Source organism: Rhinatrema bivittatum, chromosome 1 (assembly GCF_901001135.1).
Source record: "Rhinatrema bivittatum chromosome 1, aRhiBiv1.1, whole genome shotgun sequence".
Classification (NCBI taxonomy): domain Eukaryota; kingdom Metazoa; phylum Chordata; class Amphibia; order Gymnophiona; family Rhinatrematidae; genus Rhinatrema; species Rhinatrema bivittatum.
In genome coordinates this window covers 99,581,447-99,653,535 of record NC_042615.1, presented here as the reverse complement: position 1 = coordinate 99,653,535, position 72,089 = coordinate 99,581,447, and the positions used below count along the sequence as shown (strand labels likewise).

The 72,089-nt window shown below is 43.4% G+C and overlaps 1 long non-coding RNA gene across 1 annotated transcript; it reads left to right on the top strand.

Annotated features, from left to right (window-relative positions):
- The first annotated feature begins 30,716 nt into the window (after positions 1-30,716).
- On the top strand, positions 30,717-52,596 carry LOC115080024. The gene is made up of 3 exons (XR_003853489.1): positions 30,717-30,849; positions 51,650-51,749; positions 52,068-52,596. It is a non-coding gene; the product is annotated as an uncharacterized LOC115080024 (long non-coding RNA).
- The last annotated feature ends 19,493 nt before the right edge of the window (positions 52,597-72,089 follow it).

Sequence of the window (72,089 nt, the reverse complement as noted above, 5' to 3'; positions counted from 1 at the left end):
TTAAACACCTCTATCATATCATCCCCCTTCAACCGTCTCTTCTCCAAGCTCAAAAGTCCTAACCTCTTTAGTCTTTCCTCATAGGGGTGCTGTTCCATTCCTCTTATCATTTTGGTTGCCTTCTTTGTACTTTCTCCATCGCAATTATATCTTTTTTTAGATGCGGTGACCAGAATTGTTCAAAATATTCAAGGTGGGGTCTCACCATGAAGCGATACAGAGGCATTATGACATTTTCCGTTTTATTCACCATTCCCTTTCTAATAATTCCCAACATTCTGTTTGCTTTTTTGACTGCCGCAGCACACTGAACTGACAATTTCAATGTGTTATCCACTATGACGCCTAGATCTCTTTCTTGGGTGGTAGCACCTAATATGGAACCTAACATTGTATAACTATAGCATAGGTTATTTTTCCCTATATGCATCACCTTGCACTTATCCACATTAAATTTAATCTGCCATTTCGATGCCCAATTTTCCAGTCTCACAAGGTCTTCCTGCAATTTATCACAATCTGCTTGTGATTTAACTACGCTGAACAATTTTGAATCATCTGCAAATTTGATTACCTCACTCGTTGTATTTCTTTCGAGATCATTTATAAATATATTGAAAAGTAAGGGTCCCAATACAGATCCCTGTGACACTCCACTGCCCACTCCCTTCCACTGAGAAAATTGTCCATTTAATCCTACTCTCTATTTCCTGTCTTTTAGCTAGCTTGTAATCCACGAAAAGACATCGCCACCTATACCATGTCTTTTTACTTTTCCTAGAAGCCTCTCGTGAGGAACTTTATCAAACGCCTTCTGAAAATCCAAATACACTACATCTACCGGTTCACCTTTATTCACATGTTTATTAACGCCTTCAAAAAAGTGAAGCAGATTTGTGAGGCAAGACTTGCCTTGGGTAAAGTCATGCTGACTTAGTTACATTAAACCATGTCTTTCTATATTTTCTGTGATTTTGATATTTAGAACACTTTCCACTATTTTTCCTGGCACTGAAGTCAGGCTAACTGGTCTGTAGTTTCCTGGATCGCCCCTGGAGCCCTTTTTAAATATTGGGGTTACATTAGCTATCCTCCAGTCTTCAGGGACTGCTTCATGGCATAGTGTCTTGGGATGCTGGGAAAGGCACTGGTGGAGGCTTTGGCATTCTTTGGTGCATCTGGGTGAGGATGCTGGTGAGGTTATTTATTGATATAGCCACTGTGGTGTGGGCTGCCGTTTGGTCAAGCAGGGTCTGGGTCTGCCTGTTGACAGCCCTCCTAAATTGCACTAGCTCTGCCTATATATTGTGGAGGTGGATACCATGGCTCTTTTCCAGTCAGTCCATCTGCTCATGCCTCACTCAGTGTGGGCAGAGTGGAGGTTTGATCCTCCAGAAGAGGCATGATAGGGCTGGTGAGCTGCTCTGGCTTGGTGTATGCTGCCTCATGCTGGCCATGTGGCGTGCAGGAGCGAGGTTGCACTGGCTCAATTGTGTGCCACTGTAGGCTGGGTTCCTCCATGAAGCTGAAAAGATTTAGGTTCACATTCTCTAGCTTGCTGAGCCAAGATCCTTAGATGCAGCCTTTTGAGATACTGAGGGGATGACCTTCCCTCTGGAATGATCAATCTTTCTCTAAAAAGTCTTCTCAAAAAACAACAACACTCCTTCAAGTCACTGGACTCCTAGGAGTGAGGCCAAGACTCTGCAAAGCTCTTCTCCTTTCTCCTCTCCTTCTCTAACCTCGTTCCACTCACCTGCTGAAAACTGAACATGCTAAAGGGGATTTTTATATCCCACACAAAAGAAGGGGTTATGGCAGAGGGAGCATTCCTAAATATTAAAAAAAAAAACCCTCCCACTTCCCATTGCTTCAAATTTCTAGATGGTTTGGGGCTTAATTTTTGGATCTATGCAGACGACATCCAGTTCTCTTTTCCAATAGGGCCCTTGGTTACTACTGCTTTAGAAGAACTCGGGATATACCGTATATGTCAGTCATCTCAAGATAGTTACACCAGAATAGACTTGCTCTTAACATAATAAAAAAGAAATTATCCTTATCTTGAAAAATACTAAGTCTGAAGTTTTACCGGTTTTTCAGCTTGAAAATCAAGAAATAGCAGTCCAAACAGTGGTATGGGATTTGGGTGTCCTGTTGGATACAAGACAGTCAATGAAACATCAAGTTAAAAATCTGGTTACTATAAACTCAGAATGCTGATGAGACTTAAACCTTTCCTAGAGTCAGATGTCTTTAGGTTAGTGCTTCAAACTTTGATTTTTGCAGGTTTGGACTATTGTAATTCATTATTTCTTAGGGTCCCAAATAATACCATCAAGCCTCTTCAGTTATTACAGAATTCTGTAGCAGAATTCTCTCTGGAACATGTAAATATGGTCACATATTTCCTGTATTAAAAAAATTACACTGGTTACTGATACAATATAGGATCTAATATAAGGTATTTTCTTTACTTCATTGTACAAGTTACAATAATGATACCTCTTGGATAGCTACTAGATTACACCTATATACACCATTTAGGAATCTCTGCTCAGCAAATAAAGATTTGTTATCTGTCCCTATCATTCAACAGTCGCACTTGGGAGAAGTAAGGGAAAGAGCAATCTCTGAAGCAGGAATCATTCTATGGAACAAAATGTCTGACACTTTGAAACTACTGGCTGATAAAAAAATACTTAATAAAGGGCTTAAAACCTGGTTATTTCTGCAGGCTTTTAGTGAATTACTAACATAGTCTTACAGGCCTGGTATCATCTGAGAGCTGTGCATATCCTATAGTTTTATATGGCAGTTGATATTAAACATATTTAATGCTTCAATGAGGTGTTAGAGGATGCTTTCTTATATTGATTATGTATTTTTTACAGGTTTGTTGTTTTAAAATTATATGAATGTTTTATTCTGAACCACTTTGGTTTAAAGCGGTACAAAAGAAAATTTTAAATAACTAAATAAATGCAAATCCTGCTATCAGGTCCCCTATAGAAGTTGATAGAAATTGACATGGATGGATGGGAAGGTCGGTTGTACTGTGGGCTACAAAAGGTATGGAATGATGGAGACAATAACATTGTGAGGAGGTGAGGGTGTTACGCCCGTCAGTCGCAGACGGCTGCGACTGCTGTTGCTCACCTCTTGCCTCACTGCACTGACTTCGTTGGGAAGATTTGCAGCCTCCGCCAGCTATCACTGGCCTGCCTGCCCCTGTTCCCGATCCTGGATGGCATGGACGCTGCTGACCTCCATCCTGCCCTCAGAGTCCCTTAGGTGTGCACACGCGCTCTCGGGCCAGTCTTATGCACGTCATGGCGGGACCCTCGGGGGCGTCCTCCCTGGATGACATCATTCATCGTGGACCCTTTAGCCAGCTGGCCCTGTCTGCCCATGACTTGGCAACGAGTTCTCTCATTGCTGAATCTGCTTCGCTCACTACGGACTTCCCATTCCAGGTCCTGCTTCCTCGGCGTGAGACGTCTCGGGTACCCGCTCCTCGGGGGCCCTTTCCTCGTCCCTGGCTATCCGCTCCTCAGAGGGTCTTACGCCTAGGACCACTGCCTGTCCCATTCCCCAGAACTTCCTCTGGAACCATCGCTACTTCTACAATGAGTACTCCGCTTGTAGACCATTACTGTATCATCTCTACTGAAGAACCCTCATCGGTGTACCCTGCTCTGGGGACCACTGCAGCATCATCTCTACGGAGGAACCTTCATCAGTGTACCCCGCTTTGTGGACCATTGCCGTATCATCTCTACTGAGGAACCCTTATCAGTGTACCCCGCTCTGCGGACCATTGCTGTGTCATCGCTACTGAGGAACCCTCATTGGTGTACCCCGCTCTGGGGACCATTGCCATATCATCTCTACAGAGGAATCCTCCTTGGGTATACCCCACTTCACAGACCCATGGCACCTCTGTGTCTGTGTGACTTTCCTGCTACACTCCCCGCTCCGCGGGAAGTGTCGCTCTACTTCTCTATAGAGACTCAAGGACTTCCGAGCTGTATCTGACGTCAGCGCCTGGCGCTGCCGCTCCATGGCTCCACCCCTTGGGGCCATCCTCTCTAGCTCCTTCTGTTCTTCCAGCTCATTTTCTCTCTGCTCTCTCTCTCCAGTACCTGTTCTATGCACCCAGCAGCTGAGACTTTGCCTCCCGACGATGAGGCTCACAGGGCTCCTCCCCGTGGGCAGTACCATCTCTCACCTCGGCCCAGGGCCCACATACCCACAAACCCTAACAGAGGGGGGAATCACAGCCCACTCGAAAATAATTCAGTCCCTCTGGGATTGGAACCTTTCAGCGTGTTTGAAACTAGCAGCTATATTTAAAGGACAAATTTCAACCTTCCCAATCTAGCTGGGAAGCTCCTTAGTTACCTGGCTAGTTTTCTTAAAAAACTGCCCTTTCCAAAACTGCTGGCATTCATTCAAATACATACATAATTCTAGATTACTTTTAAACATCTTGACAATTAACAGATGGCATAGGCATACTGCTTCAAACATTACAACATCACATTCACAAAAAATTATTCCATCAACTCAATACATCTTGCATGGTGTTTTTGTATGCAGGCGATAACTTGCTCATAGATACTCTTCTGTGACATTTCATCTACCCTCATAAAGCTTTCATTGCCCAATTTGTAATCTCTGACAGATTTCTATGACTCATGTGTAAGGATTTGTTCAAAATGGAATTAAACACAAATGTTGTCATATTTATCTTACACTGTAGGTAGCAGATTTCAATTCACCACCAAAAAATTGATAATTGGATTATCTGGATTGTATCTTAATGAAATGTGAATTTTGCAATACACAGTGCTGCTCAGGCTAATTCAAAATGTAATGTCTTGAAATAATCTGATCATGCATGCTTCAGTATTTAAAATATTTATCTTGAATATTATATTATTAATTTAAAGTAACAGTTTTAGATATCTTGATCTTTTAAAATGTAGCAAAATTAAGGTCGTATTTTGAATAATATTTCAGATGTTAATACTACTACATTTTATGTATCTGTTTATTAAAATTTCTTATATTCTGCTGCACTTATTTGAATATTTTTACATCTGCTAGTTGACTAATGAAAGTGATATCAGACTTGTCTAGTGTCTTCAGCTTTTGGGTGAGAGGCCTGGGTAAACTCGTGGGTATTTGGGGAGAAGTGCTAGAGGGTATAGATAAACTCGAGATAGACTGGGTGAACTGGCAGAGGTACTGGCGAATTGGTGATTTCAAGCATATGTGCAAATTATTTTCAAAACCGTATATGTGTATACGTTGCAAAAATTACTGCCATGCCATATAAATCAGGGTTATTATGCATATATGTTATATATTTTTTATGCCTAAACTATATATACATATGTTTATAAAATAGGTAGAGAAAGTAAGCACTTTCCTTGCATTGGAAATATTCACGTGTACTGAAGTGTACAGTATATGCATACTTTCAAAGGAAAACTATGTGGGATTTTATAAATTGTGCAACTCCAACTGCACATTTATAAATTCAAGAATAAATGTCTGCACTCCACTTATGCATGCAAGTGCAGTACCTTAAATAGGTTTGAAAGTTAGGCTCTTAGGGCTTCTTTTATTACGCATTTTTACCATAGACACAGAATGTGAGAATTGGTAAATCAGGCCCTTAGTTTGAACCTAAGTTAATGGAGAGTGAAGTGACTTGCCCAAGGTCACAAGGAGTGTCTGCTTTGCCTGCGGTACTTGTAAGCAGGAACAGAGTTAGGATTTTACTATCTCCAGGCACTATTGAAATCTTCACCCTAGGGTCTGTTACAGGGTAACAGAGAGCTATTTTGATTATAATTGATGTTTTTTTTTAATATCTTTATTGTGGTGTTATTAATGTTTGCTGTTATCCTCCACAGGCAGAATAAAAATGTACATATAAGTAAAGTAAATAAGTTAACACCTAGTCCAAAAGAGGTGTTAAATTCTACTCCTTAGCATGCAAATTGCTAATTAGTCAGTTGAAGAGAGCACAATATGATATTTCTCATGCTCCCATGAAAGCCTATTTTGCATACAACATTCCTGAATTTACATGATTGCTAGGGCCTATGTGCACTGCACACAGGGAGGATAACTTTCAAACCTGTTCATGTAGATGTGCAGGCACAAGTGGATGCATGGAGATTTATCCTAGTATTTTATAAACTGTATAGTGGATTGCTGAACAGTTTTATAAAACTCCACATAGTTCATCTGGGAAAGTACGTATATGGGGGTAGATTTTAAAAGGGTTACGCTCATAATTTGCATGTGCCACAAGGGTTTTAAAAGGCGTGCGAGTACTCGCATCTCTCCCAGTACAAGCACAAACATCTTTCCTTAAAAAAGGGGAAGGGCATGGGTGTGGTTTGAGCGGGGCATGGGAATTTTAGGATTTTTGAATGAAACCTGTGCTTAAATACTTACATGCACAAGCGTATGCCGGGGTTCCCTACTGCATAACTGTACTTCTGCTATGGTTGGGGTGTAAGTTGTAAAATAAAAAAATCTAGGCTAGTCAGCGGGATTTTAACAGGGTAAAAGTGAGGCTGTTTAGCTAGGGGGATTAGGAAGTCCTATCCTTTACCTGGGTGAACTGGAGAAAGTGGTAATTGTGTTGGCGCACGTGTCTCTTAAAATCCCCCCCGCTTTACATGGTAGAAACGGTATTTACATACACATGCATGCTCCCATATAAAATTGTGTGCACATGTAAGTGCACACAGCCTATTTTACACCTGCATGCCTATACGCGCGAATGTTATAAAATGGCCATGTCCATTAGCATTGGCCGGCATGCATGTGAAAATATGTGCCTGCATAGCTATTTAAAAATTATCGTCTTAGCATGCACTCTAACCTTTACTTAGGGACCTTCATTTTCAGTTTTTATTTCATTTTTCCTGGGAATTTCAGTGTTATAACAAAAAAAATCAGTGGAAAAATGACTTCCACTGATTTTTCTCCGGTTTGTTATAACAAAGTCATTTTTCCACTGATTCTTTTGTTATACCATTCAGATTAATAGGAAAAATAAAATAAAAACTGATAATGAAGGTTCCTATCTTTTAGGACCCTTTAACTAAAAGATAGGAACCTTCATTGTTCAATTAAGTGCTAGCTTCTAGAACAGCTGTTCATAGGGAGGATAACTTTCAAACAACTGCATGTAGCAGCATATATGCACATATACTGCCACAAATACTTTTAGGATAGTATTTTATAACCCACACATATTTTAAAATGAGAATCTCTACCCCACAACCTTTGTGTGTATGTATGCTTACATACAAATACATGTAATGCACCGAAAATGAATATTTCAATGTAATGAACAGGTTTACATTTCCTACCTAAATTATTTATTTATTTGTTCATTTATTTATTTATTTAAAGTTTTTTCTAGACCAACATTCGTTGGGAACATCATATAAGAGTAGATTTTAAAAGGTGCGCGCGCTACCTGGCGCGCACACATGTAAGCCCAATTTTATAACATGCACGCGCAGGCGCGTGCATGTTATAAAATCAAGGGTCAGCGCGCTGAAGGGGGTGCACACTTATGTATCTTGCACGCACCAAGTCATGTTGCCTTCCCCCATTCCCTCCCCACTAGCCTTATCTTCCCATCCCTTCCCCTAACCTTTCCCCCCTAGCCCTACTCTAACTCCCCGACCTTTTTCTTATCTTTTGTGCCTGCCTCTGGGCAGGCGCAAGTTGCGCACGCCGGCAGCCTGCTGGCACGCAATCCTCCGACACAGCGGCAAATGGCTGCTCTGTCGGAAGCCTCTGGTCCCACCCCTGCACCGCCCCGGACCACCACGCCCTGCCCCCGCCCCTTTAGTAAAGCCCCGGGACTGTACGCATATCGCTGGGCTTTTTGAAAATAGGCCCGGCACGCATAACCTTTTAAAAATCTGGCCCATATTTTATAAGTGAAAATAAAATAGGACTCACATGCGTAAATTAGTGTAGTTTAACTTGTGCATTTAATTATATTACCATTTTTAACACTCTACCAATTTGCCCAGTCATTGTCCAGGTTCTTCAACCTGAACTTCTCCCAGTTTACCCAGCCCTTCCACCTGGCCAATAATACATAATATACACGTTTAATATCACTTAAGTAAGATAATTAGCAGGTGTAAAATTAAGCAAGTAAGTTGGCAAATCGTGATTTTGGGGCAATAAGGATTTGGCTTTGGTACATTTGGAACAGAAGTGGATACCACTGGGTTTAAATTTAAATATTGAATTTGGTATTTTCCTATTACATTTTTTTGATGGGAGACCATAAATGGACCAAATGACTGGAAGTCAAAATTTCCATAAGAACATGGGTATCCAATAAGCATGCACATGTGTTCTGATGTAACCAGTATCTGACTGATCAATACTTCATAGAGATGTGAATCGGAACCGGAATCAGTTCTGATTCCGGTTCTGATTCACATCGTGGGGTTTTTTTTTCGTCCGGCCCGATCGCGGTTTTGTTTATCGGCTGTGCCCGAGCCGATAAACAAAAAACCCACCCCGACCCTTTAAAACTAATCCCTTAGCTTCCCCCACCCTCCCGACACCCCAAAAAACTTTTTACAGGTACCTGGTGGTCCATTGGGGGTCCCGGGAGTGATCTCCCACTCTCGGGCCATCGGCTGCCACTAATCAAAATGGCGCCGATGGCCCTTTGCCCTTACCATGTGACAGAGTATCGTGCCATTGGCCGGCCCCTGTCACATGGAGGGAGCACTGGATGGCCGGTGCCAGATGGTGCGGCCAATGGCACAGATACCCTGTCACATGGTAAGGGCAAAGGGCCATCAGCGCCATTTTGATTAGTGGCAAAATTAGTGGCAAAATTAGTGTCACATGGATACCCATGTGACAGGGTATCCGTGCCATTGGCCGGCCAGGGGCATGGATACCCTGTCACATGGTAAGGGCAAAGGGCCATCGGTGCCATTTTGATTAGTGGCAGCCAACGGCCCGGGAGCAGGAGATCACTCCCGGGACCCCCACTGGACCACCAGGCACCTGTAAAAAGTTTTTTGGGGGGTCAGGAGGGTGGAGGAAGCTAAGGGATTAGTTTTAAAGGGTCGGGGTGGGTTTAGGGGTTATTTTTGTGTGCCATTTTTCCCGCTCTCCCCCAAAATGACAAGAGAACCCACACGAACAATTTCGTGGGGTTTTCCTATCGTTTTGGGGGAGCCCCCGATTTCTGACAATTTTGAAAATATCATACGATATTTTCAATCGTCTGAAGCCCAATTCACATCCCTAATACTTCATAACTAATGTCAATGCAGTGATTGGCTAATTTGAAATAGTATCTGACTAGAGAACATTAAAGTCTACTGCCAATAAAGTGATCCCATTGGTGGATTTGAAACATTTTGTATTGGATATTGAAACTTTAAAACTGACTTGCTTTGGAGTGTGACATTCAAATATAAATTATGAAGGCATTCAGCAATATGAAAAAGTTTGATTATTTAAAATGAGTGGTTTTCTGAACAATACGTTTTTACAATTCTGTTGAAAAATGTGTAACTTTGTTCTATATATTTAGAGCATGAAATGCTGACGCAGGTCAATAGCAAAATGGTGACTGGGACTGTGTTGGCATTTTAAGCAACATGTTCCCATAAAAACCTGGGATTTTGTAATGGCATGTATCTTTACCACATTCATGGACTTTGTAAAAGACAAGAATTAATAATTTTTAAAAGCAAAAGATGTATTCATGAGAAGAGATTGTATCCCTGGTTGCACAAATTAAGAAAATATTTTAAAAAGAGGTCTTTTCATTTGAATAAATATTTTTATGTTCTTGAGATTTTGAATAAGATTGGATCTCTATTTAATAGTTTATTTGAGAATCTTGTTTTGTTTTATTTTTACCTGAGGAACAATGCCAGGGGCTTCACTCACACTCTCTTTACCACCTTCATTATCATTTATCTCCCCAACACTAAGATGTATACTCCTCCCAAATTTTCTTCAGCTATTAACTTTCAATTTCTGATTTAGGGAAACCCATACAAAATTCTTAGTCAGAATCAGTTGATGCAAAAACTGCCTTCACTGCCTCAGCACCATTAACTAAAGAAAAGAGTGCTGTAGTTTAGGGTGTTGTACTTCTGCTACACTTCCTGCCCTACTACTGTCTGCCTTGGATGGCTCTTCCTCTTTTTTCCTCAGCTCCAAAATAACAGAAAGAGGAATAGGTGGCATATCCTATTTAAATGTTATGATTGAATTTTAAAAGCTGGGCAATCTCCATAATTGGAAGATGTGCATGCCTGTATGATATGTGCATGTCCACCCAATTTAAAAAGTCACCTACATGTGTGTGTATACATCTCCTGATATGCAAATATCTCACTTGGAATGAAAAAGAGGCATGGTGTGGGCAGGGCATTTGTGTTTCAGGGTGGGGCCTAGAGAAGTATATAAATTTTATTTATTTATTTTATATACCTTCAACTGTGGACAATCTAGACGGTGCACAATTAGTCATAAATATATAAAAGGAATACAAACAATACATTGTAAAAAACAAGTTTAAAATTTAATCGAAATATAAACAGTGGATTAATTTGTAAATAATAAAATAAAATAAATAAAACTTAAAACAACCTGGCAATTAAAAATAAAATGTAATTAAAATTAAAAAAAAGGTAAAACAAATATCAAAAGAAACCAGGTGTTACAACTTTAAGCAAGGAAACAGCTTAGTGGAGGATCCAACAAACATAATGATCATTTCTCTGTTGCTAGTTCATAAGCATTTTTGAATAGTAACGTTTTCAGCTTTTTTTTAAAGAGTTTCATGACCATTTTTGTAATCTAAGTTCCTCGGTACTTACGCGCCTGGGCACACACCCAGGTCCAGTACCATGTAACTTTACTTCTGTTAGATAGAGGAGGTGTGAATTAAAAAAAACTGGCATCACTAAGTGGTTTAAGAGGTCTGGAGTAACTTAGAGGAGTGCAGACTAGAGCTCCAATGGGTTTCACAGACCTAGTTCTAGATTTGGCAAACTGGTATATGAACTGAAAAAACTGGTCATAGCTTGGATCTATGACTGTTATAAAATCCCTCCACTTGTGTGGCTCATCCCCAGATGTGCACAGCTATTAAGGTGCACACATATGCATGCCTAGGCTATTTTATAACATACACGCATATGTGAAGTATGTTATAAAATTGCCTCATCTCTTGCCTGCCTGCCCCTCTGAAAGTTACTGTCTATAATTTCTTTTGCCTAGAGCTACCTTTCTCTCCTACCATTCTGGACTTGAAAAAGTCCCTCTTCAATTTAAGTGCAGGACTGCTTTTTGTATTGCTGCTTCTGCACAGGCTGCTAGTCCTGCCAACATTCCCTCATTACCTTTTCCTGACATAATAAAATTTGTTCGAGTTAGTGCACTGCCTACTGGGTGTTTAGATATTACAAAGATTTTTTTATTTATTGGTACCATATTTGTACCTCCACTCACAGTACCACTGTACTGTGTATGTGGAGGACTGTCTGTCTCTCTTTCTCTCTCTCACACACACATACATATACACACACATACATACACAGTACAGTGTATGTGTGCTGTGCTGCATGCAGCACCATGCACTAGTGCTGAAAGACTCCATACATTAAAAAATAAAATTGTTAGACTGGCAGCTTGGTAACATTCTTCTTTTCAGTCTGAGTGAACACAGTGCTCACCAGACTGATGTCTAGACAGTCGGAGACAAAAAAATTACTAGCACTACTGAAACTCTTCACAGTATTACCCACAGTGACCCTCCCCCAGGGAAGAAAAAAATCTAAATCAGCAGCAGGTGCTACTGTCTGTCTTTCTCTGGCATAGTGAATGAGATAATTATAGCACAGAGATTAGAAGCAGTCTTTTACTAGTGCCAAAAATCCAAAAAGCTTAGGTTTTTTTTGTTTTGTTTTTTTTACCTCAAGGGAGCTTTTAAGCAGACATCTTTCTCTGACTGAAGCTAGAGAGGCATACAGACTGCTTGTTGCACATGCTCATACTATGTTGTGGGAGTGGGTCAGCATCTTGTTGCGTCAGAGGTGGACCTATGGGCCGAGGTGGGGTTGACGCAACCTGTAGGTAAGGACCTATGGGTCCCCACCATGGGCAGGTGGAGTGGGCTGATAGACAGAGGCTGCTGGAGCTTCACCTATACCAGCCGTCCTTCCCCATGAGTCGAGCCTTTGGGAGCCGAGGCCGGCAAGACTTAGGTGGGCCTCTGTGTGTAGTCAAAGTAAGAGCTGGTTCAGCCCAGAGACAGCAGGTGAGAGGTGGTACTGGACTGGGTAATGTCCTAGAAACTTGGGCGCCAATGGAACGGAGGCAGACAGGGGGCACTCGAGCAAGAGCAGGCCGAAGCCTGAATAAACCACGTCCAGGGAGTAAGCCGAAGAGGCATTGCCGCCAGCCCTGAAGTCAGGGCTGGCGGCAATCTGAAGGCAGTGGCAAGCAAGACTGATGTCTGATCACGGAGATAGTCAATAGCGTAGTCAGGCGAAGCAGAGATCTGGGTCTGGAGATAGTAGGGATGTGCAGAGGGATGCCATACATTGCATTCGGGATTCGTATTCGTCGGGGGGGGGGGGGGGGGGGGGCAGATACGTTGCATTCGGCAAGGGGATCCCCCGATACATACATGCGTTAATTTTTATTCATTTCCCAGCTAAAATTGAATTAAGTACAACCCCCCACCCTCCTGACCCCCAAGACTTACCAAAACTCCCTGGTGGTCCAGCGGGGGGTCCGGGAGCCATCTCCTGCACTCACACCCTCAGCTGCTGCCGGTATTCAAAATGGCGCTGATAGCCTTTGACCTTCTATGTCACAGGGGCTACCGGTGCCATTGGTCATCCCCTGTCACATGGTAGGAGCAAAGGATGGCTGGCACCATCTTGTGATGTCTCTCTTGTGCCGACAGTCGGCCCCTGTGACATAGTGAGGGCAAAGGCTATTGGTGGCAAGGCCAGAGGCACATGGGGAGGCCCGAGAATGGAGCCGATGGCTCACCGCCACCACGAGGAGGAACCAGAAGCTAGAATCACTATAGAAAGGTGAGGGGGCCATGCCACGGGTCTGTCGGGGACGGCAAGCGTAACATATCTTTTTGACCCAGATAGGCTAGTTTAGAAAGATGTTTCACTTTTGTCATTTTCTTGCCTACATGCCCTGACTCTGCTCTGACAAGGCAGTAAGGTATATCTTTATATTTATTTATTTAGATTTGTATCTCGTATCACTATCACCAGGTTTAGATGGGTAACAATAACACGTACAAAAAATTCCATAAAACAATATAACAACTATGGCGTCGATAAGAGAGGATGCGTTTGTTTGAACTCGTGGCTCGGAATTGTTAGTAGCTCTTATTGCCTATAAATGGCTATGCTACACACAAAAAGAAAGAGGAAGGTAAGGGAGGGAACCTCAACCCCCCTTAAACCTACCCCAGTTCAAATGAGGATCCGGGAATTCTTCAGCATTGTGGGGGAATCTCCAGGAGAGTCGGCTGGGACACCGGAGCAGGAGTGGACATCTGTGTCTCTCGAGTTATCTCTGAGCCCTGGAGCTCCAATTACCCCTTCTCACCCTGCCCAAGTAGACATGCTGGAGCCAGTGGATCCCTTGCTGCTGGTGTTGCAGCAAATGGAGGAAACGCTCGAGGTAGGCTTTGCAGCAGGTGCAACGGGGCAGTCTCAGGGTGAAAGGACCTTAACCACCCTGAGGGCGTGTTAAGCGGGGGAGGCAGTTCTATGCCATCGACCACCACCTTGAGAAAGAGCCAGACAGATCTGGATGGATCGGGACAAGCAGTGAGAACCACAGTGGTAAATTCAATAGAGATTAAGCTCTTAAACAAGCCTGAAAACATAACTTTAGAATCATGTAAGGTGATTGGTTGTGGGTGTGCTTTTGCTAGATTGAGTGACAGCCCTATTCATGTAGTAGGTGATTTAAAAAGCAGAAATCGTGAGTCTGATTCCGGTATGAGGAGACGTTGAGCCGAGGCGACATGGGGAAACGCTGTGTTGCGGTGGTATGAAGAGACGCTGAGCTGCGGCGCTTTGAGAATTTCTTGTATTTTATGTAAGTAGGATCGGTTAGTTGGAGTATATTTGGAATTGTATATTGAGATATATAGAGTGTATATATTGATTGGTCTTGAACTATCTTTTGTTTTCAGGATAAGATATGCCAGGGAAGACGCCGTTTGAATTATAGAATTGAAGATTATGTATTAAAACCGTTGGAGAAGTTTGTTGAATTACGCGGTTAAGGAGCTTATGAAAAATTACCTTATACATTGTGAGTATGATGTTCGGTGTATTCCAAGGTAATAGTGTTATGCATTGGTTGGTTGGGATTGTGAATATGATTACTATTGCTTTTAGAGTTAATTCGTGGCAACGGGTAAAGACATATACTGAACACACGGGATGAGTGGATGAAAATAGGAGTTGTTATATTGTGAGTATTTGGATGTTTTGACTAATATTTTGTGTTAATTTAATATATACTTACAATAATATTTCTATTATAGGCAAGTGTGGATACTGTGCAATTTGAAAGATTCAGGACTCGGGGAATTGAGGCTCCCTTGTGAGGGGGCGAATATACATTAGAGCATCAGGAAGGATACCCCTGAAGAAGCTAAATTGCGAAACAAGGTCCTTGTCGGGGATTGTTAGCTATATGAGTTAATGAGTTTAAGAAAAATATTTAAATAATTGTTTAATACAGGGAGATGCTTTAGACAGTGACATCATGTTTGTGAAAATAATGTAATATACCCGTACTCTGAATCTTTGTGTTTTGTTGGGAAAGATGCAATATTGTGGGGAGGTTTTAAGTAATTGATTGTATGAATGTGGATGAGTGAATGGGTTACATATAGACTTTTAACATATGGGATATTTAATGTTGTATTCATGTGGAAAATTGGGTTGCTTGGGTATCCACATTGTGTTAAATAATTTAAGATTTTTTAAAAAATTGATTGATATATATTTATACATGTTATATGTTAATTTTGTCATAAAATACATGTCTAATGTTGTAATAAAATACATGTTCGATAAAATAAAATCACATAAAAATATATATAAAAAAGAATTTCCTTGTTAAATTGGTGAAATATGTTGAACCATATAGTTATGCATTTCGTTGTATATTGATGTCCTTTAGGTAGTACAGTGTTTTCATTAAGTTAAGGACTATTATACTGCCCTTGTGTTATTTACCAACTTGAAGAAGAGACAGTTGAGAGGGGACATGATAGAGGTCTACCAAATCATGAAAGGACTTGAACAGGTAAATGTGAAATGGTTAAGGTTATTTATTCTTTTGGATAAATACAAGGACTAGGGGGTACTCCATGAAGTTAGCAAGTGGCACATTTAAAACAAATCGGAGAAAATTATTTTTCTCGCAATGCTCAATTAAGCTCTGGAATTCATTGCCAGAGGTTGTGGTTAAGGCAGCTAGTATAGCTGAGTTTAAAAAAAGGTTTGGATAAGTTCCTAGGGGAGAAGTCCATAAACTGCTATTAATTAATAGGGAATTGCCACTGCTTGTTGCCGGTATTAGTAGCTTGGGATCTATTTAATGTTTGGTCTTTTGCCAGGTACTTGTGACTTGGATTGGCCACTGTTGGAGACAGGATACTGGGCTTGATGGTCCCTTAGTCTGACCCAGTATTGCATATCTTATGTTCTTATGTTCTTAATTCTGCCAAAAGCTAGATACTTACAATTGTTATTATATATAGGCACCATGGGGTTAAAAAATGGATTATACTTACCTAGGTGGCTGTGTGCTGTCACTTTAAAGGGAAAGTCTGCATCCTCGGTGGCTACAAACATAAACGGATTGTTTCCTGAGGGGAAAAAGGCAACATAGGAGCTTGTGAGGGGAGCAATTAGTCAGCAGTTGGGGATAAGAAGCAGAAGCAATATAAAGGGCTGCTGCTCTATAGAATGGTTAATATGAAATTGATTTATAAAAAAGGAATTTGTGTATGAGCATTCGGGTCGATACAGTAAGGCCACGTTAGAAAGAGTGCGGCAGTGCCGGGCGCACTCTCGTTTGCCCCACGCACTGTTCTGATCACATACCGCTCGATAATCTATTTAAATTGCTTGCAAATGCAAGCCGCGTATGCAAAGCATTAGGCGAAGCGTTAGGCCCGCGCAACCCATTTTACTGTATAGGCGCTTAATACAGCGCCTATACAGTATCCTGGGTGCGCTGGTACCTGTCATTTCAACTGACATTTGAAATGACAGGCACCAGGAAGTGGATCCCAACTTTAACCCAGGAAAACCTAAAAACCGAAAATCCCCTCCTCCCGAAGCGGCTCGACATGTGCCAACTTACCTTTTGTTGCTTTTCAGCCCCTTCCCTTCTCTGCCGCCCTCCGGAGGGGGCAGCCGGCGGCGAAAGCGGCTCGCAGCGGTCCCCCCCCCGCGCAGGTCCCGGTTCTCCTGGCTCGGCAACAGCAGTACAACAGCTAGGGCTCCATCCGGCTTGCAGCGTTCCTCCCCCCCACCCCCCTCGCAGGTCCCGGTTCTCCTGGCTCGGCGTGAAGTGAGAGCCCACTGTTCTGTGCCCTCTCCGGCACGAGCGAAGTGGAGCGCCCAAATCAACGGGCACTCCAGCCAATGAAAGCACATAGACGGGTGTGCTTTCATTGGCCGGAGCGCCCAAATCGACGAGCACTCTGGCCAACGAAAGAACTCTTCGCTTTGCTCGTGCCGGAGAGGGCACAGACAGAACAGTGGGCTCTCACTTCACGCCGGGCCTGGAGAACCGGGACCTGCGCGGGGGGGGCGGGGGGGGGGAGGTACGCTGCAAGCCGGATGGAGCCCTAGCTGTTGTACTGCTGTTGCTGAGCCAGGAGAACTGGGACCTGCGTGGGGGGGACCGCTGCGAGCCGCTTTCGCCGCCGGCTGTCCCCTCCAGAGGGCAGCAGAGAAGGGAAGGGGCTGAAAAGCAACAAAAGGTAAGAAAACAACAGAAAGTAATGTTGAGTCGCTTCGGGAGGAGGGGAGGAGGGGATTTTAGGTTTTTAGAGGTTTCCTTTTGGGGGAAAGTTTGCCGTCTACCATTACCCCTGCCTCTAACGCAGGGGTAAGGATAGGCGGTAAGTTAGCAGGTTAAACGCGGGGCAAAATGGCAGGGAAAATTGCGATAGTTGGGGCGCGCGTTACTGCATGGGAAGGAATAGCTAATTCGATGGTTTACATCTGATATACATGCCGCGTGCGGAAGGGGTTACCCGGGGATTTAAAGAGGCGGTAAGGATGGGTTAAAGGGGATAGTGTATCGCAGGAAGGGCTAACGCGGCCGGAAAGTGAGTAGAAAGCAGGTTAGGAGCGGGGTAACCGCTGCCCCACTTTACTGTATCGAGCTGTGAGTTAAGTTGTGTAGAGAGCTGTCCAGTGTTCTGAAGTTTGTGTAAGAGAAAGATGTGTGAATGGGAGAGACATCATGAGGAAATAAAGGGGAAAAATTAATAAATAATAATAACTATATTTCCTACCTTTAAATTTTACTGATCAAACATAAAGGGAAGAGTTACTGTGTTACTGAGAGCGAAAACATTTTGGTATAGAAAGTAATTTTTATGAGTAGGTTCATGGACATTAAAAAATCCTGCTCGAATTAATTTTAGGTGTTTGAAAGAGTAACGATATGGAAGACAAAGAAGTTTATTTACAATAATTCAAAATATTTAAATAGAGCTTGTGACTATTCATTGTGAAGTGAATTTTAAAAGCTCAATGTGTGCATTAATTAGGGCATGGACGAAGAAGTTGGGCCTGTGCGCACCAAGCAGATTTTAAAAGCCAGCAAGATATGCATGTTATCTCCCTCAGCATGCACATCTATAATGTTTTCAAAAAGGGGTGTGGGCATGGACTGGGAGGGACAAGGGTGTTTTGGGGCATGAACCTAAGATGTGCGCATAAATACTGTCATGACCCAGCGTGTGCTGAGGCTCCCTGCCACGTAACTTTACTTCCGCTACAGATGCCGTGTAAGTTCAAATTTAAAGAAAATTAGACAGATCTGTGGGGTTGTAAGGGTCAGGACTAACTGGGGGGAGAGAAGGCTATCAAATCAGGGGCTGTTGAAGGACCTATCTTTTAACTGGGTGTACTTGGGATTAATTGGTAAAACTGGGAGTGGTGTTGGCGTGTACCCCTTTTAAAATCCCCCAATGTGCACATGCATAGCTCACTTAAAATTTGGCGCACATGTATGCATGGCCAGGCTATTTTCTAACATGCGCACATATGCGTGCATATGTTATAAAATGGTCATGTATCTGTTTGCGGGCCAGCATCTGTGCTCAAATGTACATATGCATGCCAGTTTGAAAGTTACCATCCCTAAGTAGTAATATGAATTAAAACTCTGACAGGCATGGAACATCAAGATTCTGAGAGGTCTATACTCAGACACAGTTTGGATAGCAAAGTTAGCCGGTGTTATCGCTGCCGGCTTTTACAACCAATAGTGCCACCATGAAAGGTGGTGCTATTGGGCACGCTACTGGCGGCGATAAGGGGTCTTACCTTATTGCCGCATCGAAGTTACTGACGCGTCCGCCCCAACTCTTCCTCTTCCGGTCCCGACTCCACCCCGACTTCGCCCCCTATCTAGCTAATGCACACGAAAAGCTAGATAGAAACTTTTCGCCTGCGATATCGATAGAAAATGACCCCCCTTAGCTGGCTAAGTCATCCAGCTAACTCTGAAATTCAGAGTTATCCAGTTAACTTAGCCTGCTAACTCTCCAAGTTACTCCCCCAGAACACCCCAACTTATCCAGTTAAATTCTATCTACCTAACATTTTAGCTGGCTAGAATTTAGCCAGATGTGTTCCCAAATGTTCATTTAGCAGGCTAACCTGAGTTAAACCAAGCAAAATCTCAAAGTGACCACCACTAGGGACAGCGATCCACTGAAATACAAATCGAATCAAAAGCAGAAGAACTGCTCTATCACTGGTATGGAGCGGAGAACAGCAGGAGAACAGCAGGTATAACGTGGTGAAAAAGAAGTAACTACGGTTATCCGATGCGAAGTAAAATTCTCCAGCGAGGCAAGAATCCTGTAAGGTTGGTAATTTCCAATGTGAGACTCCCCTGAAGAAAGACGCACGTCTGAAACACGAATGTGTTTGTGTCTTTCATTTTAGCATCCAAAGAAACCAACAGATTAGGAAGTCGCAAGGCACCTGCTTTAAATTGAACATTACTTTTGAAGATCATATTTGTCCTTTTCTGCAAATAAGTTAACATCTATTATACCACAGATGTCATTGAAATCATTGGGACTTTAAAGTTAACATATTGCAACAAAAACATTTTTTTTAAAAATTGTTTCCGGAGGTGGTAGGTGGTTGATGATTATAACCAACTATACATTGGTGCGGGGACACCCACACTGTATATGAAACCTTCTACTCTTCCTAAAAAAAAATTTCTTCAGGTTTTTTCAACAATTTGAAAATCAACAGATCCACAGGGTGTAAGAATATCAAGTAACAATTGAAGCTATACAAAGAAAATTCCTTGAGTAATTTATTTTTAAAAAATACTCTTTAACTTCTGAGTTAGCCTGCTAAATGCTTTTGAACATGGACGTCTAAGTGCCTGCTTGAAACAGAATCAGCCTGCATACAGTGACAGTCAGAGCTTAAAAGAATCAAAATAGCTCTTTGTTTCATAAAGGAACAATAAAATATTAAAGTTATTTGAAAGAAAATAATTGATGTCGTAAGTTAAATGGGTTTAATTTACAATAAATAAATGTCTGATTGTATAAACTAGTGAGTTAAGAAATAAACTTACCTGAGCAGCTGATGCCTTGAAGAGATTAGTAAAGAGAAAAACATGTCTGATATTATTTTGTTTTACAAGTAAAGTTTAAGTATCCAGAGATCCAGAAGCCATTGCTAGAAATCAGAGCACCAAGGGAATTAGCAAATAGTGAGTAGAATGGCAGTAGAGGAGGAACCACCTGAGGAAACGCTAAAAGTGTGATGGGAGAAGTAAGAAGTGAACCAAGGCAGGACAGAGTGCCGAAATCCAAGGGAGGACAAAGTATCAAGGAGTAGGTGGTGATCAACAGTGTCAAAAACAGCAGACATGTCAAGGAGGATAAGGATGCCTCTGTTTTATTAATACACAGTCAGGAGATGGTACTATTATATGAGTCCATATTTGAAGGCAAGGGTTTAATTAACATCTACATTAACATCTTAGTAAGCCTGAGTCATCATGTAGTGGCTGTCTACCATGTTGCAGATTTTGAAATCATCGGCAAAAAGACAAAACCTTTCATGACAACCGTTCCACTATGGGCCTCATTTTCTAAACGGATCGCACGCGATAAGGGACGCTTCGCACGTGTAATGTCCCTTATCACGTGCAATACCAAAATGGGGGCGGAGTCGGCCCCAGAAGAGGAGGAGTCGGGGCGTCACTGGGGCCGAATCTGCGAAGACGCCGCGGACAACGAAAAGGTAAGGCCCTTTTCACGTCCGAGTTCGCGCCCAATAGCTACACCTTCTATGGTGGCGCTATTGGGTGCGAAACCAGCAGCGATCGCACCGCGATGGTGCGATCGCTGCCAGCTAGCGCAGGCCCGTCCCCCATTTCAGCTCCCCGCCCCTCATTCCCTAAAGTATCGCAGGCCTGTGATACTTTAGAAAATGAGGCCCTATGTCACTCATGAAAATCTTGAAAAGAAAGAATCCCAGGACTAATTCCTGAGACACATCCATAGTATTGGTCCCCTTCTCTGAATTATCTCCATTTATTACTATCTTTTGAAGTCTCCCACTCAGTCAATTTCTAACACAGTCAGTCACTCTAGATTCCATACCAAGGGCACTCAATTTATTTATGTCTCCTGTGTGGAACTGTGTCAAAGGCCATTCTGAAATCCAAGTATATTATGTCTAGGGCTCTCCCTTATTCCAACTCAATAGTCAACCAATCAAAGAAATTGATCAGTTTCATCTACCAAGTTTTACCTCTAGTAAAACCATGATGCCACAGATCATGCAATCCACTGGATTCCAGATACTGCACTATCCTCTGATTTAGCAGCAATTTTATTAATTTGTTCACCATGGAGGTCAGAATAACCAGCCTGTAGTTCCCAGCCTCCTCCTCATTTTCATTTTTATGAATAGGAAGCACATCTTTCCCTTTCCAGGTCTATGGAATTACTCCCGATTCTAAAAATGCATTTCTCTTACCCTTCCCCAGAGACAGCTTCCCTGAATAATGCCTATATAATGAAAAGAATGATATATACTATATTACAGAATATTCTTAGAAATGAGACAAAATAAATTTGCAATAATTATGTCTCATTAAAAAGGTTTTCTTGAAAAAGAATTAATTTATTTGTAATATTTCTTAATCACCATATCTGGAAAGTGCTCAAAGCAAGGTACAAAGAGAGTTGGAACAAGGGAGAGCCCTAGACATAAGATATGCGCATACCCCCGAAAACCTGCCCCAAGCTCCCCCTGCGCGTGCCGATCCTATGTTGCAGAGGCTGCCGGCACGCGCAAAGCCCCGGGACACGCGTAAGTCCCGGGGCTTTGCTTGGGGGGCGTATCGGCCCATGTTTGGGACGTTCCGGGGGCATGGCCGAGGCCTCCGAAACTGCTTCCGGGCCGGGGAATGGCGCTCAGGCAGGCATAACTTTTAAAATAAAGATACGGGGGGTGATTTAGTTAGGGCTGGGGGGTGGGTTAGGTAGGGGAAGGGAGGGAAAGATGGGAAAGGTGGGGGGGAACAAAAAAAAATTCCCTCCGAGCGGAGGGAATGGGCAGCATGTGCAGGGCTCTGCGCGCCCAAGGTGCACAAATGTTCATCCCCTTGCACGCGCCAAGACCAGATTTTAAAGGCTATGCACGTATCTATTAAAATATGGCGTACTCTTGTTTGCGCAGGGTTGTGCGAACAAAAGTACGCCCGTGCACTTCTTATAAAATCTACCCCTAAAATTGGATTTCAGTCGAGAAAACCACTACTTGTCTTTGGGCATCATATAAAGGCAGAGTTTTATGCCAACACTATTGTAATCATCTACTCTTCTGAAGAATAAAGCAAATCCAAAACATGGTTATTTTTAAATGAATAATTAAAAAGATACAAAAATTAAAAAAAAACCTAAATGTCCTATTTTGTATTTTCCATATTCAAAAATTAAAAAATCTGCAAACTAGCTAAATGCAAGCGCTGTGAGCTTAATGACATTATTCTGCGTCTGCTCAAACTTGCAGTTCAACAACCACACAAAATATTAACCAGTCTAATTTAAACTAAAAACAAATCTGTGAAATGCACATTCAAAACTTTCTTGAAGAAATTTAAAGAATTCATACTGCCCTTCCATTTCTTGCCATGATTTCGACACTGGCAGTAGAATAGCTGCAGTCTTCTATAATCAGCACTAAAGATGAGCCCAGCACTGGCTGATGTTTTGGCAAAAGCTTATAGCAGGGGACATGACAGGAAAGTTTATCTCTTCAAGATTCAAAGGGTTAATATCATGATAGAGTTAATTATAAGTGGTTGCTGTCTGATTCAGATGGTCACCACTTGGTGGTGTGGTGGGAATGAACTCAGAAGTATTGAAGGAAGCTGGCAGACACAGTTTGTTGTGAGTAGTGGTGTTAACAGTACAGGTTCCTGTTTTACTAAATCACCTCCAGCCTCTTCTGTGAGTGAATGGCTGATGCCCAAGACAGTTAATACATATCCTCTGCTTTACAAATGGCCAACAAGTTCCTGATCTTGCAAAATTGAGGCTAATACTGAGCATTTATTTTTTAGCAGTTACTGAGATTATCCAAGCCAAATGTTCTGATTGGGTATGTGTCAAAAAGAAATGAACACAGTTATTATTAATATCAGCAGTACAATCTGATCACTCAGCCTGCAGGATCAAATAAATAGCATCTTAAGACAGCTCATAACAGCTGTCAAAACTCAAAGTAATTAAAGAAAGCATACTGCAAAGGTAATAACCTAGAAAATTGCTTACAAAGGAGTTGAGGCATCAACATTTCTACAGAAAAACCGCCCACTCTGTCTCCATATTTAAACCATGAGGTTCAACTTAATAAAGGTTAAAACATTTGCTTCTGCTCAAGTCTCAACAGATGCAGTTCCCACCTTATCATCCCAGAGAAACCTGATAAATTGTATTAAATATGAATTATTCCAAAGAGTGTATGAATCTGAGCATTGGCAACCTAGGGGGATGGAGTGAAGTCTCAGTCCTTCTTTTCTTTAAGCTATTGTGGTGACTCAAATATCCTAATTCACAACAGATCATTTAACAGGGGCACAAAATCACACAGACCACCATCGCTGAACTACAATCAGTGCGTTGTTTCTAAAGAATCTTCGAAACCAGACAGTGGCCTTAAAATGTACTTAACTGGATTTAATGATAAAATAAGATAAAAATAGGCATCATGAATATGTTATCAAAGAACAGACTGGAAGGTTGTGAAATATGAAACACATGCAGAGTAAAGATATCATTTATAATCTCATGATCCTAGGCTGCCTGGAGATAAATTACAGGCACTGCATTTCTTTCAGTCTTATATCTCACTAGATTGAGTAAATTACTTGGATTACTAAAAGCTGCAAATTGTTTATGAAGTAAAACCTAAACATTATCTTGACAACTGGCAGTTCCTCCTGCATTATACCTTTGACAATATCAATACTTTTTATAGGAGATTCACATCAAGCAAGTTCTATCAGTTTGGTCTGTATCGACCTCTGTATGTGATGTGAACCGTTGTTGTGGTGGTGAGGTTGACACCCTGTAGGCTCTCACTGACAACTGGTGGAGATCTGCTGGCAAGATACTGGTCTAAGCTTCACCTATACCAGCCCTTTTTCTTGCAGGTTAAGCTCTTTGATTCTGAGAGCCGGCAGAACTTGGGCAAGAATCTCTATGAGAACAGCATAGGCAGCGACCCAAGGCCAAGCAAGGGTCAGAAGCAGGCGGTGAGCAAGGAAAGTCGGAGTCCAGGCAAGGCGTCAGAGGCAGGTGGCAATCAAGAGTAGTGAGTGTCCAGGCAAGGGTCCGTGGCAGGCAGCAAACAAGAATAATCCGAGTCCAGGCAAGGGTCAGATCTAAGAGTCAGCAGCAGGGAAGACAAGGAGGAGGAGGAGGACCGACAGAGTGGGGGAGTTAAATATGACGAGGCAGGGCAGGCTGGAGAACTGAGGCAAGGCTAGGCTGGAAAGATGAGGCAAGGCTGGGCTGGATGAGGCAGGAAACAGGAATGCAGGATACAGAACACAGGAATTAGGAACATAGGAAATAGCAACACGTACTACCACAGGATGCAAGAGACCTGTTGCTGAGGTGAGGTGGGGAAGTCCAAGGAGCCCTTATATAGGGCTTAGGCTGCTGACAACATTGGCGGGCATCGCAGGCCCATTAAATGTCGAGGTCAGGCACGCGCACATCTATGGAGGACCGGATGGGGCAGCAGTCATGGCAGTGCCATGTGCTGAGGAAAGCCTGGCAGTGTCCTGCCACAACCATGAGGCCCAGCTGTTGGCAGCGTTGAGGGTAAGTGTGACAGCTTGCAGAGTCATCCTGCAAGCCACCAAATGTACATCTTCCTTACAGAGGACTTTAGGAGTTGTAAAAAGTCAAATTGACTGATTAGATTGGCTGATTCCCATTCTGATCACCATGGTATTTCCAAACCTGGGAATTTTATCATAGGTGCATGGCTCAGATAAATTAACCTCCTCCTAAGGATATACAGTTAACTGATAACATGCTAAAATCATCATTCAGTGACCTATAAAGATAGGCAGTGTCCTGAATCGGATCCTCCTCTAAGGTTAGATACTCCCCTGTATATGCTGTTGTACCCTCCATTTCCAACTCACCTCCCATCCCTAAATCCTACGTTCCTCTCTTCTGATTCCCCACTGGCAGCATGCACACCTAATATCCCCCTCTTCTGATTGCCCCCAAGTCAAACCTTCAGCTTCATGCCCCCTCCCCCTCCCTGAGCCAAAACATGACTAGGTCCCTCAATCCACCCTAATCCCCCAGTATCTATCCCTCTCCTCAGAGGCATTTCAAATGTTGTCAATATTATGATGAGGATGGTGTAGCAGTCAGTTTTGGGTCTGCTGAACTACATATTGCACCTTATACAGCTCTCCAACTAGTTTCCCTAGACATCCCTCCTCCCATTTCGTTTCTCCCTCCTATAGGGCCCCCTCGCCATTTTCCATTTGAACCTCAGATCCTGCAGGTGCCCTGCCATTGCAGGGGGAGGGAGCTGAGCATGCTGGAAGACAGCTCTCTGCTGACTCTATGCAGTACCCTACTGCTGTGAAGGCTCATTCAGAGGCCAGAGACCAAGTATCTGGCAGGTATGGGTGTAGCTGTGCAGATGATGGGGGAAGCTGTCACCAACATGGGAGCTGACTTCAGGAGGCTGATTGCAGTGGTAGAACACCTTGCCCAAGCTCAGGAAGGGCTCACTGCTGCTGGTCACTGGTACTGCTAGTCCCCTAAATCTAGCCAGATCTCTCCTATTCCGGCAGTTCCTATGGCCTTTTGTTTTCTGTACATAGTTATCTGCCTAGGGCTTCCTTTCCCTTCCCTATTTATGCAAAAGATTTTTAGTTTTTTATATAACCTTTTACATATTGGATGAAAATTATATATTTGTTATTAGCTACAAAATGTGTTTTTATTTTGCATGCTATATGCCATATCGCCCATGACTCAATTCCCATTCAAAGCAGCCTACTGCACATACACACATACACATACTCTCTCTCTCTCTCTCTCTCTCACTCTCTCTCTGTGGCATGCATATACCACAGCATCAAGCTTATTCCCATAATTGTTCTCTTCTCTCCTACCCTATCAGCAGCCTCAGTTCAGCAGCAGAAAATAAGGATGAGAAGTTTACGCAAAGTTCCCCAGAATGTCCAAGCTGCTATATTCATAAAACTACAGAGCAATATGTACCCACTTAGATCTGACCTCCTCATAGTGCCAGAGGTGTGGGTGCAGTGAAATCAAGGACACAGAGTCAACCAGAGAGGGTAACATCTTAGCTGTAACCACACAGCAAAAATCACACAATGGGGAGTCTAGGTGCACTTCAATAACGGCCTTTTCCCAGCCAGAAAATATTACAGCAGAAAGGAGGCATCATATACTTGTGCAAGTAGTTACTCTTTGCAACAGCACCTGTCTGCCTCAAATTCTAATCATCCACCTATATATCCCAAATGCTGGTGCTGTAATAGAAAACACTTGGCCCTAAAGGTTCCCAGTTACCATGGTGCCAATGGTCAAGCAGTAGTTACAATCAAGGCTGCAGTTATGAGGGGCCCATTCTACAGTGGAATACCACATTGGTAAGGGGCAGCTTTTTACCACAAGGGTCTCAGCGCACAGCATATGTGCCCTTAATCAACTTTCCAATATACCAGGCACAGGAAGCTCCACCTCTCACTGGTATTCTGGATGCCCTTATTGGGTCTCACTGTCAACAACCCTCTTTGAACTTTGTTGGCAAAAGGCCTTCATTAAGGCATCCACAAGAAACAATGCAGTTGTAAGCTATGTGGGACTCAACTGAACATTACCTCATCATGTCACACACCTGGCCTGCAAGAATGGAGATAACCTACATGAAGCTGGCTTTAGGAGTTCAAGTTGAATCACTTGAAGCAAGATCTGCATTAGCTGTACCCACACCAGTTCTCCATACAGGTATATATATATTAAGAACTATGGCGAATGTAGAAAACATAGATCAAAGGAAATATTAGGGGTGTGCATTCGTTTTGAACGCATAAGTAAAACGCAACTTATATTTTTAAAAGAGAAAAAAAAGGTTTGAGCAGAAACGCATCTCGAGTTCCAACGTATTCAACATATTTCTGTTGAATACGTTGAACCTAAATAACCACTTAAACCCCCCCACCCTCCTGACCCCCCCCCCCCAAGACTTACCAAAACTCCCTGGTGGTCCAGCGGGGAGTCAGGAAGCCATCCCTGCACTCCTTTGTGATTTCCTCATGGCGCCGATAGCCTGTGTCACAGGGGCTGCCGTGCCATTGGTCAGCCCCTGTCACATGGTCACCGGCGCCATCTTGTTCTCCTACCACGTGACAGGTAGGTCATGTGGCAGGAGGTCGCTCCGGGACCCCCGTTGGACCCAACCGGAACTTTTGGCCAGCTTGGGGGGGGGCTCCTGACCCCCCCAAGCTGGCCAAAAGTTCCGGTTGGGTCCAACGGGGGTCCCGGAGTGGAGGAGCACGTGACGCCGGAGTGGAGTGACGCCGGCGTCACGTGCTCCTCCGCGCCTCCGCTCCCGGACCCCCATTGGACCTATCCGGAACTTTTGGCCAGCTTGGGGGGGCCTCCTGACCCCCACAAGACTTGCCAAAAGTCCAGCGGGGGTCCGGGAGCGGAGGCGCGGAGGAGCACGTGACGCCGGCGTCACTCCGCTCCGGCGTCAAGTGCTCCTCCGCTCCGGGACCCTCGTTGGACCCAACCGGAACTTTTGGCCAGCTTGGGGGGGTCAGGAGACCCCCCCAAGCTGGCCAAAAGTTCCGGTTGGGTCCAACGGGGGTCCCGGAGCAACCTCCTGCCACATGACCTACCTGTCACGTGGTAGGAGCACAAGATGGCGCCGGTGACCATGTGACAGGGGCTGACCAATGGCACGGCAGTCCCTGTGACACAGGCTATCGGCGCCATGAGGAAATCGCAGACAAGTGCAGGGATGGCTTCCTAACTCCCCGTTGGACCACCAGGGAGTTTTGGTAAGTCTTGGGGGGGGGGGATTAAGGAGGGTGGGGGGGTTTAAATTTTTATTTAGGGAACTGGGCAACGTATGGACAGATCCACAACTTATGGATTTCTCCATACGTCCATATTGAACGGAATCGACCCTCACCTACAACGTATCAACGACTCAACGTAAACTTTTTGTCTGCACATCTCTAGGAAATATTCAGGACAATACTGCTCTGATGGTTTCTAGTAACCAGCCACTATAAGACTACACACATGAATTATTGAAGCAGAATGAAGATCAGAAGGACTGCTTGAGTTTGAAGAGGCTGGGTCCAATGAGTCCACAGATGCCAGATAGGAGATACAATTGGAAGAGGAAGGACAGGAAGGGCAGAATCAGTCAGAGTTGGAGGACAAGAATTATCCAGCATATGATGAACCACATATTCCAAACTTGTTTCCACTGGAGGTGAGTAAAGAGGATAGATGTACAAAATGGGAAGAGCAGACAGAATCATTATGTCCAGATGCAAGACTGACATTCATTCTTGCATAGAGCTGCTTGCTTGGATAAAATGATCACCTAGCAGTCCTCCTTGGGGGCTTGCAGCAGAAAATGCATTGCCTTCAAGAGGTGGTGCATCAAGAAATGCAAGGCATTAAACAAGAGCAATGGGAGGAGCTGAAGGGAATTAGACAGGTGCTGTGGGACAAATACAGGAAATTAGCGAAGTTTTGAAGGAGATGCTTAGTTGCATGCTTTAATGGCAGCCACAGCCACCATGGGCTACTTCCTGGCAACTACAGACTCCTTGGATACTACCTCCCATTCAGGGGCGGACTCCCGATGACAACCGGCCTGGGGATTCGCCGCTCCGTCCAGCCCAGGAGATACCACGTGGTCTGCCGAGCGCGGCTCTGTCACGGCCGCGCTCGGCAGACCACGTGACTAGAGTGACCGGCCCACCTGGGGATGCCCGATCCCCCGATAGGCCAATCCGCCCCTGCACCCATTGCAGGTCTATCACCAGTCTGGAATCCTTCTCCTCCTGTTTGTCTACTACCAGCAAGGATGCTATTTCCCCCTATTGGCCCATGGATGTGTACCTCTCTCTGCGAGGTCTGCTGTTTCCTCAGCTTCAATGCCCCCTGCTGTGGTCCCTCACAACAGACCTGCCAGTCCGTCTCCTTTTAGCAGAACTTCTCAAGAGCCAATCTTCCCTTTAGATCTTTCTTACAGACCTCTTTTGCCACGGGTGTTGGTGAATGTGCCTTCCGAGGGCACGGTCGGATGTGACCATGCCTCCCTTTGAAGAAGCAATAGGCTTGGCCAGTCAAAACTAATAGTGGGGCCCCAAGAAAAGAGGCGACAGCCATGACAAACAAAATCTTTGTCCAATATACACATCTCTCCCTTCACACGTAAATAAATGTGCATTCACCTTGAAAATGTATTTGAGAGTATTCCTTTGGTAGACAGCTTGGTGGTGAGTCTAACTCTGTATCTCCTCTATTTCCTCTTCTCCTATATTGTCTGCCTTCTCATCCTCCTTATCCTCTAGAAGAGGCAAGCAACATGTTTCAGCAAGGTTATAGAGCATTCAGCAGGCCAGAAATTTGTAAAAGACTTTCATGGGACTGTAGACATTTCCTTTATCTGTCCAGGCAGGGGAAGAATGGTTTAAGCAAGCCAAAAGTTCTTTCTATGACTGCCTGGTCTGCCTATGGGCCTAGTCGTTGGGTTCATTTGCTGCTGCCTCACAGTGTGCTAGGGGGATCATAAGCCAGGTTTTGAGTAGGTATCTTATACCATCTGTGGAAGAGAAGGCAGAGAATAGTGAGATTATTCAAAGTGCTGTACTGTGTATTAGCCCATGGCTAAGGCTGTAGTGATCCTCCTGGCCCAAAGCTGCATGACCACCTAGAGACAGAGGGAGAGAAAATGGCACTAATCGGTTACAGAGCAGCACCGTAGAAACCATTCTACAGTGACATGGCTAGCCTGGAAGAGGTCATGAATTCCTAATGAAGAGAGAATGTAGGCATCATGACAGGACCCAGGAAACCTGGGAACTACATACATAAAGATGCCGTTGGCATCGCAGACCACCTGCATGTACACGCAGTGGAAACCTTCATGGTTGCAAAATCTGACCTCATTCCCAGTAGGTGCCCTGATAGTCATGTGTCAACAGCCTGGGGGAAACAGAGGGGAAATTAGGGTTGCCAACTGTCCGGGTTTTTTCCGGACTGTTCAGATTTTGTTTTTTTCTGTCTGAAAGTCTGAAGCAGTATTGTAGTAGAACCGGAAATTGTCCGGATTTTCATTCTCAGAGTCCTGCTCTGATTGCAGACTGCAACCTGTGCAGCCCCCATGTCTAATCCTTCCCTGGTTTGAACAGCTCAACCAATGATTGGTTGCCACCGCAGCACCGCAGCACCTGCTGTGTGCCAATAGGTTGATTGTAGCAGTGTACGCGCTGCACGTGCAAGCCAGTGTCACAGATCATGTGTGCCTTTCATATGTGTGGAGGTTCCCTCTAGCTGTGCTCTGCTGCTGGTATTGCTGCAGTTTGCCTGTAAACCCTCCCAACCCCCACCTATGCAGCCTTGAGCCTTTCTTTCCCCAGTGCAGGAGTTGGAGACAGAGCCTGACTTGTCTGCACAGTCAGAACCAAGGCCAAGGTTTTTTTTTCTCTTGCTCTGAGTGCTTGCCTGGATGCTGTTGGCTGCCCCAAGGCTGATAACCTCTCTCATTGCCCGTGTCCTCTTGTGAGTTCCTGAAAGCAACAGGGAACTCCTGCCGCTGGCCCTCTGCTGCCTGCCTGCAACCGTGCATCAGAGCGTACCTCCTGGCTCCTCACTCGCTCCTGCAATGCTGACCTTCTGCTCACATTAAAAAGGTAAAATACAACTATTTACTAAACAAAACTGCATCCTCACTTCTCCCTCTGTCGTGAGCCTCGAGGAGCCTGAGAGTCAGATTCAAACAAAAGGATCTGACAGCTGTGTTGTGGTTGAAACTGTAGTTTCACCTAGGGAGCTCCTGCATGGTTCAGACCATAGTCAGGCTAACAGAATCATTTGCTTTAGCCCGCCAGAGATTCAGATATGGAGAGCTGCAGGCAGGCCTGAGAGTGGAGGCATAGAGGAGCTTTGCATACGATGAGGAGATGAGGAGAGCACTGCTGGGACTCTTGGCCTGTTCAGGACCCTGAGAGCAGAGGGATTGTTCCAGCTTGGGTTGAGGGGGAAATAAAATGTGGAAGGAGATAGCTGAGCATGGCAAGGAGCAATGCAAACTCTCATGGGAACACTACGAGGAGCCAGGCCCTGGAGGTGAGTGGCCAAGCAGTGCAGGCTGTTGAGCTCCACAAGGTGACCCAAAGAGTGCCCATTACACAGATAGGAATGACAGGCAGTGAGGATGGCTATTTGTAAGTGTTGGGGGGCTCTGCAGAACTAGGTCCAGAGCTCTGCTCTGCTTTCTGCAGGGTAGGTGTACTGCTGATGGTCCCCTGTCTCCCAGTCCCATACAGCTTTCATTTACTCTTCCCCTCCACCCTCCACATGCTCTAGCATGAGTGCATCTAGAAAATCTGAGATGCAGGTGGGCAGCTAGCCAGGAAATATGAAGAGAGGATTTAGGGGTGGGGGGTGGTGGGTGGTGGGGGAGAACAACCTGGTATCAGGCTGTACCATGGAGGAGCCATCACAGCCATGGCCAGGGCACCCCTTACCCCCATGCAGCCTCATGAAGTAGAGAATACCAAGGAAAAAGACTCCAGCAGAGATGATGCACTGAGCAACTTTCCTGGTCCAATAGTTGTGCTAAGTCTCAGTCTTTTCCACTTTTAAAATTCCTGTACTGAAGCGTAGTGGGGGAGTTTCCAAAGTGGAAACTGTTGAGTTTTAGTATATACATAGTAACATAGTGAATGTCAGCAGATAAAGACCAAAATGGCCCATCCAGTCTGCCCAACAATTTTTTTTTAATTAACTGTTTTTTTCTTTAGTTTTAGGGTAGTAGCCACTGCTGCTCTGTGCAGGCCATTCCTAATCCTAAATGTAAACTATAGGCACACTTCTGGGAGGTACCGTTTTGTGACTGGTGATAGTGATAAACCATGAACAACAAACTGTTCAGCATATGCAGTAGAAATCTTCACGCGAATGTATCACCACAGTGGAATGGAAGCAGTTCGGTTCAAAAGACGTAACATGTTTGTGTGAGGATTTCCACTACACATGCTGATCAGTTTGATGTAAAACAATTTTGTGCCCTAATGCCGAAACAGTCTGTGTCGGTATCCTTTGTAGAAGCAACCAAAGCATCATGCTCCTAACATGAGAAATGTAAAAGTGACTTTCCCTGTATGTACCAGGATCAGTAAAAGTGGCTTTAAATATGGTATAGACTTTCTGACATGTATGATTTAATTTGGAAAAATAATAAGGCTGATATTCAATGCCACATAGGCAAGTAAGTAAGAACTTATCCAATTAAGAGGTGGCATGACTGAATATCTGGCCGCATTTAGCAGTCACCACTTATCTGGATAAGCAGGGAGGTGGGAATTGGGCATTTCAGGCAGGAGCTATTTATCCAGTTAACATAGCCAGATAAGTAGCAATATTCAGATTTATCTGGCTATGTTAACTGGACAAGTTAGACCTACTCAATAAGAACATAAGACTTATCATGCTGGGTCAGACCAAGGGTCCATCAAGCCCAGTACCCTGTTTCCAACAGTAGCCAATCCAAGTCACAAGTACTTGGCAAGATCCCAAGGGGTAGATAGATTCAAAAGCTGCTTATCCCAAGAATAAGCAGTGAATATGTGCAATGCCACCTTAATAATGGTTTATGGACTTTTTCTCCAGGAACTTGTCCAAAACATTTTTAAACACAGCTATACTAATAACTTTCACCATGTCCTCTGGAAAGGCATTCCAGAACTTAATTATGCATTGAGTAAAAAAATATTTTCTCTTATTAGTTTTAAATGTATTACCTAGTAACTTTATTCTGTGCCTCCTAATGTTTGTACTTTTTGAAAGAACGAACAACTGCTTAATGTTTACTCATTCTATTCCACATTATTTTGTAACCCTCTATCATATCTCCTCTCTGCCGTCTCTTCTCCAAGCTGAAGAGCCCCTACCCTTTTAGCCTTTCCTCAATGGAGGGAATCATTCCATCCCCTTTATCATTTTGGTTGCCTTTCTCTGTACCTTTTCTAATTCTGCTATATATTTTTTGAAATGTGGTGACCAGAACTGCACACAGTACTAAAGATGAGGTCACACTATGGAGCAATACAGAGGCATTATGATATTCTCTGTTTTATTCTCCATTCCTTTCCTAATGATCCCTGGCATTATATTTGCTTTCTTGGCTGCTGCTGCACACTGAGCAGAAGATCTTAATGTATTATCAATGATGTCTTCTAGATCCTTTTCTTGAATGGTGACTCCTAAAATTGAATCTTCCATTGTGTAGTTATAATTTGGGTTACTCTTCCCTAAGTGTATCACTTTGCACTTGTCCACATTAAATTTCCTTTGTCATTTGCATGCCCAATCTCCCAGTTTTGTGAGGTCCTCTTGCAATTTTTCACAATCCTGTTGTGTCATCAGCAAATTTGATCACTTCACTCGTTGTTCCCATTTCCAGGTCATTTATTGAATATATTAAAAAGCAGTGGTCCCAGCGCAGATCCCTGGAGGCACTCTACTATTCACCTTTTTCCATTGGAAAAATTTACCATTTAGCCCTACTCTCTGTTTTCTATTGTTTAACCAGCTGGCAGTCCCCAGTAGGACACTCCCCTCTATCCTATGACTTTTTCATTTCCTAAGACGTCTGTCATGAGGGACTTTGTCAAATGCTTTCTGGAAATCCAGATTCACTGGCTTACCTTTATCCACATGTTTATTTACACCCTCAAAAACTGTAGCAAACTGGTGAGGCAAGACTTCCCATGGCTAAATCCATGTTGGCTTTGGCCCTTTAAACAATGCTTATCTATATGTTCAGCGGATAAAGTTAGCCGGATAAGACTTATCCAGCTATCTACCAGCAAAGGCAGAAGAAATGCTCAGTGTAGTTACTGCTGCTCCAACTTGGGCTGACAGGTAAAGAGACTCCACCAGAAGAGATGGGCAGAAAGACCATGAGACTGCTGTGGTAGTGAGAGGGGAAGCTGTGGGGGTAGTATAAAAGATTGCAGGGGAGGGAAGTAATGAGAGGGGGGCTGCAGTGGTGAGAAAAACAGAAGGAAGAGAGACTAGAGAAGATGGAAGTCAGGGAGAGAAACTGATCAGAAAAAGTGGGAGGAAGAGACTTCAGGATGGAAAAAAACGAAGAGAGAAAGGTTACAATGGAAGAGGTGGAAGCAAAAGAGACTGCGGAGAAGAAAGGTAGCTAGCAGGTAATATAGAGAGACTACAGGGGAGAGAGAATAAGGGAGATACCACAGAAAAAATGATGGCAAAAAGGGAGAGACTGCAGGGGAGTGAAAATAGAGAAGGTTATGAAAAGCACAAGAAGACTGATGAGTGAGAAGAGGAGAGAAGAAGATTGCAGAGGCAGGAGATGAAAAAAGGAGAATAAAAAGGAATCATGTAAGTAAGGGATTGTAGTGGATAGAGAGAGAAAATTAGAGGATGGTTGATTTGGCAAAAAGGAGACCAAAAAGATGACAGGAAAGAATAACACGAGTGCAGTTTCAATAGAGAAGATTAAGGAAAAAGACAAAATAGAGAACAGAGATGAGAGGATAAAATTTCAGATACTGAAAATTTAGGGAATACATTTATTTAATTCCATTATTTTAGATGCGCTACACAATTTGACTCACTGCTACATACTTCTTGAACAACAGTGGCTGCTACACAAAGCATTTCCTGTAAAATATTGCATTTCTGGGTGAAATGAAGGACAGAGTGTGGCGCGAGGATTAGGAGAGAGGACAGAAAAGCAGAGAGGCATGGGGAGAAGGGGAAAAGAGAAAGCAGCAGAAACAGGAAAAGCTAAGGAAGAGTGTAAAAGATGAATGAAGAGGAACACAAGCAGCTCTGAATGTGGTAACAGAGGGAAAGGAAAGACAGTGGAAAGATGGGAGGGAAGCAGGAAAAGGTGATGAGGAAGAAGAATCTGTCTGAGCACAGAAGTGAGGTAACTGTGTTTTTGGGTATACATGGTAATGCAGAAGTTGCAGTTTAGGTACCGATGCATCTCTTTTGTAGTTAGATGCATTTCATACACAGCAGTTTCCATCATTGCCATGCATCCCCCAAAACGAAGAAAGAATTCTGGTCGCCGCATCTCAAAAAAGATATAATTGCGATGGAGAAGGTACAGAGAAGGGCTACCAAAATGATAAGGGGAATGGAACAACTCCCCTATGAGGAAAGACTAAAGAGGTTAGGACTTTTCAGCTTGGAGAAGAGATGACTGAGGGGGGATATGATAGAGGTGTTTAAAATCATGAGAGGTCTAGAACGGGTAGATGTGAATCGGTTATTTTCTCTTTCGGATAGTAGAAAGACTAGGGGACACTCCATGAAGTTAGCATGGGGCACATTTAAAACTAATCGGAGAAAGTTCTTTTTTACTCAACGCACAATTAAACTCTGGAATTTGTTGCCAGAGAATGTGGTTCGTGCAGTTAGTATAGCTGTGTTTAAAAAAGGATTGGATAAGTTCTTGGAGGAGAAGTCCATTACCTGCTATTAAGTTCACTTAGAGAATAGCCACTGCCATTAGCAATGGTTACATGGAATAGACTTAGTTTTTGGGTACTTGCCAGGTTCTTATGGCTTGGATTGGCCACTGTTGGAAACAGGATGCTGGGCTTGATGGACCCTTGGTCTGACCCAGTATGGCATTTTCTTATGTTCTCTCTTTCCACCCATTCCATTTGCTCAGATAGGGCAGGTTGCAGCGGCTTGTGGCACCTCTGAAGGGGTCCCACTCCAAGGAGGACTACTACCACCCCTCGCTGACTTGCACTACAGCCAGTCAGTGTTGGAAATTTTCACAGTTGAAAGCCGGCAACCCTAAGGGAAATGTGCAAGTTGGCAGAAGTTAGTCATAATTTGTTGCTGTTGCTGTTGCTGTTGTGTTGTTTCCAGCCTTTCCACAGGTTGAACTGCAATTCTCTCATACTGCCGAGGCTTTAGTGGACAATTGTCCGCTACAGGATAGTTCAATGTGGTAAGGTAAACCTAAAGCACTGCACGAGCTTTAGAAGATGGTTTATCCCTGCAGGATACTTAAAGTCAGTGAGTAAAGTACTTCCATCGAATTCATATTCCAGATCCTGGCAGGCCTTATGAAAGTAGGTCTGGCCTTCTCTGCACAAATCAATTTGCAGGACCCTGAGCGAGCTGTGTATTTGTCAGTGACCTCAGTGGGATCTGCCTTTTTGTGGCCTTTTGCGGAACAACTTGCATTTGTCTGGTACTAATACAGACTCTTGCTTCAGTTACAGGGCTTAAACCTGTCTGTCTTAAACATAGTCTCTGTTTCTCAGCAACTTTATAGCAGAGACCAGAAATGTCTTTACAAGCAGATCTTCTAGTGTTTGTGGGCTTGGTTTGGAGAAACCAAGCCCTGCTGCCACCACCCATCATAGCCTGTAATAGGAAGCTTACACACTAAGTTTTGGCTTGCCCAACTACATTGACCACTGCGCATGGCAGTTTCTCCTACCGGTCTCTCTCCTGTATGGCTTTAGTAATCCAGGTCTCCTTGAGGGACCATTCATCTCCCACACCCATTGGCTCTGGGTCTGGCACGCAGGATTCTCCAACACCTCTACCTCCATATCCTTTGCGTCTCCCTCTGCCTCTATTAGGGCTCCTTCGTGTTCCTGTCCTGCCCCTTCCTCAGGCCCCTCCTCCCCCTCTCCTCCCAGTACACTTGGGTTTCCTCACCTCCTTGATGATGTGAGGTCTGTGAAGTCACCTCCTCTTTGATCTCAGAACTTCCCCCTCCCCCAGGTCTTCTAAGTGCCGGAGGTTTTCTCCTAACCTGATGATTCCTTGGCTCTGAAGATTCTTCCCACGTTTTCTTTTTTACCCAGATTCTCCTTCTGGTTTCCTCACCCAACCTTTCATGGGGTATATATAGTAACATTCACACTGTCTGCTATGTGGGAAGAATATATTTTGTGTTCTCTTGAGCCCATAGCAAGAAGACTGACTGACTTATTCCTGCCATTTCCTCTAGAGGCGCATGAAAGGTGCCAATAGCAAAAAAGCCAAGGCTATGGAGACTTTGAGCTATACTAGCAAGGTGTAGCTTCTCTGATTGGAAGGGCACAGGTCCTCCTCCAACTGCTGGCATAAGTTCTCTGTATTTGACCATGGAAATATTTTTTCCTGCTTTTTCTGTTTTATGTAAACCGGTATGATTTGCATTTTAATGTAAGAATGTCGGTATATAAAAATTATAAATAAATAAATAAATAAATAAATAAATAAATAATAAGTATTGTATGGTTTTATTTTGTTGAATCTGAACATGTGCCTGAAATGCTCATCTGACAGATCCAAAAACAGTGTCCTGGGCCCATCTACACTTTTTAAGAGCTGCCTCCTCCTCCTCTCTTGTCTCTCCATCTTCAAATGCTGCTTTATGAGTATTCACATTAGAACATAAGAACATAAGAAATTGCCATGCTGGGTCAGACCAAAGGTCCATCAAGCCAAGCATCCTGTTTCCAACAGAGGCCAAACCAGGCCACAAGAACCTGGCAATTACCCAAACACTAAGAAGATCCCATGCTACTAATGCTAGTAATAGCAGTGGTTATTCCCTAAGTAAACTTGATTAATAGCCGTTAATGGACTTCTCCTCCAAGAACTTATCCAAACCTTTTTTGAACCCAGCTAAACTAACTGCACTAACCACATCCTCTGGCAACAAATTCCAGAGCTTTATTGTGCATTGAGTGAAAAAGAATTTTCTCCGATTAGTCTTAAATGTGCTATTTGCTAACTTCATGGAATGCCCCCTAGTCCTTCTATTATTCGAAAGTGTAAATAACCGATTCACATCTACTCATTCAAGACCTCTCATGATCTTAAAGACCTCTATCATATCCCCCCTCAGCCATCTCTTCTCCAAGCTGAACAGCCCTCACCTCTTCAACCTTTCCTCATAGGGGAGCTGTTCCATCCCCTTTATTATTTTGGTTGCCCTTCTCTGTACCTTCTCCATCGCAACTATAGTTTTTTTGAGATGCGGTGACCAGAATTGTACACAGTATTCAAGATGCGGTCTCACCATGGAGCAATATAGAGGCATTATGTCATTTTCCGTTTTATTCACCATTCCCTTCCTAATAATTCCTAATATTCTGTTTGCTTTTTTGACTGCTGCAGCACACTGAGTCGACGATTTTAAAGTATTATCCACTATGATGCCTAGATCTTTTTCCTGGGTGGTAGCTCCTAATATGGAACCTAACATCGTGTAACTACAGCAAAGGTTATTTTTCCCTATATACAACACCTTGCACTTGTCCATATTCAATTTCATCTGCCATTTGGATGCCCAATCTTCCAATCTTGCAAGGTCCTCCTGTAATGTATCACAATCCGCTTGTGATTTAACTACTCTGAATAATTTTGTATCATCCGCAAATTTGATATCACTCGTCGTATTCCTTTCCATGTCATTTATATATATATTGAAAAGCACCGGTCCAAGTACAGATCCCTGAGGCACTCCACTGTTTACCCTTATCCACTGAGAAAACTGGCCATTTAATCCTACGCTTTGTTTCCTGTCTTTTAACCAGTTTGTAATCCACAAAAGGACATTGCCTCCTATCCCATGAGTTTTTAGTTTTCTTAGAAGCCTCTCATGAGGGACTTTGTCAAACACCTTCTGAAAATCCAAATACACTACATCTACCAGTTCACCTTTATCCACATGTTTATTAACCCCTTCAAAAAAACGAAGCAGATTTGTTAGGCAAGATTTCCCTTGGGTAAATCCATGTTGACTGTGTTCCATTAAACCATGTCTTTCTATATGCTCTATGATTTTGATCTTGAGAATAGTTTCCACTATTTTTCCCAGTACTGAAGTCAGGCTCACTGGCCTATAGTTACCCGGATCGCCCCTGGAGTCTTTTTTAAATATTGGGGTTACATTGGCCACCCTCCAGTCTTCAGGTACAATGGATGATTTTAATGATAGGTTACAAATTTTAACTAATAGATCAGAAATTTCATTTTTTAGTTCCTTCAGTACCCTAGGATGCATACCATCCAGTCCAGGTGATTTGCTACTCTTTAGTTTGTCAATCTGGCCTACTACATCTTCCAGCTTCACAGTGATTTCATTTAGTTCGTCTGACTCATCACCCCTGAAAACCATCTCCAGAACTGGTATCTCTCCAACATCTTCATTAGTAAACACAGAAGCAAATAATTAATTTAGTTTTTCTGCAATGGCCTTATCTTCCCTAAGAGCCCCTTTAACCCCTTGGTCATCTAATGGTCCAACTGACTCCCTCACAGGTTTCTTGCTTTGGATATATTTTAAAAAGTTTTTATAATGAGTTTTTGCATCTATGGCCAACTTCATTTCAAATTCTCTCTTCGCCTGTCTTATCAATGTTTAACACTTAACTTGACAATGCTTATGTTTTATCCTATTTTCTTCAGATGGATCCTTCTTCCAATTTTTGAAGGATTTTTTTTGGCTAAAATAGCCTCTTTCACCTCACCTTTTAACCATGATAGTAATCGTTTTGCCTTCCTTCCACGTTTCTTAATGTGTGGAATACATATGGACTGCACCTCTAGGATTGTACTTTTAAACAATATCCATACCTGTTGAACACTTTTAACCTTTGTAGCTGCACCTTTCAGTTTTTTTCTATTTTCCTCATTTTATCAAAGTTTCCCTTTTGAAAGTTTAGTGTTAGAGCTGCAGATTTACTTATTGTCCCCCTTCCAGTTATTATTTTAAATTTGATCATGTTATGATCATTATTGCCAAGTGGCCCCACTATGTTACCTCTCTCACCAAATCCTGCGTTCCACTAAGAATTAAATCTAAAATAGCTCCCTCTCTTGTTGGTTCCTGAATCATTTGCTCCATTGCATCCATGTGTGCACGCTGGGTAGTGTGCGCCCATGGAGGCACGTGCGTATTTTTTAAAAATCTACCCTTATAGGTTTGAATTTGCTGCATTAATTAGCTGGGGTAAAAATGTCTATGCATATGATTATGCATACATTGCTTATAAAATATGAACATATATACATAAATGAAAACAACACCCTGAAATGTCCCAAAGAGCCCATTATCTGTGCACTCAGACAGTAACTTTCAAATGGGAGTGTGGGCGCACATAACCGTGTGTGTGTTGGCATGCACCAGAGACACAGAAATTTTATAACAGTATGCACACTCAGCCTCATAAGTTGGGTTTGAGCTGCCTAAGGGCTGGATTTTCTATCTTCACAGAGCTCTTTGATTTGCTCGGTAATGGGGGGCAGGGGGGCGAAGCGGGGGGTGGACCTGCGAAAGCCGGCAGCGATCGCACCACCATGGTTTTATCGCTGTCGGCTTTCGCACCCAATAGCACCACCGTGAAAGGTGGCGCTATTGGGCGCGCTACTGGCAGCGATAAGGGGTCTTACCTTTTCACCGCCAGCAAAGTTTCCGTGGCGTCCACTCCGATGCCGCCCCAACTCCTCCTCTTCCGGTCCCGACGCCGCCGCAACTCCGCCCCATCTAGCTATCGCATGTGATAGGGATAGAAAATGACCCCCTCAGTGAGAGAATTTTATAAGAGGCATACATTGATGCCACAACCAGTTTCACCAGTTCATCCACCAGTTCACCCAGTCTAAAGCTAGGCCCTCCAAAACCCCTGCTTCTTTAGCCTGCAGTCCCTCCAGTTACCCCAGACCCCTTAAACCCCTGACAAATACCTGGAAATTGTTGCGTCCGTCAGTCGCAGACGGCTGCGACCGCTCTGCCTTACCTCTTTTCTTGCCTTTTCCTCCTCCTTGGGCAAGATGGCTGCCTCCGGTGCCAACTTAGCATGGGTATTACAGTCTGCCATGCTCACTCCCGTGGCCTCCTAGGGTGCACGCACACATCTCCTACGCTCAAATACATGTCATGGTAGGAACCTCGGCAATGTCCCCACTGCATGATGTCAATACCTCCGGGTATTTAAAGCCTCACTTCGTTACCACCTTTGAGTTAGCAAGGACTTCGGTTTAAGCTACTCTGACTGCTCTAAGCTGCACGCTTAGACGCCGCTCTACACTACAAGGGTCTCGCTCCTTTTAAGAAGCTCTAGCACCCGCTCCTCGGGGGTCTCTCATTTCCAACCAACCTTCGGGGCCTCTACTAACTAGACAATCACTCCTCGGGGGTCTCTCTTATTCATTTCAGGATCTCCGGACTATCAGGTACTCGCTCCTCGAGGGCCTAACAGTCTATGCATCCCACACCACGGACCTTCGGTCCCACCATCTCATTACCAGGAAGAAGCCTACACTCCTGTGAGTACCTCTACAATCCGGTGCTCCAACTCCATCCCCCCGGCTCAGCGTTGTCTGCATGGTGGGTTCCCACCTCTCTTGAACATCTGGGTGAGATTCTACATCAGAGACTGTTGAACGTATTGGCACCTCGCAGACCTCAGTGCCTCATCTTCCTGCTTCATACCATCTATCTACGGCAGTACAACAAAGCCTTCATTTCATTCCATGTCTGCTACCTGAGTCTAGCCTATCGCTGTGGTTCCCCCTGGGGCTCCTCCCCGTGGGTGGAGTCTTCTCCACAGCAACCAAGGGTCCACAATACCACAAACACAACAGAAATAGTTTTAGTAAAACTTGCACCTCTTCCATAGCAGGTCCACGCCCAGGTGCATAGGTGCTTGCGTGCCCGTGGTCTGCCCATGCCACGCCCACACCACGCCCACATCCCACCTCTTTTTTGTCCAATGTGATATATTCACACATCGGGACTTATGCACATGTGGGCAGCTTTTAAAATTGGGTGAATACGCGCATTTCAGCATGCATCTGGCTTTTTAAAGTCACCTCTCACTATTTTGTGTGATTATGTGCTCACGTGTGTACACATGTTGTTTTAAGATTTCTGTGTATGTTCGCTCATTGAACATACACATGTTCAAAGTGGTTTCATTCACTCAAGCACTAAAAAGCACTTTTCATCTATGATATTCTCTGTGAAAACCCTAATGTTACTTTGTCCTCATATTTTTTTTTTTTCCTGTAAACCGTTGTGATGGCAAAATTGAATGATGGTATACAAAACATGTTAAATAAAAAGTAAAATAAAAAATAAATAAAAATTATCTCCGTAGGGCCTGAATTTAAAAAGCATTTACACACTTAGGAGGTAATTATTAAAATGCTTGAGTGAATAAAACCACCTTTAATGTTCAATGCACGAACATACACAGAATTCTTAAAACAACATGAGTTTTAAGGTTTAATTACTCTAGGAGTTATTTTCAAAAGGAGATACACATATAAATGTAACATACTATCATAGCAATGTTAAAAAGCATTTATGCATGTAAAATATCCTATGGATAATTCAATGACATATATTGTATCAATTTTCAAAAGCCCTCTTATATGGGTAATGTGCACTTATACATGTAAAACTCAATTTTAAGCGGGGCCAGGTTGGGTTTTTTTTTGTTAATTATATTTATTGAATTTTTAAACATACATCATGTAAGAATTATAACACCAAAGGAGCTGCATATAACCTCCAAGTAACAGCAAACAGTAAGCCTTGAGCATTGAATACCTAATAAGAGATATACATCAGCTCTAATCAAAAAGGAAAAGCTATGGCATTCAAATTACCCATAGATGTAGTCATCAAGGGGCGGATGCAATATTTATGCGCAGAAAGCGGGTGCTGAACAGTCAGCGCCCACTTTACTAACACGCCTCCAGGTGCCTCTCCTGGGTGCGCCTTGAAATATTTAAATTAGGGGTCGTGTTATCAAGGAGGCCAAGAGTGTCGGCTGTCCATCGGTTTTTCTAAACGGCGCACAGCCAGGAGTTCAGGAAATGGATGCTTGTCAATTGAGCATCCGTTTCCTGCACCTGACTGCCGGCACTTTTTTTTTTTTTAACTTTTTTTTTTTAATTACAGTATTAAAGTTTTTCCTCCTACTTAATATCACAATGATATTCACGCATCGGGACTTATGCACATGTGGGCAGCTTTTAATGATATTAAGTAGGAGGCAGTACAGAAAAGCAGTTTTTTCTGCTTTTCTGTACTAGTTTAAGGAGCGCTGAACAATTAACGCTTGCTCCAGGCAGGCGTTAATTTCTGATCGCACAAATGTGCATCTTTTTTTGCACTGGGAGTGAAAAGCTAAAAGGCTCATTCACAATCATTTGTATGCGATGAGCACCATTAGTTTCACTCCACATTGGACACGCGTTGTAGAGGCGCTAATCCTCTTATTGCATAGGGGATTAGTTAGCACCTATACAACCCGCATCCAACTGTGGGTTATACAGTGCACCCCTTAAAGGTGAATTTGAAGAGCCATATGCATTCCAAAACCTGGAGATTAGGGCATATCTAGCAAATGAGCATGTCCATCTGATTTTATAAATTGTACACATGCACGCAGAAGTACCAATACATGAAAATCTTGTACCAGGAAAAGAGGGGAGGAATGTGAGCAGGGTATTAGGGGTGTGCATTCGTTTTGAACGCATATGTAAAACACAACTTTTTTTTTTTTTAACTTAAAAAAGTGATGAGGCGCAACGATCGCGATTTCCAACTTATTCAACATAGCTATGTTGAATAAGTTGGAAATCGCGATCGTTGATCCTAAATAAACACTTAAACCCCCCACCCTCCTGACCCCCCCAAGACTTACCAAAACTCCTTGGTGGTCCAACGGGGGGTCCAGGAGCGGAGGCAGGGTGAATCACGTGACGTCGGCGTCACGTCGGAGTGACGCGGACGTCACGTGGTCCACCGCGCCTCCGCTCCCGGACCCCTCGTTGGACCCAACCGGAACTTTTGGCCAGCTTGGGGGGGTCAGGAGGCCCCCCCAAGCTGGCCAAAAGTTCCGGTTGGGTCCAAAGGGGGTCCGGGAGCGGAGGCGCGGTGAATCACGTGACGTCCGCGTCACTCCGAAATGACGCCGACGTCACGTGCTCCTCGCAAAGGAATACAGGAATGGCTTCCTGACTCCCCGCTGGACCACCAGGGAGTTTTGGTAAGTCTTGGGGGGGGGGATTAAGGAGGGTGAGGGGCTTAAATTTTTATTTAGGGAACCGGTGCACGTATGGACATAGCCTCAACTTATGGAATTCTACATATGTCCATATTGACCGAAATTGACCCTCACCTTCGACTTATGGACTTATGAACATGAACTTTTTGTCTGCACATCCCTACAGGGTATGGACGTTCTGGGACATGGCCAAGAGATATGCACAAATGTAGCTATGTGCCTGAGTGTACATCCAGGTATATTTCAGTGCAAAGTTAATTCTGCTGTGAATGAGGGGTAGGTCTGAATAAAACTATTTCCAGGCATTTATGAAGTGCTTGGGTGAGTGCAGGCTAAAGAATCATGGAGGTCTTGAGGACCTAGATAGGCTAGGCAAACTCATGGACGAACTGGTGAAACTGGTCATGGCCTGGATGCGTGCCTGTTATAAAATTCCCTCACTTACATGATATATCCTTAAAATTAGGAGCACACATATATGTGCCTGGCCTATTTTATAACATGCACACGTACTTGTGCGCACGATATAAAAATTCAGCGTATATGGGTGCCCTCATGCCTGTTTTAAAGTTACTATCCCTAAAATGAGTTTTACACATGTAAATGCATTTTACCCATGTAAATGGGCTTTTGAAAATTGCTACAATATTAATTACATTTACATGTGTAAATCCTTTGGAAAATTACCCTCTTGCAGGAGAAGTTCCAAAGGAGTTACGCATGTAAATAAAACACACTAACATAGCAATTTTCAAACGCCATTTACCCAAATAAGTGCACTTAGGGCCTGATTTTAAAAAGCATTTACTTGAGTAAAACTGTGTTTTACACATGTAAATGCACTTTACTTGAGTAAGTGGGCTTTTGAAAATTACTGCAATATCTGCCATTGAATTGTCCATAGGATTTGCTCGTATAAGTGCACTTTAGTCAAATAAATAGCTTTTGAAAATTGCTACAATAGTAGTTACATTTATGCGCTTAACTCCTTTTGAAAATTACCCCTATACTCATGTAAAACCTATGGGCCTGATTTTTAAAAGCATTTACTTGAGTAAAACTGGGCTTTATTCGAGTAAATGCACTTTACTCGAGTAAGTGGGTTTTTGAAAATTGCTACAATATATGCCATTGAATTGTCCATAGGATTTACTCACATAAATGCACTTTACGTGAGTAAATAGCGTTTGAAAATTGCTACAATAGTAGTTACATTTGGGGCGGATTTTCAGAGCCCTGCTCGCCTAAATCCGCCCAAATCCGGGCGGATTTAGGCGAGCAGGGCCCTGCGCGCCGGTGAGCCTATTTTACATAGGCCTACCGGCGCGTGCAGAGCCCCGGGACTCGCGTAAGTCCTGGGGTTTTCGGAGGGGGGCGTGTCAGGGGCGTGTCGGGGGCGGGACCGAGCGCAGCGGCGTTTTCGGGGCGTGTCGGCAGTGTTTGGGGCGGGTACGGGGCGTGGCTACGGCCCGGGGCGGTCCGGGGGCGTGGCCGCGCCCTCCGTGCCCGCCCCCAGGTCGCGTCCCGGCGCGCAAGAGGCCCGCTGGCGCGCGGGGATTTACGCTTCCCTCTGGGAGGTGTAAATCCCCCGACAAAGGTAAGGGGGGGCTTAGACAGGGCCGGGTGGGTGGGTTAGGTAGGGGAAGGGAGGGGAAGGTGAGGGGAGGGCAAAAGGAAGTTCCCTCCGAGGCCGCTCCGATTTCGGAGCGGCCTCGGAGGGAACGGGGGTAGGCTGCACGGCTCGGCGCGCGCCGGCTATACAAAATCAATAGCCTTGCACGCGCCGATCCAGGTTTTTAGCAGATACGCGCGGCTCCGCGCGTATCTACTAAAATCCAGCGTACTTTTGCTTGCGCCTCATGCGCCAGCAAAAGTAGGCCAATTCGCGCTATTTGAAAATCTACCCCTTTATGCGCATAACTCCTTTTGAAAATTACCCCCTATGGACAAATCAATTGCATGGCAATTTTCAATAACCCACTTATACAAGTAGGGCCTGATTTTAAAAAGCATTTACTCGAGTAAAACAGGGTTTTACTCGAGTAAATGTACTTTACTTGAGTAAGTGGGCTTTTGAAAATTGCTATAATATATGCCATTGAATTGTCCATAGGATTTACTTGTGTAAGTGCACTTTACTCCAGTAAATGGCTTTTGAAAATTGCTACAATAGTAGTTACATTTACATGTGTAACTCCTTTTGAAAATTACCCCCGTAACGTTCAATTACACGTGTAAAACCCAATTTGAAGTGTTTTAATGCGTTTTTAAAATCAGGCCCTTGGGGGGAGGGCACTAAATTGACCATAGGATATTCACATGTAAGTGCACTTTGGGGCGGATTTTAAAAGGGTGACGAGCATTAATTATGCGCGTAACCCTTAAAAAAAAACCCTGCATGCGCGGAGCCTATTTTGCATAGGCTCGGCAGCATGCGCAAGCCCCGGGACATGCGTATGTCCAGGGACTTGCAAAAACGGGCGGGGCATGGGCGTGGCAGTGGGCGGGGCCATGGTCCGGGAGCTTGTCTGGGGGCATGGCGGCAGTCTGGGGGAGTAGCCGAGTGCCCCGATACAGCGGCCTGTGTTGGGGCCTGCCACGCTGGCAGACAGCCGGTGCACGCAAGTTACGCTTGCCAGAAGCAGGCGTAACTCAACCAAATAAGGTAGGGGGGATTTAGGTAGGGCTGGGGGTGGGTTAAATAGGAGAAGGGAGGGTAAGGTGGGGGGGAACTAAAAAAAGTTCCCTCCAAGGCCGCTCCGATTTTGGAGCGGCCTTGGACAGAACGGGGAAAGGCATCAGGCCTCCCCTAGGGCTCGGCATGCACAAGGTGCACATGTGTGCACCCCCTTGCGTGTGCCAACCCCGGATTTTATAACATGCACGCAGCAGCGCGAGCATGTTATAAAATCGGGTGTATATTTGTGCGCACCGGGTAGCACGGACAAATGTACCCCCGTGCGTAATTTTAAAAATCTGCCCCTTTATGCACGTAAATGGCTTTTTTAAACTGTTCATTATCTGGTGTGGAGGTCTGGGTGAACAGGGGGTCTCATGCTAAGGAACGAGGAAGGTCTTGAGAACTTGAGAAGGACTGAGCAAACTGGTGGACTAATTGGTAAACTGGTAATTTCACTCATACGTGTATGTTAGAAAATGTGTGGACTTTAACATGGAAAAAGCAACATACCCGGGATAAGTGCCATTTAAATTTCATATGTCAAATCTCCACGCATATAGGGCCAGATCTTAAAATCTGGGCTCGGTGCGCACAATGGGGTGCACACATGTGCACCTTGCACGCGCCGAGCCCGAGGGGAGCCCTGATGGCTTTCCCCATTCCCTCCAAGGCCGCTCCAAAATTGGAGCGGCCTTGGAGGGAACTTTTTTTCCGGCCCCCTCCACCTTTCCTTCCCTTCCCCTATCTAACCCACCCCTCATCCCTAACTAAATCCCCTCCCTGCCTTTGCTCCGAAAGTTACACTTGCCTAAGGCAGGCGTAACTTGTGCGTGCCGGCTGGCTGCCGGCATGCCATGTCCCGGCACAGGTCGCTGTGCCGGAGCACTCAACCCCACCTTCAGACCGCCGCCGTGCCCCGGCCACGCCCCCGGACCGCCCCCAAACCGCTGTCATGCCCACGGTCATGCCCCCGGACCGCCCCTTTTTCAAAGCCCCGGGACATACACGCGTCCCGGGGCTTGCGCGCGCCGCCGAGCCTATGCAAAATAGGCTCAGCACGCGCAGCGGTAGGTTTTTGGGGGGTTATGCGTGTATCTTACCCATGTAAATGGGCTTTTGAAAACTGGTACAATATTAATTACATTACATGTGTAAATCCTTTACGCACGTAACCCTTTGAAATCTACCCCATATTTTTTAAATATAAAGTAAAAATATACATGTACAGTAGTTCAGCACTACTTTGCGGGATAAGTCCTAAAAGCACTAGTTATCTGACTGGTTAGTTCATATCAATTTTATACATTGTATTAACTATTTTACTCATCACATAAGATATCATAGAAGGTGACAGGCAATAATAGAATTATAATAATGAAAAAGTGAAGTTGTGGTGTTATTAGTTTTATGTTTAGTACATGTTCATTTATTTAGTACAGGAATAAATGTTTAGCACTCACTAAAGCATTTTACTGCACGTTAAACTGTATTAACTTACACAAAATGGGTTTTAAGGCATGGCTGAGCCATTTAATGTGCACTAAAATAAAATGCCACAAACTGAAATAAAAAATAAAGACATAAAAAAAACCTAGCAAAAACAAAACAACACAAACCAAAACTTTTAGCTGCATACCCAAATAAAAACTGCAAAGATATTAAAGTTGAGAAACTCTGAGACACAATTCTTGAACTTGTGAAAAAAAATTGTTTTGCGATTTTTGCTACCATTTATTTTTTTAATGGGATATCTGACTGTGAATGAAGCTTCCAAACATAAAATATGATGATGTTGGCACTATGATATGAATAATAAAAAAAGAATGGTATGTATTTATATGTACAAATCTGTAAAGTATCTCTGGTCCTTAGAATACTAGGAAATCCCACTGAAGTTCTGACACTGACAGACCTATAAAAAAAAATCATTTCTATTATTACATCTGGATTTGAACAGGAAGCTCCAACCCAAAGGATCTCCACCTATCCATTGATGGAAAGTTATGGGTAAGTTCACAACTAAGCAGACAATTCTCATAAACATTGGGGTCACTGGACTTTATTCAACAAAGTATTTTTTTCCCCATGGAATAAGTCTTTGTGAATAATATCTATTGTTTGTAATACTAAGCAATAAATTCTGAGCAAAAGCCAAATTTTACAGCTTCATCTGATGCTTATTGAAACATCAGTGGAAGAGAACTCAGGAATTAAAGAGGATTTTCTATTATTTAGCATATATAATAACCAGATGTAGTAGAAAATAAGTTCTACTGTAAACTAGAGAGCAAAATACTACCAGGTACTATCTATACTAGGGAAGTGCATTAATTTTATTCTGTTACACTATTTTATACACGCAAAGTTTTAACATGTATAAAATTATACTTATGTGGATAAATCTATTTTATGCAAGTTCAGGTGAATGTTCAAAAGTTGTGCATTTGAAAATTAGCACTTGCATGCATAAAATAGCACATACACCATATGCTATTTTGAAAACTGCAACTGACATGCGTAATTCGGAGTCTATGAGTAACTTTGCACAGGTAAGAAAGGGGCGTGGCAGGGACATTCCAGGGTGGGGCCAACATTGCTATTTTAAAACCTGCCAAAGTGAAGCTCATACGTCTTTTACTTGTGTTTATTTACTTCTGCTCAATATCTGGTAATTGTAAACATCGTTAAAGTGAAAAAATGATTTGGTGGAGAGTCAAGGTGTAATGGGGGGACTTCAGAATGATGAACCAGAATGGTCTTTAAGAGCTGCAGATGGACTGGGTGAACTGGTAGAGTAAATGGTAAAATTGGTATTTTCTTTGCTGCGCGTTGTTATAAAATACGGGGTGTAAAAGTCTCAAATTAACGTGATAAAAATGTACATGTATATCCTTGTAAAATTGGAAGAACAAATATATAGCTATACCCTTATATTTCCAACTTATTTGCATATGTACTCGTATTGTATAACCTTTCCACACTGGTTCTAAAATGCAGAAGAAAATCGAAGGTGAATTTTAAAAGCCAGGTGCACGCCAAAATCAATTTTAAAAGCCACCTACATGTACACACATCTTCCAATACATGTGGGCATTCTGGGGCAGGGCCAAGATACATGCGAGCAAATACCTAAGCACCTGGGTGCATACCCAGGTCCAGTGCCATGTAAGTTTATTTCTGTTGTGGAGTTGGTGTAAATTAATTTTAAAAAATGCATGCATCCCTGAAGGGTTTAAGGGGATAACTGGGGGGGAGTACAGACTGGGGGATTGGAGGACCTAGCTCTAGACTGAGCAAACTGATGGAGGAACTGATGAAACTGGTCATGGCATGAAAGCGTGCCTGTTATAAAATTCCCCCACTTGCGTGGCTCAAACCCGACTTTACGTGGCTGTGCATGCTCACTTGCAAAACTGATTACCCACATATGTGCGCCAAGGCTATTTTGTAACATGCACGCATGTTATACAATCTCCATGTCTCTGGACATGCACCAATGCGCACGTATACATGTATGCCTGTGCGACTGCTTGAAAGTTACCATCCCTGCATACACCCAAAAATACGGGTAAATGTGTGGACAAGAGCAGTTTTGAAAGTTATCCTAATAAATATGAATTCACAGGTATTATACACATATAAATAATGAAACCAAACTAAACCAAACAAAAAACAGTAATAAAAAAAGAGAATGAAACAAAATAACTTGAATACAATTTTTTCCTGTGTAGAACTCAATTTGTAGGGATGTGCAGCCCCAAAATTGTTTTTAGGTTTATTTTTTCATTTTGGGGTCTTTTTGTTCATTAAGAATTGTTTTTTTTCCCCTGGTTGGTTTGTTTGCCAAAATAAAAAAAAAAATTAACCAAAAAAAAACACAATCCAAAAAAATAAATAAATAAACCAACAGGCTTTTGCCAGGACCAGGCCTTAGAGTTGTGGCTTGATACGAGGTATAAGTCAAGCCAGAGGCCTAGCTCATTGTAAAGGCCTGGTCCCAGCACCAAGGTCTTGCTCGAGGCTTGATCCCAATGCCAGGGCTCATTCAAGGCCGGTGCTCAACCCAAGGCCTGTTCCATGTTTAGGAGTTCAACTTGAGGTCTGTTCCCAGTGCAGGGACCCATTGTCAAGGCCTGTTACCTGTGACAGGGCCTATGTCAAGGCCTGGTTCTATTGCCAAGGCCTAGATCCAGAGCCAGGGCCTTGACCAGGACTTGTCTCATCACCGAAGTGTTGGGACCTGGCCACAGGCCCGGTACTGATGCCAAGGCCAGGTCCCATTGCCAAAGCCTAGGCCTGATATCGGATCCTGACATGAGGCCTGATCTCATCGTTGTTGAGGCCTGGCCCAAGGCATTGTCCCATTACAAAGGCCTAGTCTTAGGCCCTGCCCAAGGCCTGGTCTCATTGCCTAGGCATATGCCTGGCACCAGGGCCTGGTCTGAGGCCTTGTCACATTGAAAAGGTCTTAGATTAGGCCAAGTGGCGAAGCTCAGCCCAAGGCTTGGTCCTATGGCAGAAGTCTAATCCTAGGCCTCAGTGACTGGACCAGTCTTTGGGCTGGGCCTACGCCTAGGTCTCCATGATGGAACATTGTCTTTCAGCTGGAACCTAGGCCTGGGCCTCATCAACAGGAAAAGGAAATCTTGAAAAAATTGTTTACATGCCAATCTATGATACATTTTTTTCTTATATATTTTTTGTGTTCTTATTTCTTTTCAGATTTCAATATTATTTTGTACCGCATCAGCAAGCCTGACAACGTGCTTCAATGTCTTTCAGAAGCTGTCCGGACTACCCAATCATTTGCAGTTTAAACAAGGTCAATTTTGCAAGAATATTTTTTCTTTTTTAATTTTTTTCAATTTTCAAACACTACTCATATTAACGGTGAATGTCTTTTGTTCATTTATATTCCTAGCCACATATTAATGTTTGTTAAGGACTCGATGGACTCATGGGCTCGACAATCTCCGGTGTTTCACATGTAAATGCTTCATCAGGAGCTGTAAACATCTAATACTTCACAAATTTCAATATATCCCCGCTTGCAACAGTCTCTCTTCTATCTGTATATGTATAGACAATATCTAAATTAAAAATTTTTAGAATTCTATAAACAATTTTACTTATCTTTCAGTTGGCAATAGTTTTACCCTTCTTCAGGACAAACGCGTCTCAACCATCTCTAGCCAAGGAACAGAGACCGCCTAACTGTTGATCTCCAGTGTAAATAGAGTGAACCTCCAATAGAAAAAACAAACATGATGACATCACATGCCTTGCATCTACTTCTTGATTGTCAGAATGGAAGTAATACAGGATCATGAAAGAAATACATTCAATTCCAAACCTACATTTAAACCCTTCGGATGTATTGTGTTTAAACGATGTATGCATTTTTGTTCAGCTTGTAACAATTTAAATTTCAGATCACCATCTCGCCAATGAGGTTTAATCTGATCTACCACACATACTTTTAATTCATCAAATTTATGATCTTTCTCAAGGCAATGTGAGACAAGAGGTGCCTTAACATGATTAGTTGTCAAACTTGATCGGTGTTCAATTATTCTTGTTTTTAATTGTCACTTTGTCTACCTCACATAAAATTTTTTACATGGCATTTTATCACATAGTTGACCCCCATTGATAACATATTGGGGCAGATTTTCAAAGGGTTAATCCCAAAAACCCGCTCCTGAGTGCGCCAAGCCTATTTTGCATAGGTTCGGCGATGCATGCAAGCCCCGGAATGCGCATATGTCCCGGGGCCTGAAAAAGGGGGCGGGGAGGGGGAGGGGCCAGAGCCTCCAGGCACAGTGGTCATTTGCCGCTGTGCCCAGGATCACGGGCCGGCTGTTGTCGGTACACGCAACCTACGCCTACCCGGAGGCAGGCACAACTTCGCAAACAAAGGTGAGGGGGTTTTAGATAGGGCTGGGGGGAGGGTTAGGTAGGGAAAGGGAGGGGAAGGTGGGGGGGTGGAGGGAACAGGGAACAGGGAAAGCCATCGGGGCTCGCCTAGGACTTGGCGAGCGCATGGTGCATAAGTGTGCACCTCCTTGTGCGCCCTGATCCTGGAATTTATAACATGCGCACGGTTGCACACGCATGTTATTAAATCAGGCGTAGATTTGTGCGTGCTGAGTTGTGCGCACAAATCTACGCCCGCACTTAAGTTTTAAAATCTGGCATATTGTATTTTGCTTTAGTTGTACAGTGTACTGAATCGATGAAAAATAGATAGCAGATGTTTCTATCATAATATCACATATTGAACATGTCCCATATGTTGTGTGTGTGAATCTCTTTCATTCAAAGAGAATTTCATTGTTGAATTTGAATGTGCAAGTTGATCTCTTAGACTAGACCCTCTGGTGCAAGTGAACCGCGGTTTGTGTTGAAATTCCTCATATCTGGCAAATGTGCCAATTTTGATAGATGACTTTTTCATAGTATGTACCATGGGAGAAAATGGAACCACATATGTTAACATATCTTCTTCTTCAATTTTCCGTGGAAGGATTAACCAATCATAGTTAATATATTTGGCTCTCAAATATGCTCATTTTATACATCATTTTGGATATCCATGACTCAATAACCTATTACTTAAGTCATCCACTTGATGTCGGTATTCATTAATTGATGAATATAAATGCCAAATTCTAAAAAATTGGCTCATAGGCAAGTTTTCTTTTAAACTACGAGGATGTGCATTAGTGAAGTGCAATAACGTATTACTACTAACTGGTTTCCAATATAATGTAGTAACAAAACCTTCAGCTTCCTTGAAAATTTATATATCTAGAAATGTAATATGTTTTTTTATGAATGTTTGCTGTAAAATTTAAATGTACATTACATGAATTTAACATTTCTATAGTTCCTTGCCAAATAATGAAAATATCATCTATATAATGTTTCCATGTGAAAATATATTTGGCAAACTGATGATCTCGATTTATCCATTGTTCTTCAAAATGTCCCGTGTATAAATTAGCTAAATCAGGGGCCATCGAGGCCCCATAGCTGTGCCACAAATTTGGTAAAAAATGTCTGCAAGTTGAATAGAGGTGGGAATCTAGTAGGCTCTTTTTTTGTTGACTTCAACATCAGGACCCATCCTTGGGCCAGGCCTTGCACCAGGGTTAGGTTCTGGGCAGTGGAACCAGGCCTGCAGTCTGGGCCAATCCTAGGCCTATACCTTGGCAAAAGGACCAGGTATGGACCAAGCCCTGGCATAAGTTCTAGGACTCTGCAACTGGACCAGGCTTCTGGTTCCCAGTAGTTTTTGGGGTAGGGGAAAAAGAGTAGGAGGAGCCTAGGAGCAGGCTCTGAGGCAGGCTGTGGGGCAAGCCTTAAGCTCATGGTGCAGACCACAGCACATGGATGGGGTTTTTTGTTGGTTTTTTTTTTTCAAAACAAAACTAAAAAAAACAAACACATTTTCTTTGATTTTTCTTCCAGTTTGTCATTTTGACATGTCCTTTTTCAAACAAATGCACATCCCTATTAATCTGTACAGACTAAAAAGAATACACTTGACCAGTCTATATTTTACAAGCTGAAACCTGTAAAACATTTGCTGTCAAATGAGTATTTCTATTGAAACAGTTCTCTACTTTTTAGCTCCCTTCCCCTTCTCCTGCTTCTTTTCCCCTTCCCTCCCTTTTCCCATTCATCTCTAACCCAACTCACCCCTTCCTCTTCTTCTTCTCTTTTCCCTTCTATTCTTCCTACTCTTCCATTTCTCCATCATCCCTCTTCCCTCTCAACTCCTCCTCCTCTTCCCCTCACTTACCTCTTACCTTTATTCCTCTTTCTCCCTTTACCCCTCTCCTATGTTCTCTCACCCTAGCTTGATGTTACCCTGTTATAGAGTCCATCAAGCTAGGGTGAGAGAACATAGTAGAAATTTCATCTGTTTGAGACTTTCTTCACTCCAAATGATGCCAAATCTTCAATAAGGTGTACTGTGCAGTTCGTATGTCTCACTCTACCTGCAAAATTGGCCCATAAACCACTAGGGATGTGCAGAGCAAAATTTTATGTTCATATTTTTTATGTCCAAAAGGGGGTCCCACTTGCGGCCAATATGGACATAAAAAAAATCCAATGAGTTGGGTATATGTACATATGTGCAAAAAAAAAAATTAAACCCCCTCACCCTCCTTAATCCCCCCCCCAGACTTACCACAACTCCCTGGTGATCGAGCGAGGAGTGAGGACGTCATTTCTGCAATCCTTGGCGAGAAGCATGTGACGTCGGTGGCACGTCGAGTGACGCGGCGTCACGTGATTCCCGGCTCGTTCGCGCCTGACGGCTCGTTCGGCCCAAAAAGAACTTTTGGCCAGCTTGGGGGGGCCTCCTGACCCCCCCCAAGCTGGCCAAAAGTTCTTTTTGGGCCGAACGAGCCGTCCGGCGCGAACGAGCCGGGAATCACGTGGCGCCGCGTCACTCAGACGCGACGTCACGTGATTCCCGGCAAGTTCGCGCCGGACGGCTCGTTCGGCCCAAAAAGAACTTTTGGCCAGCTTGGGGGGGCCTCCTGACCCCCTCAAGCTGGCCAAAAGTTCTTTTTGGGCCGAACGAGCCGTCCGGCGCGAACTTGCCGGGAATCACGTGACGTCGGCGTCACGTGATTCCCGGCTTGTTCGCGCCGAACGAGCCGTCCGGCGCGAACTTGCCGGGAATCACGTGACGTCGCGTCTGAGTGACGCGGCGCCACGTGATTCCCGGCTCGTTCGGCCCAAAAAGAACTTTTGGCCAGCTTGAGGGGGTCAGGAGGCCCCCCCAAGCTGGCCAAAAGTTCTTTTTGGGCCGAACGAGCCGTCCGGCGCGAACGAGCCGGGAATCACGTGACGCCGGCGTCACTCGACGTGCCGCCGACGTCACATGCTTCTCGCCAAGGATTGCAGAAATGGCGTCCTCACTCCTCGCTCCATCACCAGGGAGTTGTGGTAAGTCGGGGGGGGGGGGATTAAGGAGGGTGAGGGGGTTTATATTTTTATTTTGGCTCAACAATCGCGATTTCCCACATATCGAACATATCTATGTTCGATATGTGGGAAATCCGATCGTTTATGTAAGTAAAAAAAAAATATGAGTTGCGTTTTACTAATGCGGTCAATCCGAATGCACACCCCTATAAACCACCACTAACACCTAACCTCGACCTATCAGGGGGCCCTCCTATAGAGTTATAAATGCTTAACTACTATGAGGGCTTTGTAGGTAGTCTCTCTTCTCTCTTTCTCTCTCCATCTCGCTCTCAGCATGTGACAAAATAGGGATTAACAAAATAAGTTTACTGTGTCATGCAATAATACCTATGCAAAGTGATAACTTACAAATTTCCATAAACACACCACTTTTTCATAACACATGCATTATTAACTTTTTTTGATGAATGATGGAGTTAGGATCTAGCAAGATCAAGTGAATATGCAAAGCTTTCACCTATAGATTCAGTTCTGTAAAGCACTTAAGCAATGTAGAATCTGGAAATGCTGCAGTATTGCTTCAAGAAGTCAAGAAAACAAGGGCTCTATTTTTTTTTTTAATAAAAATGGGGAATTAGTTGCCCTGAAATTGCAAAATGTGACTATAAAATTATGGGTTCATTGAGTCTATTTATCTGTGAAAATAACTTGCATTGAACACTGTTGAATTTATCTTCTTGTACTTTGATGATCTCGACCACAAGAAACAAATATTCTATTCCAAAATGTAAATCTTTAACCAATGTAATTGTCAAGCAGGCAATCATTCTGGTTTAATATACCATGTGTGATTGCACTCAGTAGAATACCTTTGGTCATGTAATTTAAGTGACTGTATATTTTTGACATGTCCTTGAATGAGAGTTACAGGGGAAATTTTATTATTGTCCTTGCAGCAATGTATTGGATTACTGGAATCTGTTGTCTGAGAAAAACACATGTAAAATGAATTGCCTGCATTTGGCTCTGTTCATGGAAGGTTACTTTCAGAAAGATTAAATTTTGTGCAAGAGGACAGAAATTGAATACACAGTGGTAAACAAACTGACTTTCTAGCACTAAGCACAACTGCACGAATTTAGCTTCCCTGGCACAATAAATGGTACTATGGCAAGATACTTGCAACCATTCTTTTAAGGTATTTTGAAAGAGGGAATTGTAATAGTATTGAATCCCCCTGGTGTTCAGGGAGAACCAAATAATATTGGGTTCATATTTTGAACCATTTTGTTATTTTGTTCCTACAAATTAGGGTCTGTTGTACTGTATAATGTGAATTTTAAAAGATGAGCATGCAATTAGTACTTCTTCATTCTATAACTATTTTATAAACCTCACACACACAGGCTTAAGTACCAGTGCACAAATAACTTTGACCTGAATTTATCAAAATGCACTAAATATTGCATGTGATAGAAAAAGGAGAGAGAGAGAGGTACAATAAATTCACATTGTACAAATTTATCGCACCTTGCAGAAATTACCTATGCAATGCAGGAGCAGGGAAATTAGCCTAGCCATACCCCTTTTTTTTTATTATCGCGGGTGCTATTTCTGCTATAAATATAGCATCTTGATAAATCTAGGAGTTAGGCCTGGATTTTCTATCTTCGTCCGGCTTCCTGAATTGCATGGTACTGGGAGGCGGGGGGCAAAGCAGGGACAGGCCTGTGAAAGCCGGCAGTGATCGCACCTCCATGGTGCGATCGCTGCCGGCTTTCGCACCCAATAGCTCCACCGTGAAAGGTGGCACGATACTGGCGGCGATAAGGAGTCTTACCTTTTGTTGTCAGCGAAATCGTCATGGAGTCCACTCCGAGGCCACCCCGATTCCTCCCCTTCCGGTGCGGACTCTGCCCTGATTTAGATATCCCCTACCCCAAAAAAATCCCTTTGGAAAATGACTCCTTTAGTTGGCTAGAGCAAAAAGCAATGAATCAAGTTTAAATAAATGAATGAAATATTTCAACCAACCTACTGTATGCAAAAGAGAACAAATGAGAGATCACTTGTTCCACGATGATCTGAAGGTAGTGAAGCACTGTGACATGGCAATGGCTGAGACCAGAGGGATTCTGTGCCACATAGAAAGAGGCATAATGAGCAGGAAAAAGGATGTGATAATGCTCCTGTAGAGACCCTTGGTGAGGTCTCATCCGGAACATTGCATCTAGTTCTGGAGACCTCATCTCAAATACGATAAGGACAGAATGGAAGCAGTCCAGAGAAAGGCAACCAAAATGATGTGGGGTCTGTATGGAAAGCCATATGAGATAAGACTGAAGGATCTTAATATGCTTACTCTGGAGGACAGAAGAAGGAGAGATATGATATAGGTCCCTCCTGAGAGGGTGTACCTTGTACAATAATGGATTCTGCACCTTCAGAAAGATATAAACAGGATGGAGTCAGTTCAGAGGGTGGCTACTAAAATAGTCAGTGGTCTTTGTTTAGATCTTTAAGTCTATTCTCATATGCTTTAGAACAAAGACCACTGACTATTTTAGTAGCCACCCTCTGAACTGACTCCATCCTGTTTATATCTTTTTGAAGGTGCAGAATCCATAATTGTACAAGGTATTCCAAATAAGTCTCAGGAGGGACCTATATCATATCTCTCCTTCTTCCTCCAGAGTAAGCATATTAAGATCCTTCAGACTTATCTCATATGGCTTTCCATACAGACCCCACATCATTTTGGTTGCCTTTCTCTGGACTGCTTCCATTCTGTCCTTATCATCTAGTGCTGGTCAGCCACATGATACAAGGGGTCCTGATGATGAAGATAAAGAGTAGGGACTCCCCTGAGGAAGAAAGTGGATTGTATTGAAACATGGTCATCGGGAGACAATTTACAAAAGCTAAGTTGATCAGGCATTTCAAGTACAGTATTAACCTTGTTTGAAGGGAATATAAAGGTGGCATGTAAAAAACTGTTGCTGAGAGTGTTAAAAGTATACAATTATACCAGAGACACCGAGAGTGTCAGGAGTGATTGACTTTTATTTAAATGCGGAAAGCGTCGAAGATGAAAGGATGAAAGAAATTATAACAAAAATTTGAAGAAGATTGAGCTGTTTAGCTGATTTTAAGCACACATAACACAAAGTTTGTTTTTCACGAATTTTTCATATAAAATCTCTAAAAAATTTCAAGGTAGTATGGAGGTTGATTTATGATTACAAATTATAAGACTCTGTGTACAAGGCCGAGGAGGCATGTTACAGAAAATGTATGAAACCTTGCTCATCCTACTTCATTAATTTGTTATAGGAGTAGGGTAAACAGAGGTGTTTTTGTCAATCAATCCAGGCAGACTCCCAAATTGTCTTGTGGGATTTACCCACAAGGCATTTTGAAAAGCCAAAGCTGTGAGACAGGAGAGACTGGGAATTGCTCCTACCTGTGAAAGTCGCCCTCCCTCCCCCTGACCCAATGGGATAAGAAGGGATTGGAGGAGTTGTAGGGAGATTGGAAGGGTCTGTGGTCCTAAGACGCTCTTTTATTATTTTGTGGGTTTGGTGGGTGGGAGGAGGGGATACTTTTTGTTATGTTTTATTTTCCTGGGGTTTTTTGTTGTATTTGTTTATTTCCTTTTAGAAACAATGCAAAATAAACAACAAACAAAATGCAAAAATAAAAGCAAAATTAATTTTTTTCTCTGTGTACACCTCTAACCACCTTGGCCTGGTCTGGAGAGACTGTAGCCTCATGTGCTCAATATACCAACATATCTGTGGCCCTGTTCTCCATGGGCTCTGCAAAATAATATGTGACTGGTTTATGCTGTGGTATCCTTTGCTGGGGAAGGATTAACTCCTCTTCTGACAACCACTGTAGCTATGGCCTATATCAAGAGAGGCCAGTCTGTGGTGGCCATGGGGGGAGGCGGAAGTTAAAGATGAAGATGAGGAAGGGGTGCTTCTTATGCTGACAGTACTGTTTGGGGTACCCACTCTTTCCTGTGCTCCATTCACTGTCCCTCTCTCTTTGGTATTCCTATTCCCATACTGTAGCCACCAGCCTCACCTTCTAGTGAATTAGACTTTGAGACTGGAGGATGATACTCTCTCTTACCTATGGATCACATAACTAGCATATAAATATCCTTTTAGGTGAAAGGTTTGAGCAAATCTTGCTCCTATTGCTGCAGTGAATTCATAAATAGCAAAACAAATATTTAAAAAATATCCCTAGGTCCCCTTGACCCCTGTCACTACTGCCTGTGGCCACTTCTGACCCCCTTGGGCCCCCTAAAACCCCCTCCACCCCAATCAAAATATTATGGCTTGGGTCTACCTAAGCCAGAGCATCTCCAGGCCTTTCCAACCTCCTCCTGCCCCACAGAAATGACCTAGAGCTGGGGACCTCCCCAGCCCCCACTTATCCCTTCTATGGGTGTCTTGCAAGAAGAAAGGTGTAGGAGCGATCCTCACGCATTCCTGCCCAATCAGCATCTCTTTAATAATGATGTCATCTGGCCCTTAGACCAGTTCCACAGTAATGTCAAAATGGCACTGATTTCAGCAGGGGACATCATCATCATTTTCCCGTACAGCCATATGTTTTTGCAGATGTACAAGAAAATGTCACTAGCCAAGCCTCAGACCGTTACCATTTTGATGTCATTTTGACCCTAATCTGGATGCCAGTTGGCACCATTTTTAAAGAGACATGGAGAGCAGGAATGAATGGGAATTGCTCCTGCCCCTTTCTTCTTGCAAGACCACATGGAAGTCTGGAACTGGAGAAGTCTCTATCCCCCAAGCTCATTTCCAGGAGTTGAGGGGGGGGGGGGGCAGAAGGCCCTTTAGGAGGACCCTTTAGGAGGACCTTTAGGAGGACCCGGCTGGGCTTGAATTAGCCCAGCTTGGTAGGACCAGACCCTGGCTTATTGTCAGAGAGTAGGGGGCTCAGAGAGGTCTGGGGAGGCTTCAGGAAACCCAGTAATTGGCAGCAGGTACCTGGAAAGGCCATCTTTTTAGTTAAAAAGTTTAAAAAATTTCTGAAAGTTTTGGGGTGTTTTTGGGCAAGACAATTTTCAGTTCATTCCATTTAGAAAGAACCATAGTAACATAGTAGATGATGAGAAAAAATACTCTATGGTCCATCCAGACTGCCAGTAAGCTTTTGGGGTTTTTTTTTAGGGTAGTAACTATTTATTTATACACTATAGGAGGACGAGCTAATAACTCGAGGTGAGGTTTTGGTATAGATGGACTCTATACCAGGGTACTATCAAGTTAGGACAAGAGAACATTGTTGTGATGCAGCCGTGGCCGGAGCCACGAGCCACCTCTTACCTTCAATTCTGTTCCGACCAGGCCTCAGCTTGACTCCCCTGCGGTCCGGAGGCCGCTTTCTTGCCACTCCCGTGGCCAGCCCAGAGTCGCCGTCACCGTGGACCTCCACGGTCCAGCCGCCATCTTGCAGGCACAGCAGGAGCCATGCCGGGTCTCTCCAATGCGGCCTGGAGGCCGCCTTCCTCGTTGGGACCTGCCTGTGGCCCAACCTTCTCCTCTCCAAAGTGGCAGGATGCCGCCAACATCATTGGGGCCTGCTCGGAGGCCCAGCTTCCTCTGTTCTGTCTCCTCCCTGCACAGCGGCAGGGATGCTGCTGTCCAGGGTTCTAGACTTCCTGTCCCTGTCCCTCCTAGGGGGCAGGCCCACGGCTCTCTTCCCCTCTTGAAGGGACAGAGAGGTGTGGTCCTCCTAGCAGCTCCTCCCAGGGAGTTGTCCTCTCAGCCCTATAAGAGGGCCCTGCTTCATTCCAGCTTTGTATTCGCATCAGCTCAGATGCTCCTGAAGACATCTCTTCATCTGATGTTCTGCTCCTGAGTCCGGATCCTGATATCCTGTTCCAGTGTCCAGATCCTGATGTCTGTTCCTGAGTTTGGATCCCGATGTCTGCTCCAAGTCCGGACGTCCGTGAGTCCAGATCCCGAAGTCCATTCCAAGTCCGGACATCCATTCCAAGAAGTCCCATGTTTCAAGTCCTGCAGTTCATTCCAAGTCCTGCAGTCCGTTCCAAGAAGTTCAATGTTCCAAGTCCTGCAGTCCGTTCCAAGTTCGGCAATCTGCTTCAAGGTTTTCCTAGATGTTCCAAGTTCCTAGTTCCAAGAGGCTGATGAGTCCTCATCCTGTGATGTCCCTTGTCTCCCTTTGATGTTGTCCCAGTCCCAATGCACCAGGAGGTGGGACCCGTGCCTCCGGAGAATTCCTGTTTTTACTCCGAGTTTATATACTCCAAGCTTTTATCTGATTCCCTAGTTTCTGAATCCGGAGGATCCAAGGGGTTTCCACTAACCTGTGCTATGAGACTTCCTGAGCTCGCCCCGATCTCCTCGTGGTCTGCGACCAGTCATCTGGCTGTGTAGGGCGCGAAGGGGACAGTGTGGTCCCCGACCAGCCCCTCGTGCTGTGTAGGGCACCTGAGGGTCTTGCTCATCCCCGCCTGTGTCTTGTTCCTTACCTGAGTCTCCAGTGTGGTCCGCGACCAGCCCTATGTGTGTGTAGGGCACCTGAGGGACTCACCATCCTTGTCTACATTCCAAGTTCCAAGTCATCAGCTCTACGTTCCAAGTCCGAGCCAGAGACTTACATTGTAGCCTGTGCTCCTAGCTCTGTCCAGCTCTGCTCCCACACACATACCTCACCACGGGTGCGACTCATGTCCTGATCTGAGCTGCCCTGTGGCCCAAGGGTTCCGTTCTCCTTGAGCCAAGCGATGCGTGCCAAGCCTATACCATCGGCCCCTGAAGGCTGCGCTCGCAGCAAACATTATAGAAATCTCATCTTTGTGAGACTTTCCTTACTCCAAATGGCATCAAATTTTTACTGAGGTGCACTGTGCTGTTCCTACATCTCACTCTGCATGTAAAACTGGCCCAAAAACCCTAAACTACCACCAAAACCTCACCTCGAGTTATTAACTGGCCCTCCTATACTGATATAAGACTATGATGCCCTTATAAAGAGTCTCTCTCTCATTTATCATACACCCCTTTTTCTAATTGCAGGCATTATCCATGCAAAATTATAGCATTTTGATGAATCTAGGGGGATATAAAATAAGGGCTTGCTTGCTTATCACATCGCAGGAGGTAGGGACCGGGCACATCTTGATAGGCAGACTTCACGCTTTCTTTGGCTTTCCTGCTGCTGCTGCTGCTGCTTTGAGTGGTAAACTGTGTCCACAAGCTAGTACTGACAGCCTCCCCTGAAAGCAACATTAATGAGTGTTATTTTTTTAAATGATGCTGCATGCTGCTATCTGTAAGATGGCCCAGTAACTTCCTTCTACTGATAGCCTTACAATAGATCCTTCTCTGTGTTGCATGTGTACACAGAGAGACACTCATACTAATGCAGGTTTGATGATAAAGTAACTGTAAATGTGAGCTGACAGATTAAAATGCAGTTCTCCTCTCCACAGTGACACTGTGTGACCACAAGAAACAATATAGTCCACTTTGATGTGTTTCTTCTTCCTTTCCTTTCTAAATCTATTTTTTAAATGTTCTCCTTTGGCTTTGAGAAAGAACTTCAGAAGCACAACCTCTATCTGAAATCCATCAGAAAAATACAGAATACAAAATGGTGACTGCTTAAAACTGCATTCTGCTTTCAGTTTCAGATTAAAAAAAAAACCAAACTCACCTGCAGTCTATACAGGTTCTAGCTCTAACAGGCTTGTTTTAAAAATTGTAGACCTTGCTTGGTCCTGTTCCTTCCTTGTCCCTTTCCACTCTGGCTCTAATTTGTCTGGCTTGCCTTGAATAGAAAAAACCCTGCAGTTTTGCTTGCTCCATAGACTTGAATGGGATCCAAAATGAATGCAAATGAAAGTTTTTGTTATTTTTTAGGAACACTGTCCATTTGTTTCATTTAAACAAAATAGAACACAAATGCCCTGTTTCGTTTTGGATTACCTATTCATGGTGCTCTCTTTCTGGAAAAAAAAAAAGGTGTCGGTACTCCCCAACAGGATGCATGTTTCTTTTGAGGGGCCACAGGGCAAATCAAGCAGGAGGAAGAAGAGGTGCTGATACTCAATACTGGCACGTACCACCTGAAAAAAAACCCCTGACCATTCATTTCAAATGAATGTGCAACTTTAATTCTAGCTTCTAGCATGACCGACATAATATGATTGCAAATAATATCACTTGTAGGTAGTCCTTGCATCATATTGCTGCCCAATTCAAAAAGAAGTTCCAGAAACAGCCTAGTTTCTGGGATGTGCACATTCATGTGTCTTTTGTCCGCATATGCGTAAATTAAATATTCCTCAAAATCCTCATGACTCGCTTTACAAGTCCTGAAAGTTTGATGTGGATAGAAGTCCAAACAAAAACGTTATTGAGGTACACAAACACACACACACCAATCTCATAAGCCTTCTTTTCTTTTGGAAAGTGGGCTAAAAATATTTATCTTAGCATATAATGATGCAGAATTAATGCTTGCCACATTACTCTGATATTGTGTTTTGTCACATACTGTATATAATCTTATACAGCATATTTATAGTTATAGTCATGTATATATGTACTATATATAGTTATAGTCATTTACTGGAGATCATAAATGATTATTTTTTGATAAGTGATTGTAATGGAAATGCACTTAATTTTGCAGGATGATGTTCACATCTTATTAGTTGGAAATTTGATATCAGTGCTTCCCACATTGTCTGTGTTAATAAGGATCAACCTAGAAACGCAAAACAATGGCTCTTTTGATGAAGCATTTGGGATGGGTGTTGAAGAAAAGGTTTCCTAGTATTATATTCATTTTGTTTCCTGCTTGCCTCATCATAGATAATTGCAAAGGGAGCCAGAAATCTCAAAAATAATATGAGACCCTTTGTTAAATTATTTCCTTGGAAACTAACTTAAGAGTTAATTAAGTTCATGACTTGATGTAATTTCACCTAGATACCATGCGCTTCCTGATATTACTGTTATCTGTGGCTTTCAGTTTAAAATGATAAAGCTTTAGAAGCACAGAAAGCATGACTCCTAGTTTTTGTACAGTAGGCTAAGTGAAAGCTATCAAATGAGATTTCTGATAATGACCTTGTAAAACTGCTCATTTCAGGCTAAGAATCAGCCTAGAAGCACATAAGAACATAAGAAAATGCCATACTGGGTCAGACCAAGGGTCCATCAAGTCCAGCATCCTGCTTCCATCAGTGGCCAATCCAGGCCAGAAGAACCTGGCAAGTACCCAAAAACTAAGTCTATTCCATGTTACCATTGCTATAACATAGGTAGAAGGCAATTTTCAAAGATTGTTTTGCATGAGTAAACATGCTTAACCAAGTAAAAATACCTTTTGAAAGTTTCCCCCCCCCTCCAACCTTACCTCCCAGTAGGGTAATAGTATGTTTACTGTTGCACTAGGTGCATGTTTTTACCTGCAGAAATAAAGGGGGCGAGTTTACATCAGGGTGGATAAGTATGAATTAATTGTGCATACTCTCCAGTGCATACTTTGCACCTATAAAGCTCTCATGGACCTGCAAACTACACAGGGAGCCTGAAAATGTTCCCATTAATGTATTCTAGTTCATTTTCTAATAATAATTAGGGATGTGAATCGTGTCCTCGATCGTCTTAACGATCAATTTCGGCTGGGAGGGGGAGGGAATCGTATTGTTGCCGTTTGGGGGGGTAAAATATCGTGAAAAATCGTGAAAAATCTAAAAATCGCAAAACCGGCACATTAAAACCCCCTAAAACCCACCCCCGACCCTTTAAATTAAATCCCCCACCCTCCCGAACCCCCCCCAAATGAGTTAAATAACCTGCGGGTCCAGCGGCGGTCCGGAACGGCAGCGGTCCGGAACGGGCTCCTGCTCCTGAATCTTGTTGTCTTCAGCCGGCGCCATTTTCCAAAATGGCGCCGAAAAATGGCGGCGGCCATAGACGAACACGATTGGATGGCAGGAGGTCCTTCCGGACCCCCGCTGGACTTTTGGCAAGTCTCGTGGGGGTCAGGAGGCCCCCCACAAGCTGGCCAAAAGTTCCTGGAGGTCCAGCGGGGGTCAGGGAGCGATTTCCCGCCGCGAATCGTTTTCGTACGGAAAATGGCGCCAGCAGGAGATCGACTGCAGGAGGTCGTTCAGCGAGGGTTCCGGCGCCTCGCTGAACAACCTCCTGCAGTCGATCTCCTGCCGGCGCCATTTTCCGTACGAAAACGATTCGCGGCGGGAAATCGCTCCCTGACCCCCGCTGGACCTCCAGGAACTTTTGGCCAGCTTGTGGGGGGCCTCCTGACCCCCACGAGACTTGCCAAAAGTCCAGCGGGGGTCCGGAAGGACCTCCTGCCGTCCAATCGTGTTCGTCTATGGCCGCCGCCATTTTTCGGCGCCATTTTGGAAAATGGCGCCGGCTGAAGACAACAAGATTCAGGAGCAGGAGCCCGTTCCGGACCGCTGCCGTTCCGGACCGCCGCTGGACCCGCAGGTTATTTAACTCATTTGGGGGGGGTTCGGGAGGGTGGGGGATTTAATTTAAAGGGTCGGGGTGGGTTTTAGGGGGTTTTAGTGTGCCGGCTCACGATTCTAACGATTTATAACGATAAATCGTTAGAATCTCTATTGTATTGTGTTCCATAACGGTTTAAGACGATATTAAAATTATCAGACGATAATTTTAATCGTCCTAAAATGATTCACATCCCTAATAATAATTTGGTTCTAGTACTGTAACATAAAGCCCAGAATCTGCATGGAGATCAAAGCAAGGTAGTGCACCTTACCAAGGTTCAGCAATTCTAACCCTTCTGATTTGTCAGTTGTCAAATCTTTTAACATGGTTAATGCTAGTCAATAGATTTCAAGGCAAATATATGTCATATCAGTTCTGATCACTGGATAATTAATATTTTTCTTGTCAAAGAAAATGCTTTTTGTAAATTGCATTCCATAAGTCTACAGAATTGAGTGTTGCGAGAAGGAACAGCCTTGCAGTTTGAGTAATGATGAACTCTCTACCTAGCTGCAATCAAGCTAGGTAGAGAGTACTTTGTACAAATCAACTCCTCTTTTACCTTTCATCACTCCAAATGACAGAAAATCTTCACTGATTTCAACTTTGCTGTTTGTACCTCTGACTATGTATGCAAAACTGGCCACCAAAACCTACCCCACCCCCCAAACCTTACCCCGGGTTAATAGTGTACCATCTTACAGTGGTAAAAATAGTAAACTTACATATTGGTCTTCATGGGTGCTATTTCTTCTATATTTATAGCATTTTGATGAATCTAGGTCTATGTTGGTAGTTGGAATAAAAAAAATCCCTCCTGTCTTGTTCTGATTTTTATTTCATTACATAGAAGATATTAATATGTGACTAGTCATAATTGTATTACATTAGTCCATTAGAAAGGTATCACCTACAACTCCTTTAATGGCCTTGATTTCTCAATATCCAAGTGCATTAACACAGCACCTGCACTGCTTTTTTCAGGTAATCCCTCTAAACTAGTTGCTCATAAAATGTTGCAATATAAACTTCCTTCTTAGATGAATTCTTTTTGTCATCCATTGCAATCCTTAAATTCTCAATAGTTTCAAAATTGTTAATACATATCATGGGATGTAGCTTCCCTTAATGTAAATTCTTTTAATCCTAGTCTCTTTATCCCACCTTTTAAAAGGGGGTTTAACCATTTCCTTAAGAAGCAAACTCAGCCTCTCTCATTATCTATGAAGATTACCAGTTCCCAGTAATGAACGAGGTTATATTTTAAGACAGCTTGATTAAACAAAACTACTAGGTTTACCATTTTCAGTTCCTTACCTTGTTAAATTCCTTTTAACTATAGATAGTCTGCTTCCCCATATGATTTGAAACAATATGTAAACATAGATAGAAGCCCTCTCGGTTTGATGTACAGAACTTTAAAAGTTAAATATAAGCAATAAAATGTTGATGATTCTAATCCTATCATTTATGAAGCTGTTGTATCACTTAAAACTGTCTATTTCTATTTCACAGATCATTAATTTCTCTTCACAATTCATAATCTCATGATAATTGTTGTTAAATTTAATAACATCTGTAGCCATGACCTCCCATTAACTCTCTCTCCCCAGATGCCCATTCAACATTGAAAACAAGAGTCTGAAGGAGAATGAATAGACCATGACTTTATTTGCAAATTATGCCAATTCTGTATACCAAGAGATTGTTTCCAACTGCTCACTGTGTGTTAGCTGAGCAGGTAATAAATTCAGGGCCAGTCTGTCATTATATTAGCTAGGCTAGATTCCTGGTAGTATTCCACTAGGTCACAGAGACCCCTGCCATATTAAAGCTAAGGTGACTCCTACTGGCATGACACCAGGACCTCTGTTTCCACTAGGTGAACTAGGTATTGCCTAGAGTGCCAGTATGAGCCACTGGCAGAGCCTACCCAACCAGTGATGGGAAAAGCAAAAAGGCCAGGGGACTGGAGCTGTCTGCACAACCTATTCTAGTCGCAACCAAAGAAAAGAGAGGCTCAAGGCTAGGGAAGCTAGCAGAGCCCATCCCTCTGGTAGCTGAAGAAATGTGAGAGGCCAGAGACCTAACAGCAGAAGGTAAATTGGGGAAGGGAGTGCAAGACCAGCAATTCATCACTGGCAGGTATTACTCTTTTACCAGCCCTGCATAAAATGCCACCACTTCAGCTTTGAAACTGTGCAACTCAAGGTACATACGCATGAGACAAGCTCTGCTTCTGAGCGGATCTAGGGATAGAGTTCCATTCTTTACAATTGTTTTTTTTGATGCAGTAATTTTCTTCTGCTCCTTTGGCTTCCAGATTAACTGGAGCCAGTACTAGAATCCTAGTGCCCTGAGCCTTTATTTGCAACCTCCCAGGAATTTTCTCTATTTTATATTTTATTTTAAGATCTCATAGGTCTCTTGTTCAAGAGTTTACAACCTGCAAAGGATGTTATATAATTTTCTGAGGATTCATGCAATTAAGTTTTGTGTGTATGTGAACATGTATAAAATTGTTTGTAATTATCATTGAAAACAGTGATGTAATAGAATAGATGCTTAAGGAGCAGTAAATCCTTAAGATAGAATTCTAACTTCTGCAAGGCTAATACAGAAGTGTTGTACTCATCATCCCCTATCCCACCCAAGATACCTAGTCTAGTCAGCACAGTGACATTCCTCAGCCACAGTTGCTGCACTAGTGGTCCTACTCCTTTCAGTATCCTGAAAGGACAACTAGTATCCTGCAATCATGGTGTCTGCAATCATGGTGTCTGAATCTGGCAACTAGATGTCATGCTTGAGTGATGACCACATCTCTCTCCCCTCCTTTCATGGGTGATGAATGCTGTCTCCACATTTTTTTACTTCAATTCTACCTCTAGGCTTGGTTACCTCACTCACTGTGAAAATACAAAAGCAAATGGCAGGAATAAAATATGTATTTGTATACATTGTACAAAATTTTATTCAGATCCTATTTTCTAGACCTATAAGACTATAAGCTAAACAACACAACTCTTGTGTGGGTAAGAGGGAAGCATTGTTGTTTTGGGCAACACAAAAAGAATTGCTTCTGGAGCCATTCTGTCTTACTGAGTTTGCCAGGCCCAACCATCACCATACCCTTGATACCATGTGGTCTAGTAAATCTCAGCAAGAATTTTCCCATTCAGGCCATGCTGGACAAAGGAAGAGAGAGAGAGGCAGTCTCTGTGACTGTCACTCTGTAAAATAGTACATCTCCTTCTTACAAGATGGCTGAGACGTGCGGTCCATTTTGAATGGTAGCCTTATCTCTATCAAGATAAGTACTATTTTTACCTTTTTTTGATACGTGAATTAATTATTATGTGGTTATTCTAGGTAACTGACTCTTGCTAAAACATCTTTTGATGTGCCCCTGACGAAGCTTAATAAGCGAAACACCGGCCTGTGTAAGGCGATAGGAATGAGTGGTTTGATAAGAGTCCGTTTCATTTTGAAACTTTTGGATGGAGGACTATTTTAATTAAAAAGAAAAAAGCTCTATAAAAATATATTTTTGCAGTATTAAAGAATTAAAATAATGATGAAGGTGGATGATTGAGTAGACCGGTTAGTGTCTGTTATAATGACATATAACGTCAGGCTTGCTGACACCTTCTTAGGCTAAAATTTATACTATTGTGATTTCCACAATCCTTGTCACTAGAATTAAATTACCCCAATATTGACTGGGTAAATGTATCATCGGGACACACTAGAGAGATAACGTTCCTGGATGGAATAAATGATAGCTTTATGGAGCAATTGGTTCAGGAACCGACGAGAGAGGGAGCAATTTTAGATCTAATTCTCAGTGGAGCACAGGACTTGGTGAGAGAGGTAACGGTGGTGGGGCCGCTTGGCAATAGTGATCATAATATGTTCAAATTTGATTTAATGACTGGAAGAGGAACAGTGTGCAAATTCAAGGCTCTTGTGCTAAACTTTCAAAAGGGAAACTTTGATAAAATGAGAAAAATTGTTAGAAAAAAACTGAAAGGAGCAGCTACAAAAGTAAAAAATGTCCAAGAGGCGTGGTCATTGTTAAAAAATACCATTCTAGAAGCACAGTCTAGATGTATTCCACACATTAAGAAAGGTGGAAAGAAGGCAAAACGATTACTGGCATGGTTAAAAGGGGAGGTGAAAGAAGCTATTTTAGCCAAAAGATCTTCATTCATGGACTGAATCAGCGGCCTCGGAGGGAATGGAGTCAGGCTGCTCAGCTCGGCGCACGCGGGTTGCACAATTGTGCACCCCCCTGCGCGTGCCGACCCTGGATTTTATAACATGCGCACGGCAGCGCGCGCATGTTATAAAATCGGGCATAGAATTGTTCGCGCCAGGTTACGCGAACAAATCTATGTCTGCGCATAACTTTAAAAACCTACCCCAAAGGGAATATGTATGTAGGTATTAGATTTCACAGAAAGGAAGCCAACTCATTATTCTTGCAGGTCAGCTAAGGAAAAGGTAAGGACTTTGGCAGCACTCTTTTTTTCATTTTCTTACACATGTACTAAGGGTCTAAGAAGAGGAGAGAGATGGCTAGAAAACAGTGTCAACATAGCTGTCACTTCATTTGCAACTTCTACTTATGTCCAAATTGTTACCTGGAGGCTGTTCCATGCATCTTCTACCTTTATGTAAAGAAATATTTCCTTAGAGTCTACCCTCTTTCACCCGCACCCCATGACCTATTGTTGCAAAGCCACTTTCCATTAAAGGAGGCCTGCCTTCTGTGGAATTTATACTTTGGAGGTATTTAAATGTCTCTCTCATATCTCCCCTTTTCCATTTTTCTTGCAGGGCAGTGGTATTCATTCCTAGCCCTCAAGGGCCACAAACAGGTCAGATTTTCAGGTTATTCCTAATGAATATGCATGAAATACATTTGCATACAATGGAGGCAGTGGACATACAACTCTATCTCATGCATGTTCATTAGAGAAATCCTGTTTGTGGCCCTTAAGGGCTGGGAGTGAATACCTCTGCTCTAGAGTATAAATGTTTAGATATTGAAGCCTGCTCCATGTGCTTTAAAATGAAAACCATTGACCATTTTAATAACCACCCGCTGGACTGACTCCCTCCAGTTTATATCCTTTGGAAGGTGCGTGCTCCAGAATTGTACACAGTATTCCAAATGAGACCTCACTTATACAGGGTCAATATCACCTCCTTTTTTATGCTGACCATTCTTCTCCCTATGCACCCAAGCATTCTTCTGTCACATTATGTTCCTGTATGATCACCCTCAGATACAGCTCTTGTTTAATACATAGAAGAATTTCACCCCTGCTACTGTACTACTTCCTTGGGTTCTAGCAGCCCTATGCATGACCCTGCATTTTTTAGCATTAAGTCTTATGTGACGGGGCTTTGCCAGTCACTTATATTTCCCTTTCATTTTCTAACTGGTGATAGTAGAAGTTTTCTATTTTAGAATTCTTCCCAGGTCCATAACCCCACCTCCTTGGGGGCATGATATCTAAGGCATATAACGCCCTGGAGCATGCTCAGTGCTTTAGTGGGAAAGCAACAGAGGAAAAGTAGGAGATGCTTCCAGGATTTCAGCTTAGGAGAAAGAAATCTCGTCACGATTTCAGGTACTAATGAGATTT